Raw genomic sequence first — 72,089 nt, 5'->3', positions numbered from 1 at the left:
CACAGGTGGAGGCATTTGTGAAAATCCTTTTCTCAGATCTCTCTCTTTTCCCTCACAAAGCTCCATCAAGTGGGTGAATTCAAAACACTAGCTAAAGTACCCTACAGATCTGAGAATTACATGAGTCTAACAAACTGACCATGGACACTGACTGTGGCAAAGGCAGGTGAACCCCCTCACCCCTGAAAACAATTAAAATACAGCTACTGAAATATGCACAATTTTATTATGTAAATAGCTGGAGGGACATAATATTTATGGCCTTTTAAGAGTACTGCTTGAAATGGACTTTTGTGTCATTTGCAGAGTTTTGTCTCATGCTATTATTATAAAATACATTAAATGTGTTTGATTGCATAGCTAACCTCTGGGGGGGCTTTCTTACTATCCCTTCAAAAGAAGATGTACACCTAGCATTCTGACTAAATTAATGTAAAGCTAAAAAACCAAAATATAGGGCCAGACTGTGTATCTTTCCCCCCTTACTGGTTGGTAAGTAACTCTCACAAGTCCCATTGAAATTGGTGGCTCCCCCCATACAATCTGGTTCCTGGGTGTATAAATATCTAATATATATTTCCCTTATGAATAAAAGAAATATTTTTGTTCATAAGCACTTTTTGTTTTTTCCCAACTAAGTTAGGCATTTGTTATTAAAGTTTTCTGAAGGTAAACATTGAAGTAAGTTATCACTAAAATATTGCATGTATCAGAGAACAAGGATTATTAACAGTGATGGATAATGAGTATGGTATCATCTAACTCTACATCTGAAAAGTTATACAACAGCAAAATTCAATGTGTTTGTTAAAAGTGTTTAATTTGGATCTCAAGATTTGTAACTCTTTTCCTTGATCTTGAATAAAAAACTTGAAATAGCTGTCTATTGATTTAGCTTAAAAAAGTTGATTTTTTCTTAGCAGGGTTGTCACTTCTCATGACACAGAAAACCAAAGATGTATATTTCTCTGATTTTGAATGCTTTTCAAATACAGATCTTGAGGCAGTTGGTAAGAAACATAATAGTCTCAAATTATAATTGTGGTGAAAGTAAGGATTGCCTGATGCAGACATGTAAAAGGGTTGGAACTTACACCAGTGGATTTTGTTTATGTTTTTCACAGCTTATATTTTGGGATATTAAGCTAAGAAATATCAGAAAAAAATTAATATCAGATGTGCAAGCATAAAAACCCAAGTGAATGATTAGAGTGTCTTTCTCTGAGCTGTCTTTCATTTCTTTTATATAGTAGCTTGTGTATGATTAGAAAGGGGAACTCTCTACACTGTCTTGATAAGGCATCTTTGTGGGTAGCTTTTAGATCTGGAATTGAGATTTAAGCAAGAATTTTGTTTCCCCCTGTGCAGGGGGATTGCCACCTGCTTGTTCAGTCTCTAACCAAACAGTGTGGGTTTCAGGACTGCTCATTTGGAGGTCAACGACCTACAGTAAAGGATTGCCATTTGTTCAGTTTGTTTTTCCAGTAACCTATAGACACTGATAACTGGGGATCTCATTTTAAAAATGTTATCAAACATTTTCAGTGTAAAAATTTGTCTCTCTCTTTTTTTTAATCTTGGCTACAGGATGCAGTTCTGCTGCACCAGAAGCAACTTGGGTAGATACAATTAATACTGGAGAGCAGCTATTCTTATAAATTATAGTTCCTTTATAAATCATATCATCTCGTTTCCCCTCATGAGCATGTGTTTGGTTTGGAAATAGCCATGGGCAATGCAGATGGTTCGATTTCAGCCTGTAGCCCAAATACACATACATTTTCTGGTAATCCTACCTCACCAGCATCTGAATAACAAGTTAGGCATTCAGTATCAGCACTAAATACCTTGAAGTAACTCTCCAGGATATTCTTTTACTGTTCCAATTATGTTGCCAAAGTCACTGATAAATAACTGTATGAATAGCAACTACTCTTTACTGTATGTGCTGCGTTTACACAATAAATCTAGGTCTTGGGCCATTCTTAACTAGTGCCTGCAGTAGGTTAAGTCCAATACTGTCAGAGTCTGTAAGGCCGGAGTGATGCAGTACTTGTTTCAGAGCCATGGAGGAGAAAGTTTTCAGACAGGACTATTGTTCAATATGCTATGTCTGGCGTGTGACTGAAAAGGTTGACAACTGTCCAAAATATTTTTAATGTGGACATGACAGGCTTCCTCCTCTTTGTTTTTCTCCTTTCCATGAGCCTTCATGATAAACAATATCTAACACAATAAGTCCCCAGTCTAGCTGGCTTTATAGGCACGCCTGTATTATAAATATTAAATAATAATAAGTATAACTGTCTTCTACAGGCAGGATGCTTCAGCACTTTCTCCTACTCTTCATGAAGCTGAGGAGTGCAATCTGATTCTATCCTGTGTTTTCTTCAGTTATGAGAGAGAAAAAGGAAAATATATGGTGGCAGTAATAAAAAAATATCATTACCCTTCTCCACAAGAGGTTCAGTGCTTGAACCAAGGCCACTCCCTTTATCTTCCCTTTGTCCTTGATTCTGTATTGGTCTGCTCCGTGTGCTATAAAGGGTTATGTTTCAGCAGGTTGCCACATGGCCTGCAGGCCTCTTTTCAGTGCCACACTTCCTGGTGACTCTCAAAGAGGCAGGAAGCAGTTGCAGAGACTGAGAATACAGCCAGGCTAGGTTACAACTGCATCAGTGCTATGCTTACTTTAGACTATATCTTTCATAGTTAAATAGATTATCCCCAACCCTGCCTCAGTCCTCAATTAAATATGCCATTCCAGAGCCGTGTAAAAGCGGGCTTTGGCTGGAAGTAGGCAGTCAAGTATAACACCCATGAAAGTTCTTTGTTTTTTGTTATATCTGAACCACCTTTCTGGTGTTTCAATAGTTTGGTGGAGCAGGAAGAATGGTCTTTAATACTGGGCGGTTATATTGGTGGGTTTTTTAGAATCGTGCTCATCAACATTTTCCAAAAGAGGTTCTGTTTGTAAATATTATTTTTTGTAAATATTATTAATATAATCTATTATTGGGAGTGGACTACATCCACCCTGGTCAAATTGGCCCTGTCAACACTGGTTCTCCACTTGTGAGGTAACTCCCTTCTCTTCATGTGTCAGTATAATAATGCCTGCATCTGTAATTTTCACTCCATGCATCCGATGAAGTGGGTTTTAGCCCACAAAAGCTTATGCCCAAATAAATCTGTTAGTCTTTTAGGTGCCACTGGACTCCTTGTTGTTTTTGTTTGTAAATAGTATCTTAAAATAAATATGCTAGAACTCAGGTATATTATCCCAAAGTCAGGGAAACCCCTGCTATGTTAGATATATATCTCCTATATATTGGTGACTTTTGGGCTTTTCCAGCTAGGAATAAATAGTCTTCTACGTTGAACAGTGTACACACACACACACACACCCCTACCTTTCAGGAGAGTTCATCAGCATGCTCTTCCATCTCTCATTCACCTCTCCAGATTTTAGCTACTTCTCCTTGCTTCTCCCCATAGGTAAAGAGGCCAAGTTTTTAATCAAACAAAAAACATTACCTTTGCTGAGTAACCTATTGGGTTAATATACATGGAGAGCTGAAATAGGTGGACATGCTCATTTAAAAACAAAACTCTACCCTGGTTTGACTCTGAGAAGTCCAGACCTGTGGAACGGAAAGAACTTTTCATGGCTTTAGAGATAACAGGTCTGATTTTCTGTTCTGCCCTTGTCCCTTTATGCCACCAGGAAAGGTGGTTGGAAAGAGTCTCCAGAGAATGCTATGTAAGAGGGATTCTCCACACTGCCACGGAGCTGGTGCAGTAGCTTTGTACTGGTCCCCCATCATGGGCCCTGGCATACATAGGCGCTCACTTTTGTAAATTTTGGTCAATGCCACCAATTTCATTCTCAACCTCCCTAGATCATGTCAAATGCTTTGTAGGCCATTTCATGCAGATTATTTGGGAAACAATCAAACAATGGATACCTGCCACAAAACACACTAAATACTGTACTGATAGCAGTACATTTAACTGGTTGGCTAACTTAGTGATCAGTGCATAAAAGCTTAAAGCATGTAAGACACACAAAGATAGAACTGGGGCCAGATTTCCTTCTACAAGGAAATCTCAATATGTGTTTTGTTGGTTAAATTCCTGTTCTTTAAAGCCATCCCGTCTCTCATGTGAATGAATTAGGAATAAAGTTATAAAGTTCCTGGTTTGAAATTCTTCTGTTAATGAGGCTGCTGTACCCATTAGATCAGATCCCCATTATGAACTGGTTCTGTCAAGTGCTGCACACTCTCAACAGGGATTCATCTCTGACCCCTTTTCTCCTCCTTGCAGAAGATATTTTGGTTCATTTTCTGGGAAGCAAAGGCCTGAAAAATGGCTGACACTCCATATCAGACTGTGTGCTTTGGAAGCATTACTATTTCAGTAGACTGTTATTAAATAGTCACCATCATACTCCGACACTTTAGAGAAAAAGTCTCAAGGGCTTCATGTGTTACTTGGCCTACTCTTTTAGTGGATTAAAGTAGCAGTAACAACACACCTTATTTAGCTCATGTGGATTTGTAACATGTACCACACAGAACTGAATTCAGAAAATAGGAACAGGACAGATCAATGAACAGTTTTGAGTATCAAATGTTAAAAGCACACCAGAGGCTAAGCTATACATTTGCCTAATGATTTTATAATTTTCTTTGTTCTATTCTGTATAGTAGTGAGGATCTAGCTGGTAGTCTATTTTTACATAGTTTAGAGATTTTTTTTAGCTGGCTTTATTTATTTTACAGTTGAAATACATCCTAAACATGAAATGCTAGATGAACAATTCAAACTGCATTCTCTGCTGTGTTAAATACAAATGATCCATGACTGGTTTGGAGAAGGTAATTCCTCTGTTTTGCCCAGACAGCAATAGGATATAATGGCCAGGCACAAACACTCTTGGCTTGATAGGCTGTTGTTATATTTTGACTAGGACAACGTCTAAAAGTTTTTTTGACCAGTCTAAAAGTTCTCATTTGTTAACTGCCTGAAATATCAGCTGAAAATCCTGAGGTCTGGTCAGTTTGAGGCAGACGGGATCTCCTAAATGGAATCCACATTGGAACCATCAGCCTGTTGCTAATGCTCTGCCCCTATGCAATCTGTTGCAAATCTGCTAACAAATTAATGGTCTGAAAGGTTAAGTGACAGTTTGGCAAACATGTGTCAGGGAGGGGAGGCACATGGCCAAAGAATGCCCTTCTGACACACAGCCTGCGGGGGGCAGTTAGGGCAGCATCAAATTGCAGGCTTTGGGGCCAGTGCAAGTAACCAAAAGAAAAACAGCTTAACATGTGGTAGACTGAGATCTACAAGGAGGGAAACAGCTAATAAAAAGTCTGTTGAGAATGAGCCGAAACACCTTTTCTGGTCAGATCTCGATATGATTACGATAATAAACAAATTCTGTTCTTGGTTTGCTGGTCATGCTACTTGAATTGCTGATGGTACACAGACATTTTTTGAGGAAAATCATTATGGAAGAAGTCATTAGGAATAAAGTATAATTTCAAAAAGTGCTTCCTGGAAAAGATTTCCTCTGAAATTTCCTGTTCAGAACTCTGCTCTGTGTCCATCTGTGCTTAGCCATGCCCTCTGCCAAAGATGGAGAATTTATGATGCTCACAACTCACATAAGATATTTTACTTCCTGATTAAATGAAAACATCTATCTGTTTACAAGACATCCTTTTGGTTACAAAGCATATACATTGATTTGTAAGAAGGTTTTGGAAGATTGAGACTACTGAATAGAATACATGAACAGAAAGAGAGTCAGGTCCTGCCGGGATGTTTTACTGGAGTAAGGACTGCAGGATTTGATCTATACATAATATTGGGCCTGATCCTGTTCCCATTTAAGAGAATGGCAAAATTCCCAATGACTTCAGTGAAAAAGCAGGATTTGATTTGACTGATCCTGCTTTAACTGAAACATCGATAAAGAGAATACAAACTACAATTTACTTTAAGCTATTTATTGTGAAAATATATCGAATGTCATGGTTTGGTGCAAAGAAAACCATAGTAATTATCTAACTTGAGCTTTGGGAACATCCATCCTTTTTATGGGGATGCAGGAAAATGCTGTTATCACTTAATCTCATAAAAGCAAGACAACTGCCCAAAGCCATTTTCGCTAATTATTTTCATATTTTATTATTAGAAACACTCTATCCAATAATTTTATCTAAATCCCTGGACAATGGACAAGACTAAAACCATAATGGGGGTCTTTTGAAAGGCTCTGATCTTCCTTACTTCCTCTAAATTGGAGGCTATTCAAAGGCCAGAACCAAATGGTTCCTTCTGAAACTGGAAAGAGCTCTGTACTGCCTGCCAAATGTCCACAGCCTGTTTTGAAGGCAAATTATGTCTTGGCCACTTTCCATTTTAGAAACAAGCTGTGGGACTGAACTTTACCAAAGGGATTAAATGAATTCACTTCACAGAGGTGTCCAGACATAAAGAGGGGGAGTGATGAAAACTGACTGTCATTGTTTGAATCCTTATCTTTTTTCAGTTTGGCTTTCATTCATTCTGTAACTTCTTTCATCTTAGGAAGAGAGAGGAAAGGTTAACTCACCAAAGGAGAAAGGCCTCTGTATTACTCTACACTGTGATTTAAGTTAGAGATATTTGTAGAGTTTGGTTAATTTTATTGTCGATGAAACTGATTTTGTTTTAAAATAGAAGTACATTTGTTTTGATCTTAGCGTTGGTTAGTGATGTCTGAGCACTGATGTTCTCCGTTTATTCACTGTAGAGATGGCAGCAGTGCAGGCTTCCCTCATGTTGCCCCATCACTGGGCCTCGACCCTGACCTGGAGATGTCACCACTAGTGGTGAAGTGAGACACAACTCTTTAGCTATGCACGTTCAGTCCTTGGCTTCTCTGCTCTGCCAGCAAGGGTGCCAATAGGGACGGTAGATTTTCTGTGATGAGAACATCTGTCCACTAGGATGTGATCTGAACCAAGACCATCAACACATATCACACTTCAGGTGGTAATGATGACTTTCAGTTACTATCAACTTGGGTCAAATTTAAAGCAGTATCCTAATGGTGAGAACCTTCATTCCCTGCTGTCAATCAACTTCTCCACAATATTCTCTCCAGGTTATTGTTAAGCAACATTGTGAACTAGACTCCATGCTTTTCTCTGCCCAGTATAATTTTCATTATAATTTGCATATTAATCATCTTCAAAACTGCAATTGCTATACAACATATCACCAAGTTTTGGGTTGTTTTTTTAATGCTCAAAATAACTTGAAGGTGGTGGGAAATGTTTTTTTCCTCCCATAAATTAATCCTTTGAGGAGTAAGCTAAAGTGAACAAAGGCCACTTTACTTTTGATTGAGAGCATACACAGGGATTTAATGTGCTTTAAAGTCACACCTTTAGTTCATTTGTCTTGACTTTCCTGAGTGTTCCCATGTAGACCAGCCCTCAGTGTAACTGAGAAAAAGGCCCACAAACTGGCTACCCTTTCATGAAACTAAGACTTTGTCTATACTAGCACTTTTGTCGGTCAGGGAGTGTGAAAAAAAGAACACACCCCTGATCGACACAAGTGTCACTGACAAAAGTGCTGGTGTGGACAGCGCTATGTTGGCAAGAGAGGTTCTCCTACCAACATAGCTCACTGGTGGTGGTTTAATTATGCCAGCAGGAGAGCTCTCTCCCCCTGGCAAAGAGCGGCTACATGGGAGACTGTACAGCAGCAGAGTTGTAACAGTAAGCTGTGCCACTGTAGGGTCCATAGTGTAGACATGGCCTTAGTAGAGAAACTCAATAAGTTCTGCATAAACACAGTCCTTTGGGACTTTCTGCTGAATGAAGATGGAGGAATGAAGTAGTAGTTTAGGTCCCTAGTTTATATCTAGCACAGGGCCTACCAGCAATGGCTCTAGGCTGTTCCACACATTCATAAACAGTTTACATCAGCTCTTTGCTGGTGTAAATTGGCACAGCTCCATTAAAATCAGCTGAAATCAATGGAGCACCATCAATGTACATCAGCTGAGGATCTGGCCCTAAATTCTTCCACAACATAATGTGGTAAAATAATAAAAGCATCCCAAAAGTGATTTTTTTACATGAGAAAGTTAAGCAAATATATAATTTTAATTAAAAAATAGCTCACAAAAACACCCAACACAGAGCCATGTATCAATTTGTACATTTTTTCTGCATCATCAAATTTTTAGAGGAGCCTTGAACATATTTAAGGAACTTCCTCATGACTCATTGGTGCCCTTGTAAATAGCTATTCTGCAAAAACTAAATCCAAGACTTGACATTAGTCACTTTTCTACTATCATTTTATTGAAAGTATTTTCCTTATTTCCCCCCGTTTTTCTTGCACTTCATAATCCCATTTAAAATGCCAACTAAGAGCATCGCTCTCCATTGTTATTACTTGGCCAGGCCAGCAGTGGCACAAGAGATGGACCTGCTACCTACAGTACCTTTCAAATATCTCCTCTCCTGGTCGACAAGCAGACTTTCAGAGATGATCTTGAATTTTCTTCTGAGAAGTGCTATTTGCTGCTAAGATCACACTGGCATTAAAGAAGTCAAACTCTCAGTGTGTTGTATAAACTTTGTTTCAATATTTCAGAGTATTGTGAATGATGTCAATTAAGGCAGCGGTCTTGTAATAGATTTAAACCCTGTCACTAGCTAACTCCTATAAAATAAAGGTTATGTTTAATAATACAAGTGGTAGGATTTTTTTCCAGGACAATTTAAACGACTACCCCATAAAGCAATGTTTAATTAGCACCTTCACAATTGCAGCATAAATCTCACTAGTGTGAGAAGGAAGCGAACTGTAGAATAAGCTGTCAGCAGCTCACTATGATCTGACAGAGCCCAACAAATGCTTTCCACATTCTGACCCTGGCCGTCAATCAACGTGCAGTAAGAAAATACACTTCTTACACAACTGTCATCTCTTCTGCAGACATCAGCATTTGGCTATAATTTTTACTCGCTGTCATTTATCATTATTTTGGAAATAAGAGACAATGAGGCATTTTTCATACAGAACATTTTGCTGCATCCTGAATATTAATCTTACACGGTAAAGCAGAATGGAAGTTGATAGGAGGAGATTTCCAAAGGCACAAAATGGGAGTAAGGCTCCCAGCTTTCTATGCCATACTAAATATTCTATGGCTAAAATTGGTCCAGCTACTCCCAGGCACTCACCTGAATTCAAGGTGTAATACTATCTTTCACTTACAGTATACAATTCTACTTTTATGATTGAGAAATCATTTCAGTTTTATATGGTTAGTTAACAAACATCTGTCAGTGTATGAAGTAAAATAAACACAAAAACATCCATGTATAACTATGACTTGTCTATTGAGTTACTGACTCAATTATATGGTTACATGTGAGTAAAAATCATAGGCGCCGACTCCATGGGTGCTCCAGGGCTGGAGCACCGATGGAAAAATATTAGCAGGTGCTTAGCACCCATGGTAGGCAGCTCCCCAACAGCACCTCCCACCAGCGGCCTTGCCAATCAACTCTTCTCCGTCCCTCCCAGTGCCTCCTGCCTGCTGCAATCAGCTGTTCTGTAGCAGGAAGGGGGGTGGAGGAGCAGGGATGGGGTGTGCTCGGGGGAGAGGGCAGAACTGGCCGGGAAGAGGTGGGGTGGGAGTGAGGGCTTGGGGGAAGGGCTAGAGTGGGGGCAGGGCCTGGGGCTGAGCAGGGGTTGAGCACCTCAGGTAAAGGAAAAAGTCGCCGCTGTGCATGGCACTGAATCTACATACTAGAGGGATCTATTTCATGTCAAGTGTACCCACAACTGCATGAAACATGTCCCCCACCCCCCTTTGAACAAGCATGCTTTCTGGTTTATGAATTCTGCAACTGCCAAAAAAAAGCCTACCATGCGCCCAATTAAAATCTGTCTATCCAAATTAGGGTTGTAGTTCTCTTAAAGTTGCTTTAGCTTTAGATCACAACAGCCTACATAATTTCTTCACTATGAGAAAGGTTTAAAATCAGCGCATTAATACTGTACTACAAAGAAACCTCTTCATTTGAACCGGTCTGAGAGACATACCCAACTCTACGGAAAGCGTTTAAGTAGTTGCCTCTCGAGCGGCATGCCACATAAATTTAAAGGACACCAACAGTGCAATTTAAAAAATATACTATTCTTAAATCAACCTCCGCTATGCAGTATGGACCGGATTCAGCAAAGCACTTGAGTAAATTTAAACAGGGCATGAGTCATCCCATTGACTGTAACGGGACAACTCTCCTACTTAAAGTTACACACTTACTTACGTGCTTTGTTGGATCCAAGGCTTAAGAGCAATTCCCAGCCCCGGTATGACTGGCGGGAACTCTGACTTGGCTGGAGTTACAGCTACTTACACCAAGATTGAACTGGCCTGATTAACTTACATGTATGATTTAGGGTCTTGCCTCCTGAAGGATTTCTAAATGCTTTCAAAATACAGACCTGTCCCAGCACCATTATTCCCTTCTGGAGTGCAGCATGGGAACCATACGAAGCCACTACACAATAGTTTTTAAGAGGGACAGTGTAATATAATTGCTATCTAATTAAAATGGTCGGAGAGGTTTTGTTCAGTGGCCCTTATTAAACATTGCTACAGCATTCTATAGTAATGGCCCACAAGACAGCCCTCTCACTATTATAAGAAATAGTGCTTTGGACCATTAAAGTAGAAGCTGAAAAACAGCAATCCAGCAGCACAGAGTCTGTAATACTATAGGAGAGCATCGGTGTAGTACTAGCTCAGAAAAAATAATCACCAACGTTATTGTTTACAACATAGAGATTTTCTTAAAGAATCCCATCAAAGGACTGATTTGACCGGCTCCAATAAGTTTATGAGATCTGACTTGACAAGATCACTGGAGGCTTACATATTTCTTCCATGGCTTGTTACACAATGTGCCAAATTCTAAGAACTTGTCTGTGATAAAAAAAGGCAAATAGTCAAATAAGCTCACACTAATTTTGGAACATGCATCTGCTACCAGTTTTGGCTGGTGATGTGTCATATCCGAAAGGTGATTAATTATTTGTATGAATGGATGGGTGGATATTTTATTACTATCGTTAGGATGGGAAATTTAGGCTATGTCCACACTAGCACTTTTGTCAATAAAACTTTTATTGGTCAGAGTTGTGAAAAAAACACCCCCATGACCGACATAAATTTCACCAACAGAAGCACCAGTGTGGCCAGCGAGTGCTATGTCAGTGGGAGATGCTCTCCGGCCAACACAGACACCGCTGCTCATTGTGGGTGGTTTAATGATGCCACTGGGAGAGCTCTCTCCCATTGGCATAGAGTGGCTACATGGATTCCTTACAGTGGCATAGCTGCAACGGTACAGCTGTGCTGCTGTGAGATCTCTACTGTGTACATAGCCTTAGACTATGGGCGAATGTAAAGATCATGTGCGACCAAGCGATCCTTTTGGCTCAGACGACGGAGTTCCTGTGCTTCACAAACTGTGCCTTTTATTGTTTGTTTTTATATGGCATCCTGACAACCCTTTCCGTTTCTTTAGTACTGTAAAGCTGATATCAAAGGATTATGATCAGAGGGTTGCTATTTGATAGTGTCCAGGAAGATTTGCATATTGACTTTAAGGCCAGAAGAAACCACCACGAGCCTTTTGCCTGGCTTTCTGCATGTTTCAGGCCACAGAACCTCACCCACCCACTCCTGGTTAATTGACTTTGGTCTTGGAAATTCAATGTTGTTTGAAAACACGTATTATTATATTGATCATTTATATCACTGTAGGGTCAATAACTTGTGCGTCCCATTGTGGTAGGCATCATACAGTACATAACAATCCCTCCCCCAAAGAGTTTTCATTCAAGCATTGTTGGTGCACACAGTGGATGTGGTGGCATGAGAGGAGGGTGTGTTGGCAGTCCCTTTCTCTCTCTCTGTCTGCAGGCCTGATCCCACTTCCCAAGTAAACTGGAAACACTTTCATTAACTTCTGTTGCATTAGCTCAGGTGCTATGCACCTAATAAGGGTGACTTAATTTAGTTCAATGAGTAAGGTCTATGTAGAATTGGCACAGTCATTAGGAATCCCCTAATAACAATAAAAGCTGATCATAAGTAACCAATACAATCTTATCAGTGTAATTTCTTACACATTTTCTTTATGCATTTTCCTATCTTCTAAAGGGGAGCAGAAATTACAGGCAAACAAACAAAAACCCAACCCAACCAACAAATATCAGCTTCACATAAGCCAGGTACCATCACTTAAAACACAGAGTCTTTAGCATGGGATTGGTCCTATCACCTGACTAATCATATCTAAAAAGAAGAAAATTATATGATCAAATATAATAAAAATGAGTGGAAATGAGTTGAATTGCTTTATTGAGTTTAGTGACCCTTCAAATATAGGAGTGTTTGGATACCATTAGGGTTGGATTAAGACTAATCAAATCAATACAAAAATGTTTTCGTAAGGTTGATTCTGGGGTAAAATAATTAGGGATGCCTTCTTCCAAGCACAGGATCCAGATTTTGTGACCATTTCAGTCTTTCTTTAAGATACTATGGGATGTTCTGGGGATAGACAGGTCCCTATATTAATCACATATTCATGTGCCACCTACCCCCTAGTGGTGGTTTACTCAGATCGTATGCCTTAGACCAGGGATCGGCAACCTTTGGCATGCAGCCCACCAGGGTAAGCCCTCTGGCGGACCAAACCTGTTTGTTTACCTGACGTGTCTGCAGGTTCGGCCAATCGCGGCTCCCACTGGCTGTGGTTCACCGCTCCAGGCCAATGGGGGCTGCGGGGAGTGGCGCGGGCTGAAGGATGTGCTGGCCGCCGCTTCCCACAGCCCCCATTGGCCTGGAACAGCGAACCGTGGGCCAGTGGGAGCTGCGATCGGCCGAACCTGAGGACGCTGCAGGTAAACAAACCAACGCAGCCCACCAGGGGGCTTACCCTGGCAGGCTGCATGCCAAAGGTTGCCAATCCCTGCCTTAGACTAACAGTGTATCACTGCTGAAGTATTCTATAGTTAACAAGAAGACACCGAATAGTGCACATTGCTTTGTCTGCATTAATCTATTTACACTGTAATTTTTCAACTGCTTTTAATGGCTGGTTCAGCTGGAAGCAACTAGTTGTATAAATTAAACCCACATTTCTCACTTTTGTGTGCTGGAGGAGCGTGGCATGTTTTGCATCAGGATAGACAGCACTAAAAAAATACATTAAACCCTACTGAGGGACCCAATTCCAATATTTTTTGCCTGTGCTCACGTACAGTCTTCCTTTAAACCCCAATACTTGGATGGACTTCAAGGGGGGCGGTATGTTCTAAATTGTATTCTGAAGCACAGATGTCAACAGTGCATGGACTCATGCTGTTGGGAAGGTAGGATTTAGTTGGACTAAGAGTTTCAGATTGGGACCCGGGGCTGAGTGTTGCAACACCTAACTTTTAGGTACCTAGAAAATCACAGAAAGAATACTGAGATCCACAAAGCCTGAGTTAGGCACCAGGCTCCCTATGCAATGAACAAGGAGAGACAGGCAACTAAGAATGCAATCCACAAAAAGCCTGCAAGCTAGGCAGGGAGCCGCCTAAGCTAGCCAATGGGAGATGCTGACAGGAGCGGCACGTCCAAAGCCCCACCCCCTCACAGAAATAGTTGCTTAAGTCTGAACCACTGCAGGGAGATGCCTATCTCTGCTAGCTATCCATAAAATGGGAACTCCTCTTCTGAAGTCAGACGGCTTAGATGCCTAAGTCATTCCTTGCTAGACTGAGTCAGGTGCTTGTCTCACTCCACACAACAGTCTGATGATGGTGGTAGTGGTCACCTTATAACTTTTATCCCAGTGGTCTGAGCACTCACCTGAGATATCGGAGATCCCTGTTCAAATCCTCTCTCTCCCTCTCCCTGAAGAGGGAATTGAACCTGGGTTTCCCACATGGTAAGTGAGTGCTTTAACCCTGGGGATCAAAGTTCTAAGGTGGGCACTACTGAGACACTTCTGCTGGCACTCGAGTGAGTCACCTTGTTGCCACCTACTTCCAGTGTGAGGGAGTCTTGCCCATACTAGCTGGGTGTTAGCTCCCTAACACAACCAGCCTGGCCTCCACTCAAGCACTGCCCCCTGGGCTACACCAGCCCAGTATTTCCCTGCAGGTTGACAATAGAAATCTCAGCTTCTCCTTTTGTAGGACTTACTTGTTGAACTCCTGGAGCCCCAAACCTTTCCTTCACTACATATCACTGATAGGTCACTTAATGTCCTTGCTCACAGACTGTGTCAGATCATCCAGACACCATTCCCTGAGTAGCCTGATTTGGGTAAAGTTTCTTGGCAGGGCTCTACCCTATGTTTAGGGGAATTCAAAAGTGGCAAAAAAGCTTTGCACAAATTAGGCAGGGTGAGAAATATTGAATAAGTATGTTTTCCCCAGTAAAGGGAAGAATGGAATTTGGAGGGAAATGTCTCTTTTTCACTGGAAAAAGGAAGTGTTGAATTATTTAAATGCATCCATGTTAACCTGGCTTTTCCTAAGCTACCAGAGAGACCAGTCTCATCTACACTTTTGGCAGTGTGGCTTCAAGAAGTCAGAATTCCTTCTTTTCCTCAGACCTCAGGAAAAGGTAACCCAGGAGTAAATCCTCCACAAGGAGATCTGAGGCCTGCACTGGTCAGATAGCACTTATTGTTCACACTTCTGCAGACATTCTAAACCTCAGCATGTATTTCCTGTGCAGACTGTCCTATAACGTACATGGCTGAGGTTGTTAGAGGCAATCCCAACATTTGGAAGAGCTAGCCTAGGCCTTATTCACTTGTATAGCACAGACAATAAACCCAGCCTGCATCATAAAAATAAAGACAGTCCTTGCCAGGAACAGTTTACCGTCTAAGGGAGACACCTACAGAAGGTGGGACTTGCTGGGAAACCAAAAAAGAAGGAATGACATAGAAGACAAACACAGACAGCCTGATTCAGCTCTCACTCATACACCATTGACCGTCAGGGAGTTATCTGTATAATTGGGCCCACAGTCTAACAGGTATCTCTAACTCTGAGTTTTGATTACACAAGTAATTAAACTAAATATTTAAGGAACTGGGATTACATTAGTTATTACACCAGTTCACAGATATGGAGCCAGTTTGAAAAGTAAAGGAGTACTTGTGGCACCTTAGAGACTAACAAATTTATTTGAGCATAAGCTTTCATGAGCTACAGCTCACTTCATCGGATGTGACATCAATTTGTCTCAACTTTATTTGAGAAGCATAAAGGCCAGGATGAAAAGGCAATAGCTGAAAGGAAAACTGTGATAATTTAGAAGAAAATTCACTCAATGCATTTAACCTCTCTTCTGCTCATGCAGTATCCATTAACAGACTGAAATTTCCTCACATGTATTCATTACTTAATTAGTAACTCTTATCATAGAATCTCAGGGTTGGAAGGGACCTCAGGAGGTCATCTAGTCCAACCCCCTGCTCAAAGCAGGACCAATCTCTAATTTTTGGACCAGATCCCTAAATGGCCCCCTCAAGGATTGAACTCACAACCCTGGGTTTAGCAAGCAAATGCTCAAACCACTGAGCTATTCCCCTTTTGAATATTTTATTCTGCAGATGGATCATGAAAATCCAAAATTCAAGCTATAGCCCTTCATCAGGATTGGTCAGAGAAGGAACATGATATTATTTCTGTTCGCTGGTTAGATGAGCGCACTGACATCCCTGCGCAAAATATTTGCTCCTGTAAATTTATCATTCAGCTACTGCAAATACACATGCACAAATCTGAAATTTCCTTTGTGCATGTTTTTTGGCCAGTAAAACAGAATCACTTAAATGAACAGAAAGGGGGGTGACAAATATGCACAAAGCAAATTTATTTAAAAATTTAAAATAGTCACTGAACAATAAAAACGGACAGACCTTTGCAACCAAATCAAGATGGTGGATCAATTTCTGCTCTTGGTTACAGTAGCACAACCCCAGTGACTTTTGTGGGAACGCACAGGTGTAGCTGACAGCAGAATCTGGTCCAATATCTATTAACATGAAAAACAAAATGCTTTGTGTTAACTGTACTTCTAAACTAATCTGCTCTGTCTCAGTATTTCTAATGCACCTATCACCATATTATTTAGGTGCCATGAGCTTTATTCCTAAAAAAGACCAAGTGTATGTGCACGCAGCCTGGTAGCTTATAGCTACGTGCACAATTTTGACTCCGTAAAACCAATTGTACTGATACATTTCCAGAGTTTTAGGCATGAAGCTTGCAACTGTTGACACAATTCCCATTTAAGTCAATGGGAGGCTTAAGTTGTCAACCTCATAGTAGTCTTCACTGAAGTCAGGAATTCAAAAAGATTTGGGATGGCACATCTTCCAGATAATTTAAATGTCCAAAATGGTCTTCTTCCACTGATAGATCCGTCTTCTCAATGACGTGTCTATACTTTCCCTTGCTAGGTATAAAATCTGATCTGTTTGTGTTGCACTTTCTATGACAAAAATGTGTGTTATGTGTCATTGCTGCAAGACTCTGTGCCCAACTTGAGAGACTGGAGGAATAGTACTGCTGCTTCTTTAACCCTGGAAAAGATAACACACAGAGTTAAACGCTTTCCCAGGTCCTTTGGAAATAATATGGGATCTGTAGATGGAGGTTTAAGGCAACACTACCATTTGCCCAGAGACTTAAATATCAAGTGAACTAACCTATTTATCACCAGTGAATTACACCAAATCAACCGTGTAACACACTAAGTATGCTCAACTGGGACCCCTAGGCACTATGATAATACAAATAATAGATAACCTTGCAGACTGGTTGTCCTTGTGAACTATTCATGCACTGGAATTTTGTTACATACAATGGTACACTGTCCTATTTGATACAATGACTGCCAATACAACTATTTATTGAATAGGGGGCAAAGATTAAAAGGGAAAAGAGCATCCCTTCAGAAAAGGGAGAGAGGGACAGTACCAGGCAGTAGAAAAGCAGAGGATATGTCAGATAGAAGGGCCATCTTGTGTCTCCATTGTGTAATTTAGGGCCTGATCATGCATGCAAACATTTGACACTTCAGTAATTTTATTAATGTGAGATGTGACTGTTCATGTGAGTAAAGTGACATGTGTTTGCAGGATCAAACCCTAACACTACAAATTAATCTCACCCTTATAGAATCATAGAACTGGAAGGGATCTCAAGAGGTCAGGTAGTCCAGTTCCCTGAACTCATGGCAGGATTAAGTATAGAAAAGTCTGACAGGTTGTCATTTTCTGTTCAACATAACCTATAGAAAAATTTTAACAAAACTAGAGAATTTAACACACAATTTTTTCTTTTCTATAGAATTCTACAGGATCGTTTTCAAAAAACAAAAACAAAACCCTACAGAAAGGTAAAGAAAGTAAATTCTTTAGGTTTAAGATGAACTTCTATAAAACCTTTTTGGTTTCATCTGTATGAAAATCTATAGGTCTTTCTCTAAAAGCTATAGGCCAGCCTAAGGGGGACTCATGCAAATTGTGTGTGCCCAAAACCATATTTTAATGGAGGGGATGATACTAGGGAGGGGGCAGGAGCAGATCTAGGGGGTATGTGGCAAATCAGTGATCTGTAACTTCTACCCCACACCTTAGAACAGCTTTCTGCAGTTCCACGGATGAAAGACCCATGAGGAAGGTTGTAGAGTGCCCACACAGTGGCTTCTGTGGGAACCAGGACTGAGTGCAAAGGTAAACGAGAAGCCTGCATGCCCCCTCTTGGGTGCACATTTAGCCTGAAGCAGAATTTGACCCTATGCATATAACAATTTTATAAGAAAGGGTTTTTTAAAAAAGTTACATTTATTTCTGGAGCTGGTCAGAAAATAGCAGTTTTTCCCCCCTGAAAATTTTCAGTCAAAAATTGGATTTTTTTTAATAGAAAAAGTGCTGAAAACATAAAAAAATTCCATTTTCACTTGAATTTTCAGCCTTTGAGTTTTCTAGCTAAAAATTGAAAAAAGCAGACACTTTGTGCCAAAAATTCTATTCAATCAACACTTAAATTTGCCATCTAAAAAATCTGACAGAAAAATTTTAGCCAGTGTTACTAATTTCCAATACACCAATTGCTTTATCCCAAGTGCTTATAACCTCTATAATGCAATGGTGGAATCTTTGAAAAGCTGACCAGATTCCCTCAGGTAGCTGGATAAATAATGCATGAGTTAAAAACTGATCAAGGGATTTGGCAAAAGGTAAGGTAAAGATTAGTTCTGTGTTTTTATTTTTTGTTAAATCAGTATTAGAGAGTCACAGTTTGGATGTCCTTCTTCCAATTTAATAGAACCTTGCTCCACAGATAGACTCAGTGACTGGAGTGGGATCACTCAGTTAAGGCACTCTTCAACGTAAGGGCACTAGAAATAAATAATCAAACATTTATGATGCTAAAAATGTAACATTAAGGCATAGGTTGCTGTTGTGCTCTGTTACTTTCGTTTTCTATTTTGTTTCTCGCAGTATCTTTGAATTCTCTGGCTTTTATCAGTTTGTGTCACAAACCCAAAGTTCTGAAAATGGTTATTTTTTGTGTATTTAATTGTTCTTTCAATAGCATCTGTATCCCATTACATGCTTTAGCTGAGTAGTGCACAGAATCATGTTGCAGTGAGGCAAAGGTCAGGGTAATCCTCATCTCCTTATTTTGTAATAGGTGGATTATTCAGATAAACAGCCATCCAAAGAGAGTGAACATTTTTCTGAGGATCTACAGAAAGGATTGTCAGTGTATCACATCAGCAGAAAAGGTAATTTATTCCAACTGGCTCTTTGGTACCTGCACATCTCTAACTAAAATAAAAAGCCAGCAGATGTTATTTCTTGCAGCTTGGTGCTGCATTGCAATAAGACTGGTACCTCACAACTGTGTCTCACTTTTAATATACTGCCCAGCATCAGTCAAGCAGTTTGGAAGCATCCTATATCAGTTCTGCAAAACAGAGCTTAAATGATTTACTGTCAGATTCTTTCAGCTCCTGTTAGGCTCCTGTTTTTCTTTTATGTGTGGTAGCAGAGGTCAGCAGCAGTAAGAGATGTATGCTTTCACTTTGTCTCACATTTGTTGCTGTCATTCTAATCCTGCCCAGGTCCCCAAGGAGCAACAGGATGTGTTCATGCTCAAAACCTTATATGCTAATTGATTTTAGGGAACCCATTAATCAGTTTAATTTAGTAGATCACCCACTAGGTTTGCTGTTCATTGTCAAAGGTAATTTAATTAAAACTCCAGAAGTGTGACTAACTATTCAACCTTAAATATGTTTACCAGCTGCCTTGCAGTAACTTCCCCATGCTATTGTGACTGTGAACCAATCCTAACATAATATATGACCAAGTCATATACCATAATTAACTAATACACACACACCAGCTTTATAATGATACTGAAAAATAAGTTCAACTACTTTCTGGAGTATGTAATAAAATTCCATGTCTACACCTAGACAGTTACAGTGGAGAATAAAGCCTCAGAAAAAATTAAAGGCTAGCAAATGTTATGATAATTGAATTAACTGTGTGCCTATAAATTATATCCTTTAAAAAGAATCAAAGTTGCATTTTTAAAGCCTCTGGAAATATATGGTATTTCCTGAGGCACATTTTAAAATAGTATCTGATCTTATAAATATTTGGCTCTGAATTTATTATGAAATTACTCAACATGAATTTCTCTCAACAGGTGAATGTTTTGTAAACAAGATATTAAAGCACCTGTGAAATGATGTTTCTATTTAAAGAAGGAAAAAATTAAATGGCTTTCTGAATTCCTTCCGGCTGACAAATCACGTTTTGACATTTCACGTGTGTTTGTATCAGTCACGTCATATACAGCTTTGTAGGAATTAAATGCTCACCAGTGATTCCATACTATGACCTGAGACAAAATAGTGAGTCTGCCTAAGAGATTGAAGAAAAACAATCTGAAAACCTCAGGTAAACAAAACACACATCCCCTAACCTTTTACCTTCCGAGACCTAGGTTCACATCCCACTAGGTCACAAGCAAACAGGGAGCCTATAGTCTGTTTGACTCATACGAGTGGAGATTATATATTCACTATAAGACTGTTACACAGGTTAGTATAATTGACAGTTTCTGCTCATGGGGAACCCTGTAGGGAAAAGGACATAATAGGCTAGGAATGGACTGCTTTGGCACCATTCTGTAAGATGACTTGCAGTCAACCACCTGCAGCATGGCCAGGTTACCCTCCTAAATCTAATTTAGGTGCACAGTTACTGACCCAACACCTCCTATATGCTGGTGCTTAAGGCCCCAGTTGTACAATTTGTTCCATATGGGCAAACCAGTGCCTTGACAAGGACTTCTACCTGGGCTTAGAGGTTTGCTTATGTGGAATTAATTGCAGAATCAGAGTCTAAATATGTACTTACAAGACTAGTTTAGGAAGCCTTTTAAAAAAAAATCTTGGCCAGTATGATTCAAGTCAGTGTTATTAGTTCATTCCTTAAACACATGCTTAATGGCTATCCTGAATAGGGGCATTCTCCTGAATTGAGGCCTTTTAGGAGTGGAATTATTTAAAATTTCACTACTGGCAAACTCCGAGCAAAATCATATTTTCATGAAAAACCTCAGATTTCACTGTTTTCTATGAAATTGAGAAGCAGTTTTTACAAGACAGCTGCTTTGCCTTGGAAAGCTGAATTCTGCACCCAAAATGGTGGTATTTTCTGGGAAAATTGTGACATTTCACTTGAGGCAAGCTTGTAAAACAATTGTGCTTTGTTCCAAGATGGAAGTTTGCCATTTGTTGCCTAGGTCATTCTGTCTTTACTGGTGGAAATGGGCCAAAATTCACAAATTTTCACAAAAAAGTCAGCTTCCACATACAGAATTTCACAGTGCTAAATGGATGGACTTGCACAGCTCTCGATCAGAGCAAAAGAGTATGAGCCACATTTATCCCAATCTTGCAATCATTCTCAGACTGATTTTATACCCACAGTCTTATTAATCTATAATAATACTTCGTACATGGAGAATCTCAAAGCACTCCACAAATAATAAGCCTTAGAATACCCCTCTCAGAAGGGCAGACTGGCACAAAGGTTAAGGGATGCACTTGTTACAAAACAAGCTAGAAGTGGAACTGAGGACACCTGTCTCCTAATCTTAATCATCTAAAAGTATCCCTGTTTATCTGAATCCCACACCTATTCTTGCAGCTTCTGAAAATGGGATTTCAGTATATGAAGAGGGGGGAAAAAGGAGAAGGTGGATGTTCCCTCTGTTCTCCCAAGCTCCTCAAAACTAGTTCTGTTCCTGTTCTGTTCAGATGCAGAAGAAGGGAAGAGAAAAGACAGATAGAGAGCAAATAAGGAAACAATGGGATGAAAACTAAAGAGACCTGGAAGGCAAGGGCCAAAGAGGCTGACAGACATGTGCCACCCACAGGAAAAAGATAGTGAAGAGTTAAATGGTTATAGGTGAAGTCTAGCAATTAAGGCCCGATCAATATGGCTAAGAATCCTCTTGTATGGCTCACCTTGCCATATGGGGCTTAAATTTTTATTTTGTATGTAGTAGCTGGACTATGAAAATATCCTGCTTCCCCTTTGTCAAGAGAAATCTATTTAGGTGTCACCAGAATATATAGCCCCACCTAGAGCTTTAGAATACCTGTGTATTTATTACCAGGAAATTATAGATGGCAAATGTCAAAGGCTGTGTTGGAACACTAAATTATTTAGCCATCGTACTATTTAGCAATCGTACTCTCTCTTCACTATCTTTCTCCTGTGGGTAGCACATGTCTGTCAGCCTCTTTGGCCCTTGCCTTCCAGATCTCTTTAGTGTTCATCCCATTGTTTCCTTATTCACTCCCTATCTGTCTTTTCTCCTCCCTTCTTCAGTCTCTGAACAGAACAGCTTATTACTGGGCGAGGACCTTGAGAGAGCAGAGGTAACATCCACCTCCCCCTTTTTTCCCTCTTCATAGGCTACTCACTGCTAAGTTGAAAGGAAAAGTGCATACCACTGAATTTGTCTTTTCATGGTACAAACTTTTCTTCTTCTAAGGGTATCAAAGAATGCAGCCAATCTTAAATCAGTCTGGCCTTGGTTGTACAGTATGCACTTGAGATTTTAGTGAGACTATTGTTCTTGTTTTTAAGCACACAACAGTTTCTTTTTCTTTAATATATAAACATAACTCTTATCTTTGCAGATCTATGTGATTTTTCTTTTGGGGATATTTCTAAATGTCATTTTGCATTGAGTAGATCTAATAATTATATGGTGTTTGGACAATTATGGCAGTGTAACTGGATAATCAATGACTTTGATATGTAGTTTCTGCCAAAGATCAGACTTTTTTTGTTATTGAATATCCTCCTCCTTTCTTCTGGCATTAATAAATTAAGGCACCTGCTGTACAAATCAATAGAAGTCTGGAAAATCATCATCACTTAAGTGTTGAAACAATGCCCATTACAAAAAAGCGAGCAGGGTACATGGGACTTTAAAAGAGATTATATTTTTCAAGTTATTGGAGGAAAGGTTGACTTTACTTTTATGGACTTCATCAACTTCCAGGTCATATCAATTAGTTACAGCATTCTCCTGTAGACTGGAACTAATTTACAACACTCACGATGGAAATGTCTGCTTTTCCTGTGAGTTTCAAATCAAATGTTAGGACTTTATACAGATAATCGAAACTTTCCGGAAAATAACTGATTTTAGTCATTATCATTCCAGCAGTAACCTGTTTTGCAGCAACTGATAAAAAATTCCATCACTACATTGACAAGGGCTAAGTGAATACCTACAGAGGAAAATATAAATCCCCATCTAAAAATTTTGAAAAGAATTTAAAAAAAAAAACCTAAAAACATTGGAAGTTCTTTTGAGTGCTTTCTTAACATTCCCTATCCCACTGCTGCGCTGTTCTAATATTAACTCAAAATGTTTGCTCACAAAATTCCATTAATTAGTAAGATAATTATATCAAGCAGAAAAGTATGGTCCTAGCATATCCCGTTTATGTAAGTTTTATGTTTCAGGGTTTTGCAAAATGATTGTTTCATCCTAATATAGATCTGGATCTTCCCAACAGAAACCCACTTGTTTTGATTAAAAGCAGTGAAATACTGTCATACTCAGAAATAATTATTTTGATGTAAGGAAAAGGCTGAAAATGGACTCTGACCATATTCAAGACAAAATGTGGTTACATACCTGAACAGAACGGTCCACAACCATAAGAGAAAGCACTTTTGTAGAACATGGGTACAGTTTAAGTCAATCTGGTGCTTTTAAGAGCCTAAGTCCCATTGGTTTTCTATCTTTAAACTGTACGTCATTGCTGATTCAGCATGACTTGCTTAATGAAGAAGAGTAAAGGTCAAACTAAAGCCTGTTAAACTCAGTTATTGCATCTCCCTCCAAGTTAAAAAGGTTCAATTGACAATTGAAATTAGTTGCAGATTGCCTAGACAGGTCTTTCCCTTTATTTGAATGGTAATGGAGAGCTGCTTCCGATACAAGTAAGGCCACTGACCCTTCTTGTGGTCTTCCTGAAAAAAATACATCAATTGACAAAAAATAAAAAGCATTGCACAGCTCACTCCATGGAGCTAAAACTAAACCTTTGCATGTGATAAATGCAAACACTAAAGAACAAATACAGTACATGTATAGACGTGGAGAGCACTTGAACCAACAGCAAATGGGCACATTTTGCCTCCAACTAGTTTTAAAATGAAAAATCTATTTTAACATAGGTGACGCTTTCAAGCAAGAATATAATCATGCTTGCAGTATATACAATTGACTCAGCAAACATGGATGCATATTTCCTTACATAATAAGGATTGTCTAAAGTGTATTGTCACAAGTTAAAAGGATAAACTAGAGGGCAGCCAAAATATATTTCTAACCAGCTCTGATCAGCATATCATTTAATCAAAGATTACACTTCAAAAATTCCATCAGCCCCTTTCGACCAGAAATATGTAGATCTCCAAGGCACAACTTAACTCCCTAGCTTCGGGCAAGCAAGGAAACAGCAAGGAAAAAAACAAAAATTTAATCTTGGACAAAAAAACATACATTTTAAATAAATACATATTACTTAAAGCATTATGCAACATATTTGCAGTTTGTATTTTGTATAATATTTTGGTGTTAATTGAAAAAAGAATAGTAAAAAGTGTAACTGCCTGTTTAACTTTGATACTATCAAGTAGGTTATGGCCCAGAGTTGATGTACAGTAGCTTTAATTGGTAAGAAACTGGTGGACAATGCACTCTGAACCACGTGTCTTTAGTTTGACATAACCATTTGCGTAGGACCCATGCAAAAATCAAAACCTTAGGCTCCCTCTACTGGGGCTTAAGCAACAAAGGAAAGAAAAGTTAAAATAAAAGCCAAATTGCTTTGCAGACAGACCCCCCCCACACCCCCAATGGCTTTCATATGGAGGACAAAAATCAATAGCAATTATCTCCCCTTCTGTCTTATGAGGAGGTTCTAAAAACAATGGAAACATTAAAAGCACAATTCAGTCCAGAATGATGGACGAAGTATTAATCACCTGATCAAAGCATCATAATTTATTATGAGAAATGTTTAAACTCTATGATGTTAGTTTTCATTTTTTATGTTTAATCATTCATAAGTAATCCCTCAAATGTGAGCACCATGCCTTTTGGAACGACACCTACTTAACTCCTTCAGTTCTTACATTGAGATCCAGAAGAGCTTGATTTCCAAATTCTTTTCTGAGAGGAGAAACAAATACTTAAGGATATTCATGACATGATGAAATTTGTCTACATACATATGCTGAGACAAGCTACAGTGAATAAAATTGTAAGGCTTGGGGCATGTTTGTTGTGCTACTGATATTTAATACTATTTTCTACTCCCAGTTATTGCAAATTGCGATTTTTTTTTTTAAATGTCAGCATCAAAATGAAATGTGGCAGAGGTACAATCATCCGTCTCTCTCGTAAAATTTCAGCTTCAGTTTTCCATGTAATTGTGCTCTCTACTGAACAAATCCCACTATCTTCTGGCTGTACTGATCACCACACATACAATATCTACATCTAACCCAACACAATATCCATGCCTAACATAATTTTACCCCACTGCAGCTTGGGGGTACATTGGATGTTTATAAATATGATCAGACAAAAACATTGATGTGTCGGACGCTTAAAAATAAATAAATCAAGCATAAATTAGAAGACCCCAGATATACAAAGGGACATACAATGCCCAGCACACCACCACCTAACTTTTAGACCCTAGAAAAATCACTGGAGCAACAATGGGATCCATAAAAGCTGAGTTAGGCACATAGGCTCCATTTACAATGAATGGGAAGAGACATGTGCCTAAGAATGTGATCCACAAAAGCCAGCATGCTAAGTGTGGAACAACCTAACTTAGCCAATGGGAGATGCCAATGAGGGATGTGTCCTGAAACCTGCCCCTCTTAAAAAGTTTGGTGTCTGAGTCTGGACTGCAGGGTGGCACCTATCTCTGGTTACAATCAACAATCAGGATCCACAATCCATTCTCCTGGAACACTTGATGATGAATTTATTCCACTGGCAGAAGATTCTTTTGTGATCTGAAATAGGCTGAATGCATTGTCATCCACTCCCCCCAACTATGAAGATCAGCCCAAGTTTGTTCCCACTACATGCTCCCACTATAAATTCTTACTTGGAACAGAAATGAAAGACCTTTTATTGGATATTTGAGTCTCCCATGCAAAACAGCACCAAAATATACTGAACCTCTATAAAAACCTCAATAAATAAGCCTAATTCCATAATATGGAAAAAACCCACCTTGCTGTAACTTAAATTCATTAACATTCAGTTTTAAGCACTTCTAGGGACCCATTAGAAATAGAAAATCCACTAGTGCTAAACATTTCTGGATCCAAATCCCATGTCATATACACATGCACTTGTGCTTACTAGGCGATAAGGAATAATGCCATTTTCCCAACATAGGGCAGAACATCTGTACACCGAAGATGCTAAATACAAGGCAGGGCTGAAATCATGACCCCACTAACGTGAATGAAGTTTTGACATTAAGGTCAGTGGGGCAAGAATTTCATTCTACGCATTGAAAATACACATTTGCTGCTCAAATCAACAAAGCATGGCCACTTCATACAATGCGGCCACAATTCAGCAGCACCAATGCTAAATGGTGATCTAAATCATCCCTCAGATCTACTTACCTATTATGAATTGCTTTGAATAAAAAAAAATGACATGGGGAAGACTCTGCTAAGCATTTTGGAAAGGTTGGTTAGCACAGCTCTTTGGAGGACTTGAGAGCCATAAACATGTTCATGCTAGCAAAAGAAAAATATTTAATTGGCTGCTAACTGTAGTTACAATCATTTCTTCATCCATTTTTGAAAAGCTACAGAAAGCTAAACACATTCACTTCACAAGGTAAAATGCAACATGTTCAAATAGCGAAATCAGAGAACGTGTTACTTGCTTCCTGGCTAACTTAAGAAAAGCCAGGCAGCCAGGAAAAGTTTAACATCAACAACAGACTGAAGAGATTTAATAGTGGGGTTTAATGCAGGCAGAATAGGGTGAAGAACTGACTGATTCCAGGGATCAAACCAACTACTGAGCAGCTGATAAACGTAACTGATTTAAAATGTCATTCCGAAGAAACTGAAAAAACTATTTAGCACATTTTGATTAGTCTTTCCTACAATGTTATTCTGCTCATCCACAGACATGATGGACACAGTGTAAGAACTTAGATATAATGTACCTTGTGTTCAGCTGTCAATATCTTGTTTGGGACTTATGAACTGTTTTAATTCCTCCCAGATACACAGTTATCTCCAATATACTTTCAAGGCTATTTTAATTTTCAAAGCAGCTTTCTTTGAATGAGGAGGACAAGGAGAGGTAACAGTGCAAGTCTAATAGAACATTTTCATATGTTCTGTAAACGGTTATGTGAAAGATGAGACAATGTCTTCCAAAACACAGATTTTCAAGACATTTTGTTTAATAAAATGATTAGTCCTAGTGTAGTTCAAAAAAGAGCAGCCAGACTGCTACTGACATTCAGCCTTGACATTATTTCACACTAAACTGATGTTGTTTGATAAATTGGTAAATGTGCCCACTGCAAAAAACACTCAGAAAGCCAATACAGTTTCTAATCCCTGAAGTTAATTTCATGCTGATGAAAGGTGCCAGATTAACAGATTTAAAGACCTAATTCCTCTGTTTAGAGGCAGAATGGTTAGAACACATGGAGCTGCAGTGCAGCGCCTAGCATGCCAGGAAATTTTTTCTGAAGGGGTCGCTTTTATGAATGATAATAGTCCAGCATAATCAGTTAGTGGCCTTTTTGAGACTGCCAATTAATGCCCATGGTGCTAAATTTTTTGTGAACACATGGATAGTTCAACCAAAAGCTGCACTGAGCTCACCAAGTCATTTTGCATTAATGGAAAAACAGCCATCAAATAATGATGTTTGGTCATTATAGACCTGAGAGGGAAGAGTCTCCATATTGCATTATCCAACTCCTGTCCACACAAACCGGATCTTTAGTTCCTACAACTTTGTTGGAGGGGAAGATGTTTACATGTTTAGTAGGAATGCATAAGAATAAAAATGTTAAAGGTCACTCCTCATTTTCCAATCTCTCTGGGATATTTTAAAAAGAAAAATTATTTAATTACTGAAAGTAGCAAATAAAGTTAAAGGCTAACTTAGATTAAAAACCATCTGTTTCCTATTTTAATTATTCAAATTGGAGGCATTCACAGTTTGATAAATATATACAATGCATTAACATTACAGCAAGTGATACACATCAAAATTGATAACCATTAGACAGCCAAAATAATTTATTCATGGAAAATAAAGATCAATCCATATTCCAGGAATGATTTTTCCCTGCTTTGATCTCTACATCAACAACCTAGGACTATAAACTGTACTTTATATAGATGACTAAGAGGACTGTTTTAATAAGATGAAAATACCACTTGGTGGACTATCTCAAAGTCAGTAAACTTTCAGTGTTTTAGCAAGTACATCCCAAGAAACCTATGGATCCAAGATTGTTGCTTTGACCAACAGCAGTTTACCTTATTGCATGCAGACTTAACTATTCTTCACTGAAATATAACCTTATTCTCAGTGAAGAATATTTTGTATGAACACTGAATGCTCAGTTATGTATCCTCTTGTGAAAGCCTCTAACTGTACTTGGAATACCTTTGTTATTTGAACAATTTCATAAATGGATTGGGTTTTCAGGATGGGTTTATATACTTATATATTTACAGAGAAATCCTGTTTGAACTATATAAAGATTTTTGCAACATTAGAAAGACCACAGCTATGTGACACCCTGCACGTCTGTCAGTAAAAAACTACTTCTAAAAATCGAATAAACCTCACTATAGCTTATTGTAATGAAGAGGTGTCACTACAACAAAAGAAGCTATAAAGTCATTAGGAGCCTAAGTACAGAGGTTTTTTTAAAAAAATCTGAAGAGTAATTTTTTGGCATAAATCATTGTTTTTCATAACATCACAGGTAGTTCTAACTAGAAATTTTTCTAATTATTTCTGTGAATTAGGACTGCATGAAGAGTTTGATACTTCTGACAGGATTAGATTGAAGTTCATAGTAAGCAAGAAAATATTTGAATTGGTTTACTTTTGAAGTGGATAGTAAAGTCTAAAATAGGCTATCACCTATCATAGCAAAAACATTACAAAGTGTGTTGGTGTTACATCTGCAAAATGCAGTCTATATTCTTACAGAATACAAGGATGACAGTTCAAAAATATTTTAACATGCATGCTTTACTCAACATAATATGAAGTCACTTTGCTTGACTAATATACATATATCAAACAATCTAGACAAAAATATTGAAAAATAAATTGTATTCCTCCCGTACTGAAGTGACGGTACTATACAAGTTCCCAGTTAGGTGAAAACAGCTTTTGGTAGCGAATTTTTAACCGGCCCATTAAGTTGCTCTGCAAGTAATGTAGTTTTAAAAGACCATAAAACCAGATTCAAGTCCGACTATATGTTTTAATATGCTTATTAACAAAGACAACACGTCCATCTGTGTATTCCATGAATTTTGCTGTGTAAGCAAGTCAACTGCAACCATCATCTGAACTGCATGCATCAGTTCCCCAACTGTACATGTTTTTCATAATCTAAAAAACCCACTTTATAATTTAAAATATTATATATCATGTTATTAGTGTTCAGCTTTTCCTTCAACTAGAATGAGCCAACATTATTAGTTGACTTAGAATTTTAGCTTGGTTCTGTGAAAAGATAATTGCAAAAATATACCCCCAACTTCAAAATGTACTGTACAGACCTAGAAAAACATTAAAGGGCTGTGATACCTTTGAATTTCTTAATGTATTTAGAAAGGACAGCAAGCCAAAAGTGAAGTATCATATAATACAAATATTTAGACATCCAGGGGATACTGCATACAGCGTAAGAGGTATACATAGTGAATGCTTTGGAAACATATACAGAGATCCGCAGCTTTGACTACTTAAGTTAAACTTGATCACGTAGGCGGGCCAGTCTCTGTGACAGTTCATCCTGCAGAACGTCAGAATAAAAAGTTATATTCATTAGTATGTATTAGTTTTAAAATAAAAGATAAATGCAAAGACTTGTACTATCCAAGGTCACACCACAAACACAACAGTAAATAAGACAGAAGCAAGAGCCAGATAAGAATTTGCATTTCTAGGAGACAAGTGTTAATTGACTCCACTGTAACTGAGTCATTTGGTTGCATCCTCAAATGAACCAAGCTCAACATGGATGAGAAGTTGAAGTAGGATGGTGGCTCTACACCACCTTGTACCTCTGCCATTCCCAGAACCAGCCAATGGCCAAATCAGACCTTAGTGCAAGCTGGAACTGCCATCTAACATACTTTGCCCTAAAGGATCATTCACCAATGCAGGATCACTGAAGCACATTACTCTAAAAGCTAAGCCCCTCAAATCTTGCTCCGCCAGAGCAAGGGGTGTTAACAGCTATGCCAGTTTTACCTCTGCTGAGGATTTGCGCAGGAACAGAGGAATCCTGAGCTGCTCATTCAGAGCTAATTTAAGGCCCCTTTGCCCTACTTCAGAAACGTAGGGGACCTTAGCAAGAGAAGAGGACCTGACCCAGTATATACATTGGATGCCCCAGTTAGTGAACAGGGGAAAAGTTAAAGTATGTGCACAACTTGTAGACTCATTGAAACACAAACACCTTATGCCTGTAAGTCAACCTTGTTTTAATTACACACTGCATTTATTTTGATAAAAATAAAACTAATTTATTATATGGTCCTGGAAGTTTGCAAATAAATTTCAATTTTAAATATCACATACAATAGTAACCCTTCTACATAAACGTGACATATGATTAGAAAAATTACAAAGCAATATTTACCTGCTCTGCTGAAGCAACACTTGTGCCAACAGAACCAGTTTGCCCCTGGGGTAGTTCCATGTTCAGATCAAGGCTACAATTAAAAACACAGACAAATATATATCACAAAAATAAATATAGCAACAGACCGCAGCAGGGTGCACATTAATTGACAAATAGTGTTCTATATAGTGTGTGGCCATCAGTGTCTCAAATACAACCTGATACTTTGTACTCCAGTTAATTAGCCAAGCTTGATAAGGAAAGCGGGGTGATCACCAAGCAAAGAGATTGTCTAACAGTTAACAGCAATAATTTCTGGGACAATTAGCAAAATTTCTGTTTACTGGGGATGCTTTTGGATAGTACCAATGGATTAAGCAAGGCTCAGACTGGTGATAAGGTATCAAATTCTAACATCACAGTTTTAATACAAAATCTGTCAAATAAAGGTAACCCAGTAGTAGTATGGTGCACTAATTCTCCATCCCTCCCTTATCGCCAGCAAAGCCCAGTCCAGCAGCAGGGACATTGTTTTCGTGCTCATGGGGCAGTGGATTTATGGCAACAAAGCAGTAACACCAGCTCCTGCCTTACAAAGAAGGCATGAAAGGGGTGTAAGGGGAACACAGGACAAAGGACTGGAAGGGACCTCCTGGGTCATCAAGTCCAGTCCCCTGCTATCACTGGCAATTCTATCAACTCAAATTAAACAAACTAGATATACAGTATATAAAAAAGCAGAATTGACTGATCACCTAGTTGCACTATCCTGGGCTCAAACATTTTTTAGTATTAAACCAGATGCCCCTCACTGCCTTTTTAAAGGCTGACAGCACAATAGTGTTAAACATTTGTACTTTAAAATGTTATGTAGCCTTGCCCTCACTCATTTCTATTGTAAGATCACTATAAAGAAATGGATCATGCTGAGATAGTTAAACCTATCTAGGGTGCACTTCATGCATGTATGAAGAGGTTTAACTATCTCAGCACGGACCATTTCTGTAAAGTGATTTTATGACAGAAATTAGCTGTTCTAGTTCTAGACTTTAGCATAAATAATCATGCCAAAACCACGTGGTGGTTTATAATCTCAATCCATTTTCACTCATGAAGATTTGAGCCGTGATATCTAGAGGTGAAAGCTCAGCATATATACAGCCACTGGATTATTTAGTTCCACAAGACTAGCACATTTGTAGTGAGGGAAATCTGATAGTTAATTTAATTAAAATCAAGTGTAAGAGCCAGATGCGATTTCCCTTAAGATACACAAATATTACTACTTTTCAATATTTTTTATATTATATACTCACCCTGCTTCATCTGCCATTTCCTGTAGAAGCGTATCCACTTGGTTCTAAAACAGGAAATCAAAACTGAATCAGTTTCTGTTATTGTATTTAATATAAGATTAACAGTATCATTTGTAATGAGCAAAAATTCTACTGTCTTAATAAAACTGATTTAGAAAGGAGCATCTGTGGATTTTGAACATTTATAGTCTGCACCACTAGAGGGAGCTACAGGAATTCAGAATACAAGGAGCACATCTCATACAATGGCTGCCATGCATATCAGCTCTCCAAGTTCAATTACTGATCTCTAATATTTCCAAATATGATTAAGTCTAACCTTGACTGAACAAATCACATCTACTTGAATATCACAACTACAGAAATGTTACTATAGTCATGACAAATTATGAAATAATTCCTTTATCAGGGCACAGGAAGCATCTTCCCCCACAGCAGACTTCTTTATATAATCCTTCAAACAAAAACTATTTTACTCTTTTGGAACCATGCTTTTTTAATTGTGATATAGCTGATGTCGGTATGTTTGACTAAAAATGTTTATTAAAAGTTAGTCAAAAGTTCCATAAATTGCAAAGGAAAGGCAAAAAATGTCATGCTATACCACCACTCAAACACATTAGTTGTAAAAGGGGAGCTTGAGACAGTATACATACCATGTATGAAGGGAAAGCAGTGGATGTATTGTTTCTTGACTTTAGCAAAGCTTTTGACACGGTCTCCCACAGTGTTCTTGTCAGCAAGTTAAAGAAGTATGGGCTGGATGAATGCACTATAAGGTGGGTAGAAAGTTGGCTAGATTGTCGGGCTCAACGGGTAGTGATCAATGGCTCCATGTCTAGTTGGCAGCCGGTGTCAAGTGGAGTGCCCCAGGGGTCGGTCCTGGGGCCGGTTTTGTTCAATATCTTCATAAATGATCTGGAGGATGGTGTGGATTGCACTCTCAGCAAATTCGCGGATGATACTAAACTGGGAGGAGTGGTAGATACGCTGGAGGGCAGGGATAGGATACAGAGGGACCTAGACAAATTGGAGGATTGGGCCAAAAGAAATCTGATGAGGTTCAATAAGGATAAGTGCAGGGTCCTGCACTTAGGACGGAAGAACCCAATGCACAGCTACAGACTAGGGACCGAATGGCTAGGCAGCAGTTCTGCGGAAAAGGACCTAGGGGTGACAGTGGACGAGAAGCTGGATATGAGTCAGCAGTGTGCTCTTGTTGCCAAGAAGGCCAATGGCATTTTGGGATGTATAAGTAGGGGCATAGCGAGCAGATCAAGGGACGTGATCGTCCCCCTCTATTCGACATTGGTGAGGCCTCATCTGGAGTACTGTGTCCAGTTTTGGGCCCCACACTACAAGAAGGATGTGGATAAACTGGAGAGAGTCCAGCGAAGGGCAACAAAAATGATTAGGGGTCTGGAACACATGACTTATGAGGAGAGGCTGAGGGAACTGGGATTGTTTAGTCTGCAGAAGAGAAGAACGAGGGGGGATTTGATAGCTGCTTTCAACTACCTGAGAGGTGGTTCCAGAGAGGATGGTTCTAGACTATTCTCAGTGGTAGATGAGGACAGGACAAGGAGTAATGGTCTCAAGTTGCAGTGGGGGAGGTTTAGGTTGGATATTAGGAAAAACTTTTTCACTAGGAGGGTGGTGAAACTCTGGAATGCGTTACCTAGGGAGGTGGTAGAATCTCCTTCTTTAGAAGTTTTTAAGGTCAGGCTTGACAAAGCCCTGGTTGGGATGATTTAATTGGGGATTGGTCCTGCTTTGAGCAGGGGGTTGGACTAGATGACCTCCTGAGGTCCCTTCCAACCCTGATATTCTATGATTCTATGTACATTTTGTATCGGAGCATTTAGCAGCTCAAACTATTCTTTTGCTCACAAGGTAGCACAAATATTTCTCAAGTTAAACTGAGAATGCCCCTACTCCTGTTATATCTTTCAAAATGCAGAAGGTATAGAAGAGAAAGTGATAATGTCTGTGTACAGTTGAGTAACATGGTATTTTACTTGCTGCAATATCAGTTATTCTTACTTGTGGTGTTGTTAACGTAGTAGTATTACTCATTGTGTCTTCCATCTGTGCCGTCTGAACATCCAGTGTTTCAAACTGATGCTCAAATTTGTCCATTAAGGCAGATATCTGAAGATAAACAAATACTGTCAGAGCAAAAGTATAAAACTGAGTTTATACCTCTGAATTCCAAATTAAATGTATGTCTACCTTTTCCAGGTTCATGCTCTTCAATGTAGCATCCATAGATTTAACTACGCCTGCCATTGACTTTGTTACCTAAAAAAGATAAAGTAAAAGATATAAACCTATAACAAAATCACATAATAAACAATCATTAGTTTGGTTAACCCCTTCTGTATTTAAGTAAACTTGTCTGTTCTCATCTCTGTCCAAAGAACTTTACAATTTTGTAATAGTGGTGTTACACAGCTGTTTTCAGGTCTATCAGCTTTTTACTGTAAATAAACCCTCCTTTTCAGAAGTTTACAGTTTAGCTGTAAAAAAAATGCTCTGGGCTGAATCTCTAGAAATAAAGACATTTCACAAACAACAGGGAACTGAAATCTATATAGCATTTTTTGAGTTATGATTGTAGTGATAACTGGGGTCTAGTAAGCCTACCCCGGCCGTGAGTAACGGTGAGAAAGTGGATAAAAATTCAGAACATGTCAAAACAGCCTAACAAATGAATTTTGAGGGTAAAAGATGTAAAAGGGAGACCAACAGACTGAGTTACTCTCAACAAAAAGGTCTACTAATATAACTCAAGCTCTGCGTTAAATTCATACTTGGTAAACATGAAACCAATGGACCAAAGTTGTCAGTCTTGGAAATTAGGCCTAATTGGTGAACAAAATAATGAGAGGATGGGCTATTCCATCCACTGATTCCTTTTGGTGTCCTCAAAAAGAGACCTGGGGACGTGAGGGATGTAGACGCTGACTGACAAAGACGAGAGAAGGGGAAGGAGCGAGCTTTATCATCATGGCTGCCACTCCCACTATCTCCTGGAACCCCAGGAGTTACTGTCATACCACTGGGCTTTCACTGTCCTGACCACACCAGGCCCAAAAGAGAGGGACTCAGATGACACCGTCACCTCCACTGTCTCCAGCTAACTTCCAAATGCCACCCAGGATGTGAGACGGTCAACCCTGATCTCCCCCACTCCTGTCTCCTTTTCTCCACCTTATTTCTTCTCTTTCTTAACCTCCCTTTTCCCTTCTGACTAATAAGATTCTGGCTTAGCAGGCCAAGACTACACATTTCACAACACTGCTGTCAGTTTGTGACCAGAAAGAATCAGCTAAATGCGATGCCCTACACAGCCCACTGCTGGTACAAGTTTGCCAGGCCTTGATAAGACCTTCGGCTGTGCATGTTTTTCCAGCAATGAGGATGCAAGCAAAAGTCAACACCAGAGACAGAAACTGCAGTTTCTATCTTTAATGTTTTGTTTTCCCTGTGTGTGTTTGTCTTCTGTGTCTTAAAGGAAGCAGGATCAGACTAACAGCATCAACAGCTCCAGGATCCTCTCAACTAAGAGTATGTCTACACTACCCATGTTATAGCACTGTTGCAGCGGCACTGTGACGTGGGCAGTGTAGACACACTTTATCGCCGGGGAAGAGCTCTCCTGGCGGTAAAAAAACAACACCCCGAACGGGCGGTGGTCGCTTTATCGCCGGGAGCCACACTGTCTATACAGGCGCTTTTCAGCGCTAAAACGTTTGTTGCTCGGGGGGTGTTTTTTCACAACCCTGAATGACAAAAGTTTTAGTGCTGAAAGTAGCAGCATAGACACAGCCTAAAATCTCTTTTCCCTAAAAAGGCGAGTTATTATCATTTTTAATATCATCCAAAAGACTTTCCAACAAAGGGTTTTTTTCCTTTCAAAACTCTCTCCAGACACAGGGAAAGGAAACAAGGCACATTAAAATAAAAACCTTACTTAATACTTTACATTTCAAATGCTTCAGTTGATTTTCCTACTTTTCTGTTTCTTTTAAATAGTTGTTTTTTTAAACTGTAGTGGTGTGTCTGCCATGGTATTAAGCAGGCTTGGGTCTCTGTACACCAAACTCTGTTTAGCATTGTTTAATATTGGACATGTTAACACCTTTAAATCTTTGAGCCCATATAGTCTATCTAAACTAATACAACAGGATGCAATAAAAACAAGGCCACCACAAACAAGCCCACGAATCTTTAAAAAACTAATTTTTAAAGAAGCTTTTCAGGCCTTTGGGCCGCAATAATAATCTCATGTTCCTTTTCTTCCAAAAGATAACTGTTACATACTTCAATGGCAGATGAAATAATTCTTATATATTTGAAGTGTAGCCATATCTGGAGTATTTAACAGCGAAGAGGAACATTGCACAACAGTAAGAAAAAACAAAAACAGCATATGACAAACTGCACAGGGAATTTAGGTTACATGGCATGTTTACCTTAAAAGGTTTTTCTAAGCCACTTATTTTCAACAGTATAAACAAGGAATAACATCACTACTTCATACCATAGCATCTTTACTGACCATAGATGCTCAGGATCTCCATTTAATTTCTCATCTTAAAGATAGCGATGCTACAAAATGGGCTGCAGGGCACTGATTCAGTACAGACAGGTAAAAAATCCATTTAATTAATTTCCTACAGTACTTACAATTTCCTTGGATCTCCCACCCAAATGCTATCTAATAAGATTGTAAACTAAAGTAACAGGACTGCAGAAATATCCTTGACAGTCTATTTTAAAAATGCGGTCACTAGACAGGTCATTGTGAGCTGGGACCATAAAAGGTAAGTTTACTTGTGTCTAAAAGATTCTAAACTATTGTTACATAGCTATTTTGCATACTCCATAGTAGATCAAAACAAATACTTTCTATATGCCTTTTTGGAAACCCACAAGAAATCAATTTATCAAGTGCATCTACTTGTAAAATGGAAGGGACAGTTATCTTTAAAAATTTGTGACACAAGACACTGATTTAAATTAAGATACATTGGTTAGCTAATAGGAAACATTTGTTTCCTGTGAGTACTAGGAGAAACATGCAACAATGGCATCAATACCATATGAAGGATGGTGGCATTAACCCAACTAATTAATTCATAATTCTCACAAGCCAATGCTTCATACACAATTTAGTTTACTGTGGGCCACAGTTGAAGACTGCCAAGCCATCCCAGTAAGCTAACTAATTCACTGTTTTAGGGATAGAATTAAGACAGTTTAAAGGAGAATCAGGGGCCTTATCCTTCTGTAGAGTTTATATATGGAAGTATGAAAACATGCTTACCTTGCCCATTGTTACTGCAGTTTGAACTCTTGCTGCTACTGCATCTACCCTGGCACTCATGCGCAAGAAATTGATTGCTTGATTCTTCTGTCGGATTGCATTTTCTGCATGTATTCTTGCAACTTCAGTATTACCCTTCTGGATTGCCTGTTTAAATAAAAGCAAACTATTGCTAACCCTTCTTAGCAATAATTACCCAGCAGCGGTAAGACTTCAAAAAACTTACACTTGCAAAACAAGTGAACTCTAGGTCAATTCAACTCCCATTCAAGTCAACGGAAAGACTGTAATTGACTTGGATGTGAACTAGATGGCGTCTTCTATGCATATGAAAGTATGCCTGAAATTTTCAACTACTTCCCAGAGCCTCAATACCAGTAAGTCTATGAAACAGATGTATTATGGAGTAGCATTCTGGATTTATATGCTCACAAATATCTAACCTTTAAAATACATTAAGCACCCAGTTTTTCATCAAAATTCATACTTCTAGTGCTACTAAAACAAGTAAGTGTTAAGATGAATAAGTATACCTCATTACAGTATCTTTCTGTTTATGAAATCAGAACAAAAAGTATCTCTCCCTCATTGTGTATATAGTGGATGCCACTTAACAGCAATCCATATAGTAACAACTTTTAACAGCAACATTTTGCCAGGAACCAATCCCATCCCATTGATTTTAAGGTTAATAGGATTCGGATACTGGCAACAGGCAGGCCATTTAGTAACAACTTTATTTTTTTGGAAGAAAGACCCTGGCTGCAGGCAGGTTTATGGGGTAAGGGAAATCCTACAAACCTGCCTGTGGCCAGGGATCCACTGTCCACACCGAAGGTAAAGGGCTGCGGCACCCACATCCCCACCCAATGGGATCTCCTGTCATTGCGGGCTGAGAGGGGATGCTGCAGGCAGGGTAGCAGCAGATGCTGGGGCTTTTCATGGGGAGTGGGGGTGCTGAGGTCCCCTAGCGTGGCATGGTACCTACCTCCCCCCGCATACTCTGATTGCACCCTGCTCTCAGCACATCCCAGAGCTCCCTTCCCCAGGCTGTAGCCCCACAGCCAGGTTTGCAGGGCTGCAGCCACAGAAGGAAGCTCTGGGAATGCTGAGCACCAGTTACAGGCAGGCAAAGGTTGCTTGCCCCAGTGCTTCCTTCCCTAGCTGCAGCCCCAAAACCATGCCTTTCCCTTGCTGGCCACTCTTGGATAACAATAAGTTGCTAATAAGCAGAACCCAGTGTATATGAAGTGCTTTAGATATTCAAAGCACTGCAAACACATTAATCCTATCATTATAACCCAACATTACAGGTTAACCTTAACACTGTTCTTTTAGTTATGAGAAAACTACTGCAGAGAAATGCAAAGGCAGAGCTGGAAGTCAAGGTATTGGCTCCCATAATTCATGTTACCTGTGTCAAACAGGGAAAAGAAAGTCTCTGCTTGGAGATTAAAAGAGTCTCCCAATAACAAAAAAGCCAGTCCAGCAGCAATGAAATAGGAAGTTGGACTCCATTCCTTATTATTCTCATAGGTCAACAGAACTGACAATTAAATTCAAACTGAAAGATCAAATTCTGCCCTCAGTTATATCCATGTAATCTGCATTGAAGAGGCAGAATTTAGTAAGCAAGATCTATTACTAATAATGAGCCAGAGACTTTAGGAAACACTAAAAAACCTTCCTCTTTGAAAAGGCCTTTCCACCATATGAACAGTCAACACTGACACTCCTTTCTACCCAAAACACCCAACTAACTAAAAAAAAATTTTAAAATTCTCAAAAAAATCAACCTAAAAAAGGTAAATAATTTTAAATGAAAATTAAAAACTCTACCCAAAGCAAAGTTTTTACCTCAAATTGGAAGAAGTGCCAAAGACTCCATGAAGTCCATTTGGGACTTCTCTATTGATTTTACATGGAAGGTGCTCTATGATGATGTGCAATGATATAATACCTTAAGCTAGATATACCAGAAAAGAATTCACAGTAAGTTTCAGATCCCAAGTGAGTTTGCAAGACTAGTATTTAGTACAGTACTGAGAAAATCCGATACACAAACACACACAACTTTAGTACAAAACACACTTTCAGATGTTAAGTGAAATTTATCTTTAAAATGTCTTTAACTGTTTCTTTGTATTGTCACAGGACTGTAAACAACAAGAAAAAAAGTCAACTTCTAAAAATAATGTATTAATCTAGTTCATCATTCTATACTACATTTTAAAGGGGAGTTAGAAATGGGACAAAAATGGGTTTGTGTCCTTTTTGCTTCTTTACAATATTAAGAAGTCCTGAAAGGTTTTCCTGCACTTATTTCTTTCATCTGAAATTCAGCTTGTCTCACTTGAATTTTATGGACTGGAAAATTAATGGAATTATGATACGAGACCAGAAACTAAAAGCAGAGCAACTAAACTTTGAGTTTTTAGCCAGACCATTTAAAGCTTTCCTCAAGTCCTATTTAACACCAATACGTAACATGCACTTGGGAGAAGAGGGGTTTTATTGAAGAGTCAACACTCCTAGAACTTCAAATAAGGACTGTGGGACCTCTCAGTCCACATAAGATGCTCAAAAAGATCTCCAGAAGTTGATGTTCCTTTTATTGAAAAGGTTACAACAAGCAAAAAAACTTCAGGCTAACTTTAAGCAGCAAAAGGATATGAACCCTATTTTAAAAATCTTCTTCACAGGTCACATTTAATAGTATATGATAAACATTAAGATAATTTAGAGAAACACTGTCAAGGAAAAAATTAACTGCACTACAAGAACACAGCATACATATTTTGAAGAAAAAGTTATGAAACATTCCATTTCAGCGTTAACAAATATGTACAATATTTTAAGAATATAAAAAATACTATGACAAAGGGCATGTCTTCACTACAATCTTAAATTGATGTAGGTTAGGTTGACTTATAGCCACTGCAGTAATTACTTACAGCCAACAGCCAATGTAAGGATTGCAGTGTCTACAGACACCGCATCACTAACTACACTGACATATGCCTCTTGTGGAGGTGGAGTTATGATGTTGGTGTAGTAGGGCACTTAGGGCTTGTCTACATTACCCACTACAGCGATCGATCCAGCGGGGGTCGATTTATTGCATCTAGTCTGGACGTGATAAATCGACCACCGAGCGCTCTCCCGTCATCTCCAGTACTCCACCAGGGCAAAAGGTGCAGGTGGAGTCAATGGCAGAGCATCAGCCGTCAACTTACCGTGGTGTCTTCACTGCAGTAAGTAGACCTAAGTATGTCGACTTCAGCTACGTGAAGCATAACTTAGACCGATCACCCTCCTCCCCCCTAATGTAGACCAGGCCTTACATTGGTAGGACCAAGGCTGTAGTGCAGACACTGACATAATTAGGCTGACATAAGCTGCCTTACTGTGTAGTGTAGACCAGGCCACAGTCACAAATATGTTACAGCCAATAGGACATAGTATATTGCCAATCTACATACGCTTCCTGTTTTATTACAATGCACACCAGGAAAACCATTACAAAGTACAAGTTAAGGACCTGCCTCACATAAAATATAAAAATTAAGTATATACACACAATGTGGTTTCATTACTTACCTTCTTAATTTTAGCCTTTTCAATCTTTTCTTCTTTATCACATTTTTTTGCATTCCTGCTGAGCTCTTTGGCAGCAAACTTCAAGTTAAACAGGTGTTCTGCAATGCATATTAAGGATCTACAAAATACTAGCAATACTTAAAATATGAACATGTCACTTTCCGTTGGATTTAGTAGCCCACTACATGCATACTGTATTTCCTTCTGCAAATTTTAATATTGGTAGGTCAGCCCCTTTAATTTGCATGAAACTGAGCAAACAAAGATGCGGTTTTTTGTTCTTTTTAATTTTACATTGCCCATGTTCCTTTGTCATCTTAGCTTAAAACCATAGTTTGGACACTTTTTTTAAAAACAAGTTCAGAATCAAAATTAGCTTACTTTGATGAAAGACCCAATTCAAGTAGTTAACAGGAATAAAAAATGCTGGTCTTTAGAACATGTGTGCATACAGATAGGGTGATTCTGAAGTCCTGGGAATCTGGAGAGAATGATAGTTTTATCATGGACTTCAAAGGGAGCAGAGTCGTCGCAACGCTAAGCACTTCTGAAAATTCCATCCCTAGCATTCACACAACATCTATATAGTTTTAACTTCGAAACCCTAAGATGCTACCTCCTGCTCCAAGGAATGCTATGGTGCCACAAACCCACAAAGAAAAATCAAAAAGGTTCAGCTTAAAATTATGGCAAATTTGAGATGAAAAACAAAGCTACCATGACACTCTTTTTCAGCTCACCCATCTCCCTATCAGGTAGGGGGAAAAATTAGAAATCTTACCCATCATATGTGCTATAAAACCTGCCCAGGACAAGGTGAGGCTTTACAACATCCTTCCGTTATAAATTCTTTACTCTTACTAGATGACAATAGATCATTTTGTCACGTGTGCTGTTTAATGGAATACCATTGCCCATAAGTACCCTACTAACCAAATATCAAAAATTCATCACATGTAAATAAGAAAATGTTCTCTGGTATAAATAAATGTTTATAAGTCCCTGGAAGGATGAATATTTTCCTTTTAGGAGGCAAAGAATGATTTTTCTGAAACCATGTGTGTATTATTTCTATGTAATTCTTCACCCTAACATCCACTCATCAGTTGGCCCACTGACCACTAGTGAACAATCTTTTCTTTGTTAATACAAAATGTTAACTAGGCTAAACATTAATGCAATGATAATTTTCTGCAGAACTGTAGGATTTCACCCCCTCAAACCACACACTCTGCATCAAAGTTGCATAGATGACCCTGGCTTGAAGGTGAATATGAAAAAAAGATTTAACAACTGACTTCACCATGATGACTCACTTTTGTAAAAGAGAGGTGTATAAGTTTGGTGTGCAAGGCCCTACAATGTCACTATACCATCACATATTTAAAGTTTGAACATCATGGGAATATTGATTAAATCATAAATCCAATTAAAGGTGAGCTGCAAAGGAAAAAAAGATAGCTGTACTTTCTTTGTTTCTGATGTGTAAAAAAGGCCTGAAAAATTTCTCCACCAAGAAAAGCATTCTGTTTGTTTTTACATTTGCATTTTAGGTCCTGACTGGGCTGGAAGACAGACATCACAAGAGAATGAAAACAGTGGGAACAAAAAGAGAAGGGAGATTTAATCAGAGTGGTTAAAATTGTTTTGTTTTTTGTCGACACCTATTTAGCTTCCATGTCTAATATTTTAAGTAAAAGAATCTTTAACACATTCATGTTTGTTTCTTTTGTTTGTTTTTAAAAACACTTGTCAATTGAGTTGTGGAGCTCAAATATTTTTATCTCTCTCAAGTGCCCTCCAACAAAACAAGGGAAAAACTAGACTTTATATTCCTGATATTTCTAAGGAAAAACTCAAACGGAGGGGGAGGGGAGTGAAGCATTTAATGAAAGCCATTACAGATCTTCTTTTTGCATCATCATCATAGCAGCAAAAAAGGGACCAAGCTTACTTTAAAAAACAAAATCCTTTGTAGGCCACTTAAAACATGTTTATTACACCATCAAGACACTTGTTCTACAAACGAAGATTAACAGTTAAAATAAGGTGTTTGTATAAAGATAAAACTTGTTCTACTTCTACTCAATGGCCTCAGGATGCAGGAGGGGGTCAGGGTGCAGAGTGCGGCAGGGGGTTCAGGGCAGGGGGTCGGGGTGCAGAAGGGGTGCGGCAGGGGGTTCAGGTGCAGGAGGGGTGCGGGTCCAGCCCAGAACGCACCGGGGGCAGGGCAGGCAGGACGGGACGACACGACAACAGGGGTCTCTGTGTTGCCCTGGCCCCACCTCCGGGCACCGCCCCACACAGCTCTCATTGGCTGGGAATGGGGAACAGCGGCCAATGGGAGCTTTGGGGGAGGTACCTGGAGGCGCGGCCAGGGCAACACACAGACCCCTGTGCCCTCCCTCCCCAGGTCCCGGCTGCTTCCCGGAGCGGCGCGGGGGCAGGGCAGGCAGGCAGACGGGGAGCCTGCCCTGTCCCCGGTGCACGCTGGGCCAGGCCGGAGCCGCTCTAGGTAAACGCTGGGGGGATAGGGTGGCTGTGGGGAGCTGGCGGGCCTCAGAAAATAACCCTGCGGGCCGCGTGTTTGAGACCCCTGGCCTAGGAACTGATAATATGCTATAAAGTATTTCATCTATAGGTTGCCAACTACAATCCAGCTCAGGTCAATGATCAGAACGACCATGTAAAGTATTACATCACTTCCTTAAATTGATGGCTTTGAGTCATTGTGACACACACCAGGATTTTATTTTTAAACTTCCTCAATTACTCTCAATGTTTCTACACCAGATAGCACAATACATCATCTGTTGCCTCACAGCTCTTTCATGCCATGGCACACTTGCGCCAACCTTTAAACGTACTTGTCTCAATATAGGATAACTCAAATGAAACCAGACTTCTTATATTCACCATAATTTATTTAGAAACCTGTTCAAACATTTCATCTTGTCAACATCCTTAGAACTACAGATGAGGATACTACTGAGCCAAACTTATAGAAAAAAAATTGTTAAAGGTAAGATCATTTTATATACCAGGGAAAAGTTTATTCTATTTTTGTTTATAAAGGACGTTAAGTATGATTTCTTATCATTACCAGGAATGAAAAAAAGAAAAAGGCCAATTCCTTGCTCCTGCTACGGCCTCAAAGCCAAATGATCCATCCAGCTAACAATTCCTGTTGTGTGAGGAAAACCCCAGTTGACATAAAGCTAGAGTAACTGGCTCTATGTCATCCCTGTCTCAGACTCCGGCATAGGGCATGACCAGAGTGCTATGGCATTTCAGCTATTCCTGGCTCGTAGAACAGCTCTTTGGTGTTGCTGGCAGTCAGGTGCAAGTTTGCCCCATGGACTGAATGGGCATCCCCCAGCCCAACCAAGATTGGGGGAATGAAAGTGTGATGTAAAGACACCTTTGCTACTCTCCCTGTCCCTCCACTAAAGTACAGTGCTAAGTGGATATTGATCCGACCCATTACATAAAACAAGTCAGACTTGAAATGGGAAGGGAATCTGAAGAGTGGTAAGATCGAATGGAAGAGAGACTTTAGATATAAGAAATCTCTCACTACAAACACATAAAACATTAAGATAAAAAATATATTCTTGTAAACAAAATAACTTTCACCCTCTTCACATCCCACTTCTGGGGGGGGGGGGGAGAGAGCGCAAAAGAAGTCCTTTCTTCTCCCATCTAGCAGGTTTATTTCCCTTGAAAGAATGGAATTATTCACTTCTTTCCACCTATAATCTGTATTAGGGCTGTCGATCAGTTAACTCACACGACTAACTCAAAAAAAGTAATTGTGATTAATCACAGTTTTAATCACATTGTTAAACAACACAATACCGACTGAAATTTATTAAATATTTTTGGATTTTTTCTACATTTTCAAATAGATTGATTTCAATTACAACACAGAATACAAAGTGTACACTGCTCCCTTTATATTATTATTTTTTATTACAAATATTTTCACTGTAAAAATGATAAACAAAACAGTATTTTTCAATTCACTTCATACAAGTACTGTAGTGCCGTCTCTTTATCATGAAAGTGCAACTTATAGATCACTTTTTATAGATTAAAAAGTGAAAATGTAGATTTCTTTTTGATTACATAACTGCACTTAAAAACAAAACAATGCAAAACTTTAGAGCCTACAAGTCCACTCAGTCCTACTTCTCATTCAGCCAATCGCTAAGACAAACAAGTTTGTTTACATTCATGGAAGATAATGCTGCCCACTTCTTGTTTACAATGTCACCAGAAAGTGAGAACAGGCATTCGCATGGGACTTTTGTAGTCAGCATTGCAAGGTATTTACGTGCCAGATATGCTAAACATTCATATGCCCCTATATGCTCTGGCCACCATTCCAGAGGACATACTTCCATGTTGATGATGCTCGTTGAAAAAAAATATGTTAATTGAATTTGTGATTGAACCCTTTGGGGAGAACTGTATGTCTCCGGCTCTATTTTACCCACATTCTGCCATATATTTTATGTTATAGCAGTCTTGGAGGATGACTCAGCACATGTTCATTTTCAGAACACTTTCACTGCAGATTTCAAAAAACACAAAAAAGGTACCAACGTGAAATTTCTAAAGATCGCTACAGCACTCAACCCAAGGTTTAAGAATCTGAAGTTCCTTCCAAAATCTGAGAGGGATGAGCTGTGGAGCATGCTTTCAGAAGTCTTAAAAGAGCAACTCTCCAATGTGGAAACTACAGAACCCGACCCAGTAAAAAAAAAAAAACAAAAACAAAACAAAAAAAAAAACAACCTTCTGCCAGTGGCATCTGACTCAGACGATGAAAATGAAATCTGTCGGTCTGCACTGTTTTGAATTGTTATCGAGCAGAACCAGTCATCAGCATGGACTCATGTCCTCTGGAATGGTGGCTGAAGCATAAAGGGACATATGAATCTTTAGCACATCTGGCATGTAAATATCTTGTGATGCTGGCTACAACAGTGACGTGAGAACACTTGTTCTCACTTTCAGGTGACACTGTGAACAAGATGTGGACAGCATTATCTCCTGTAAATGTAAACAAACTTGTTTGTCTGAGCAATTGGCTGAACAAGAAATAGGACTGAGTGGACTTGTAGGCTCTAAAGTTTTACATTGTTTTATTTTTGAATGCAATTTTTTTACATAATTCTATATTTGTAAGTTCAACTTTCATGATAAAGAGATTGCACTACAGTACTTGTATTAGGTGAATTGAAAAATACTATTTCTTTTGTTTTTTTACAGTGCAAATATTTGCAATAAAAATAATATAAAGTGAGCACTGTTCTTTGTATTCTGTGTTATAATTGAAAGCAATATTTGAAAATGTAGAAAACATCCAAAAATATTTAAATAAATGGTATTCTACTATTGTATAAACAGCGTGATTAATCAGGATTAATTTTTTTAATCGCTTGTATCCAAGAATAAAACAATACAATTTCTGTCGCAGTACTAAGAGAAAATGAGCAGTTTATAATTAAACCATTGCCTTCATCATGTCTTACAATGAAGGAAATTATCAGTTTCTACTATGGATCATTTCAAGATTCTTCCAGTTTCCCACATATTCCAAGATCAAAACAAAACTGGATGAAACACTGCACTCTGAGCACTTGCTTTGACATCCACCCTGTATCACATGCCTCCAGCAGGCGTGGCATGGTAAAAGGAGATGGTCTGAGCCCATGTCAAGGCTTGAATGAATATTTTGCTTTCATGCTGAAATAAAACACTGGGCTATGGGAACCCAGAAATGGTCACACGGTTCAGGCCACGCCCTGCAATGCAGCCAGCCCCTCTTCCGGGTGGGAGAAGTTGACAGTCTAGCAAATGGCAGTGCTCAGTGCCAGCCCATCGCCTGTCTGGTGAGGAAGGGGTTTGGTGTGTCTGTCACTCCATGGAGTCCTTACAGTCAACAACAGTGCCAGGCCCCAACTCAAAGGCAGGAGTGGACAGCCCCCCCACTCCCGATAGGGCCCTTTCCCCCCGGGGGGGGTGGCGGGGGAGAGGGTGATGGGCCCTTCTCCCCCGAGGGGAAACTCCCAGCTCTCGACGGGGGGGAGTGGGTGGGGTAGGGATGGGCCCTTCCCCCCCCAGGGGAAACGCCCAGCTCTCGGCGGGGGGGGGGGAACGGGGGGGAGGAAATGGGCCCTTCCTCCCCAAGGGGGTCCTGCCAGCTCTGGGACCCATCTTGCTGGGGCCCCGTGTGGGGCAGGGCCGGGGTTGCAGACACTCGGGGACCCTGCCCGCGCCTCCTTCCCGGGCGCGCTGCCCTGCGGCCCAAAGGATACTCTCCATGCTGGACATGGCGGCAGCGGCTCCTCGGGCCCGACCCGGCCGGCGAAGGGCGACGCTCTGGATCGCAGCTCAGCTGTACCAGGCTCTCGGGGGGTTGTTGGGATCCAACTTCCGCCTTCCCCGCCCCGAGCGGCGTCTCGCGCAGGGAGGGCGGGACTCCGAGCCCTTCCGCGGCGGCGCCTGAGCGGTGGGGTGGAGGGAACGCGCGCGCGCCACCGCTGGGGGAGGAGACGGAGCGGAGATCCCCGGATGAGAGTGCGCTGAGGCTGGCGTGCTGGGGCTGGGTGCGCGCGAAACCCCCGCCCGGCGGTGTGTGGGTGCCGGGGCGCGCCTCGCTGGTGCGGCTGTCCCCGCCCTGCTCTATCCCGACAGCCCCCCTCCCATTACCTGGGCTGTCGCGGCACACGGGCTGTCCCCTCTCCCCCAGTGGTCTGCCCTGACACACCTGGGTGCCCCCAACGCCGGTGCTGGGACACGCGCACATACACACACAGCCCCCTCCCCATCTGTCCCCGCTCACACAATTCACCCTGAATAACTAAGTAGAGCGAGGTTGCAGAGCTGCAGCTCTCACCTCATGCTGGATCCCTTTTTTTTCAGGCGACTTTAAACACTAAAAACCCACACACACCGTACGCCGCCTCCCCATTCTTTCCCTGACTGAAGGTCTCTTCCTCAACTACAGCTTGAATTAGGGAAGGGGTCGCCTCTAGTCAGCCTTTTGGCTAGTACTAACTGTTTCTCCACTTTATCTGGCAAGTCCTCTCGCTGGGGCATCAAGCTGCCTGGCATTGGAAATCGACTCACTGTTGTAATGGCCCTCTTCCATTTCTCATGCTGTTACCTAATGTAAAAGTATCCATGCAGGTTGATGCTAAACTCTTGGGGTTTGATCCTGCAAAGTACTGAACATTCAGGACTAGAGGGGAGTGAAAATTTCCATCCAAACGTTTTTCCACAAAAAAATGCAGATTTGAGTTGACAAACATTTTGTGAATTCATGTCACTTTCACCAAATTAATTTTAGTCAAACAGTGCCTCTAAAGTTTAGTTTTGACAGATCTAATTTGTTTTAGTCAAAATGACTTCATTTTAAAATTTCCTTCAATTTTATTAAAAATGTTTTTAAAAGCTCAAAATTAAAATATTAATTTCAGGTCTAATCCAGTGTTTTGTTTGACCTGCAACAATTTTTTCAACTTTTCAGTTTGCTTAATATGTCAGAAGAAAAGGAGTACTTGTGGCACCTTAGAGACTAACCAATTTATTTGAGCATAAGCTTTCGTGAGCTACAGCTCACTTCATCGGATGCATTTCCACTGAATGGAAACTTTTTTTATTTTACAGAACTGCTAGCAAACCAAAAAAAAAAAAAATTAAGTTATTTGCACAGCTCTAGTCAGTATCCAATCCACCAAAGCACTTAAGCATTTCCTTAATTTTAAGGCAATGGGACTTTTTATGTACCTAAAGGCTTAAGTCCTTCACGGGATCAAACCCTGAGCGCTCAGCAGCTTGCAGGATCTAAGCCAAAGGAGTTCTGTTGTAACATGGATAATAGGCGTATGGTATGTTGTGCTGAGTTCGCTTTAATGTGATGGTTCTTTCTAAATATGCCATTCAGTATCATTAGAAAACATACCATCTTTCTGCCCTTACTTCTGTTCTCATCCACCTTCCATTTAAAAATAATGGCTTTACTCATTTTGTTTATTTATGAAGCTAGTTAAATTAATAGATACACACTTTAAAACAAAACCAGTTTAGCTCTAATGTCCTGTGACCCTTGCGGTCCCCAATGATTCTATGGCCATGTAGGGCACTTCTAGGCCAATTGTACTCATAGACCCAGAGAACATCAGTAGCCTCAAATTCACCAGCTATTTCATGCAGAACAGCTACTGGCATACTTCGTGGAATAAGATGTAAGTAACCTTTAAAGGGGTGGGGGAAAAGAAAACACACACACGGTTGACTAAATGATTAATGTCCATGGGAAATACTTATTAAAAAGTTTCTACTTCTTAGATCGATGAGTTTGTTTTTTACGAATTATATAGCATTAAAAATGTACATGGTGCTGTACAGAAAAAAAAAATCACAGGCTCTCTGTCTGAGGAACTTGCGATCTAGAATGCTGATACTGCAGATACATATGCCTGGACTTAGCATTGTGCATCAGTGTCAATGGGTCTACTCTGAATATGCAAAGTTAAAACTGAGGGATACTGATTTATACTACTTGAGAATTTGACCTATAATTTTCACAATATCAGAGAGGCATTTACAAAAGTCAAACTTTTATTTGTTTTGCTAGAAGACCATATAACGGTAACCAGAAAAAAGTATATATTTTTTGTCTGGAAAAAGAATTAACTGAACAAATTTTGACTAAATTATTTGTTATTATTTGTTTTCAGGATATGGTGTTTCATTTGAAATGTAATATCTTTTTATAATGCCTTTTTAGTGGTAACTTTTTTAAAAAATGGATGGGACAATAACAGAAAATTCTGATATGCTGGGGAAAATATGGTGAAAACTTTAAACAATAAATGTGTCTGCTACTGCTGCCAATAGCTAACGGAACAGGTGTAATGAAAATGCAATGGAACACAATATATGTAACTGATTGAAGTTAACCATAAACATAATTTTTGTAAGTTATACTGAAGAAGGACAGCTCCACTGGTCGTGCTGCTGTGAAATAAATCCCACATCATCATTTTCTCTAGCCATGGAGTTTTTGCATTTGAGCACATTTGCCATTGTTGCAATTTTCTACAATGTGATTTGAATATGCTGGAAAAATAGCATCTAAAGTAGACACATTTATAACAAATGAACAAATTCCTGAAAAAATTGTTTGTGATATTTGTTTGAATAAAGTTTTGAATTATCTTTGGCTGTCTTCACTCCTCTGTGTTTGCTTTCCAAGAACATATTCCCCAGCAGAAAGGTTTGTGGAAACAGTGGACCAAATGTTCTGATGCTGTAAAATGGTACACTTCCATTAAAGTCAATGGAGCCGCACCAATTTACCCCAGCAGAAAATCTGAATCAATTAATTTTAGCTGAATATCAGTGAATATTCCTGGAAAGTTAAGTTCATGTTCAAAATGTGAATCTTTGCACCAGAAAGCTTATTATGAGAGTTATGGTCATCTATACAGGGACCAGAAACAATACTATGTGACCTGTATAGGTCCAATATAACGAGCCAACACTGAATTTGATTATCACATGTTCATATCTACAAATCATGAATTGTCAGTTGAAATTATTCAGTGAATAAATATGAATAAAGAATAAGACTCCAATCCTGTAAACTGCTCTGTGAAGACACCTACGTAGAGCCCAGTTGAAGTCACTCTTATGGAGCAAGTTGTAGGATCAAGGCCTTTATTTGCAAAAAGCAGTGTTTCTCAACAACAAAAGGAAAATTCACTGAACACATTATTCATTGCTGTCAAGGCTGAATCCTCACTCTGTCATGCTGAGTGCAGAAGGTAGGGGCCCGGAAGGATTCTAAAAATTAATACTTGCCACTCCAGGCTTGTATTACACTCCCAAGGTTACAGGTTCTCTCTGACCTTGGCTTGGTAAACACTGCCACCACCCAAATGCAAAAAAACCCCTTTGAACCCAGGAAGGAGCACTTGGGAATTCCTCCCTGTGGGGTACCCTCCAGCCCTTCCACCACCACCACCACCCCCTCTGGGGAAGAGCTGAGAAAGAAAACAAAGGAAATTAGCTGTGGCTACCAGCTAATCAAACAACATGCACAAACCTCTTAGGACACCAAAAATTCAATCCTGTTCTTAAAAAAGGTAAATTTTATTAAAAACAAAAAGGAAAAAAAATACATCTGGAATTTAGGATTTGCTAGATTTTAAAAGAGCAATTCCAAAATTAAGCACACAAACTAGCTTTCTTGGGGTTTCAGCTTAAAGGTTACAAGCAAACAAAAGCATCAGGGGTTAGCACAGAGGAGATCCACAAGCCAAAATAAGAAATAAACCTGATTGAGTCTAACTAAACATTCCCTATCCAAATAATTTCTTCTAGGTATGGAAGATACTTTTTCATACCTGGTTCAAATATTGCACAGCATTTTTGCTTATAGCATTACTGCTCCATCCCCCTCCAACCCAGAGAACAACAGACAGAGGGAAAAGTTTTTTTCCCCAATTTTAAAAGTTCTAGCCTTCCCATTGGCTCTTTTGGTCAGGTGCCCACTCCTTTTCTTTTACCTGTGGGCTTGTAAACCCTTTACAGGTAAAGCAAGCAGAGGACAGATACCAAGAGGGATTTTACAGCTAACTTACTGGCTGGGTGTTCATAAAAGGGAGCTACCCTCCCACTTCATTTATTACAATTGCACATTACTTTCTCATTCTTAATAGGTATATGGCCATCCAGAGATACCAAAACCACATACCTGCAAAACTCCCAGAACAGAAGCTACTTAGAATATCTTCCTAGCCTTTAAAAATGCTACCAGTATCTAAATACTACTTTCAATGTTCACCATGTCTGCTCATGGTCACCTTGTCCAACTATCCTGATGAAACCATTGGGTCAGTTTAAAAATGGAAACTAGCATAACAGATGGCAGACAAGTCATCTTGAATGGATTCTGTAAATATACTGCAGAAGAAAATAAGATTAATAAAAGTATTTTTAATAGACTTGAGACAATGGGGGGTATTCTGGCTTTACTGATGTGTCATAAATATAAAGGGAAGGGTAAACCCCTTTAAAATCCCTCCTGGCCAGAGGAAAAATCCTCTCACCTGTAAAGGGTTAAGAAGCTAAAGGTAACCTCGCTGGCACCTGACCAAAATGACCAATGAGGAGACAAGATACTTTCAAAAGCTGGAAGGAGGGAGAGAAAGAAAGGGTCTGTGTCTGTCTGTATGCTGCTTTTGCCGGGGATAGAACAGGAATAGAGTCTTAGAACTTTTAGTAAGTAATCTAGCTAGGTATGTGTTAGATTATGATTTCTTCAAATGGCTGAGAAAGGAACTGTGCTGAATAGAACTAGGTTCACCGGGGGAAGGAGACCAAAGCCCTGAGGTAAGTGGGAAAGCGGGATACAGGGAAGAAGCACAGGCAGGAATGTCTGTGAGGGGAGGGCTCCTGCCTCATACTGAGAATGAGGGGCGATCAGCAGGTTATCTCAAGTGCTTATGTACGAATGCACAAAGCCTTGGAAACAAGCAGGGAGAACTGGAGGTCCTGGTGTTGTCAAGGAATTATGACGTGATTGGAATAACAGAGACTTGGTGGGATAACTCACATGACTGGAGTACTATCATGGATGGTTATAAACTGTTCAGGAAGGACAGGCAGGGCAGAAAAAGTGGGGGAGTAGCACTGTATGTAAGGGAGCAGTATGACTGCTCAGAGCTCCGGTACGAAACTGCAGAAAAACCTGAGTGTCTCTGGATTAAGTTTAGAAGTGTGAGCAACAAGACTGATGTAGCGGTGGGAGTCTGCTATAAACCACCGGACCAGGGGGATGAGGTGGATGAGGCTTTCTTCCGGCAGCTCGCAGAAGCTACTAGATCGCACGCCCTGGTTCTCATGGGTGACTTTAATTTTCCTGATATCTGCTGGGAGAGCAATACAGCGGTGCATAGACAATCCAGGAAGTTTTTGGAAAGCGTAGGGGACAATTTCCTGGTGCAAGTGCTAGAGGAGCCAACTAGGGGGGGAGCTTTTCTTGACCTGCTGCTCACAAACCGGGAAGAATTAGTAGGGGAAGCAAAAGTGGATGGGAATCTGGGAGGCAGTGACCATGAGTTGGTTGAGTTCAGGATCCTGACACAGGGAAGAAAGGTAAGCAGCAGGATACGGACCCTGGACTTCAGGAAAGCAGACTTCGACTCCCTCAGGGAACGGATGGGTAGGATCCCCTGGGGGACTAACATGAAGGGGAAAGGAGTCCAGGAGAGCTGGCTGTATTTCAAGGAATCCCTGTTGAGGTTACAGGGACAAACCATCCCGATGTGTCGAAAGAATAGTAAATATGGCAGGTGACCAGCTTGGCTTAACGGTGAAATCCTAGCGGATCTTAAACATAAAAAAGAAGCTTACAAGAAGTGGAAGGTTGGACATATGACCAGGGAAGAGTATAAAAATATTGCTCGGGCATGTAGGAATGAAATCAGGAGGGCCAAATCGCACCTGGAGCTGCAGCTAGTGAGAAATGTCAAGAGTAACAAGAAGGGTTTCTTCAGGTATGTTGGCAACAAGAAGAAAGCCAAGGAAAGTGTGGGCCCCTTAATGAATGAGGGAGGCAACCTAGTGACAGAGGATGTGGAAAAAGCTAATGTACTCAATGCTTTTTTTGCCTCTGTCTTCACGAACAAGGTCAGCTCCCAGACTGCTGCGCTGGCCATCACAACATGGGGAATAGATGGCCAGCCCTCTGTGGAGAAAGAGGTGGTTAGGGACTATTTAGAAAAGCTGGACGTACACAAGTCCATGGGGCCGGACGAGTTGCATCCGAGGGTGCTAAAGGAGGTGGCGGCTGTGATTGCAGAGCCATTGGCCATTATCTTTGAAAACTCGTGGCGAACGGGGGAAGTCCCGGATGACTGGAAAAAGGCTAATGTAGTGCCAATCTTTAAAAAAGGGAAGAAGGAGGATCATGGGAACTACAGGCCAGTCAGCCTCACCTCAGTCCCCGGAAAAATCATGGAACAGCTCCTCAAAGAATCAATCCTTAAGCACTTACATGAGAGGAAAGTGATCAGGAACAGTCAGCATGGATTCACCAAGGGAAGGTCATGCCTGACTAATCTAATTGCCTTCTATGATGAGATTACTGGTTCTGTGGATGAAGGGAAAGCAGTGGATGTATTGTTTCTCGACTTTAGCAAAGCTTTTGACACAGTCTCCCACAGTATTCTTATCAGCAAGTTAAAGAAGTATGGGCTGGATGAATGCACTATAAGGTGGGTAGAAAGTTGGCTAGATTGTCGGGCTCAACGGGTAGTGATCAATGGCTCCATGTCTAGTTGGCAGCCAGTGTCAAGTGGAGTGCCCCAGGGGTCGGTCCTGGGGCCGGTTTTGTTCAATATCTTCATAAATGATCTGGAGGATGGTGTGGATTGCACTCTCAGCAAATTTGCGGATGATACTAAACTGGGAGGAGTGGTAGATACGCTGGAGGGCAGGGATAGGATACAGAGGGGCCTAGACAAATTGGAGGATTGGGCCAAAAGAAATCTGATGAGGTTCAATAAGGATAAGTGCAGGGTCCTGCACTTAGGTCGGAAGAACCCAGTGCACAGCTACAGACTAGGGACCGAATGGCTAGGCAGCAGTTCTGCGGAAAAGGACCTAGGGGTGACAGTGGACGAGAAGCTGGATATGAGTCAGCAGTGTGCCCTTGTTGCCAGGAAGGCCAATGCCATTTTGGGATGTATAAGTAGGGGCATAGCCAGCAGATTGAGGGACGTGATCGTCCCCCTCTATTCGACATTGGTGAGGCCTCATCTGGAGTACTGTGTCCAGTTTTGGGCCCCACACTACAAGAAGGATGTGGATAAACTGGAGAGAGTCCAGCGAAGGGCAACAAAAATGATTAGGGGTCTGGAACACATGACTTATGAGGAGAGACCATGAAACAATACCTCCTCCCACCCCACTCTCCTGCTGGTAATAGCCCATCCAAAGTGACCACTCTCCTTACAATGTGTATGAAAATCAAGGTGATTTTCATTGTAAGGAGAGTGGTCACTTTGGATAAGCTATTACCAGCAGGAGAGTGAGTTTGTGTGTGTGGTTTTTGGAAGGGGGGGGGTGAGAAAACCTGGATTTGTGCTGGAAATGACCCACCTTGATTATCATACACATTGTAAAGAGAGTGGTCACTTTGGATTGGCTATTACCAGCAGGAGAGTGGGGTGGGAGGAGGTATTGTTTCATGGTCTCTGTGTATATAATGTCTTCTGCAGTTTCCACAGTATGCATCCGATGAAGTGAGCTGTAGTTCACGAAAGCTTATGCTCAAATAAATTGGTTAGTCTCTAAGGTGCCACAAGTACTCCTTTTCTTTTTGCGAATACAGACTAACACGGTGGTTACTCTGAAACCAGTCCTATAGATATCCATTTTACAGTTCATGTAGCCACCCAGAATACTAATGACAGTCCTCTTGACAAATAATGAATAGCTTTTCTTATAAATGAAGTACTGTAAATACCTTTACATTCTGATTCATAATCCTAACACAAACATGAATCACTTTGTTGCCGAACAGTTGACAGCCACGGACTCCATTGACTTTAATATGACCTCATGGTTGTGACTGAGGGCAGAACTTGATCCTTAGAACCCAATCTGGCAAATACTACTAGAAAGAGGGCTTGGTGCAAGGTTATCCTGTGGCACTTTCCCCCAGAGAACACACCCATCACAAGATGCCCTCTATGAAGGGCACAGAGCCAGCTGTGCACCCCCTCTGCCCTCTTCTCACACAAGGACGCAGTGCAGAGAGCATTCCAGGGTGATCTGGAGAGGGCAAGAAAGCGAGTGCACAGGGTAAAATTTCTCAGCAATTCTGTGCCACTGCAACCACTCTTAAGGGCCACTGCAGTAGGGATACAAGTTAGAGCAACCTTCAGAACTTTCCAAGTCCAAGATAGTTCCCAAACTGGCACCCCATTCACAGCAGCATCGAATAGGGGAAATACATCTCCCCTCCCTCTATTCCTGTACCAGTCCTAATGCACCTGCAGGGCCAAATTACCCTGATGGTTCTTGCTAATGGGGTAATCACACCAGTGTTAACAGATCCAGTCCTGCAAACACTTACGAACATGACTAATTGAGAGCAATAGGGCCTCTCGCATGAGTGAAGTCACTTGCAGACAAAAGTGTCTACAGGATACTTCTTAGAGTTGTTTGCCAATTTTTAAAGTGTTTTTTCATGAGAAAATGCTGATTCATCAAAACTGAAACTGTTCCTGGGAAAGGGTTGGCTTTGAAAAAAATTGAAAATTGTCACAACATCCCCCACTGACATTTTCTAAATGAAAAAGTTCCATTTTTTTCAGGTCAAAACATCTTTTCATTTTGAAATTTAAGTTACTTTATATTTTAACAATTTAAAAAATCAATGAACTGGTGAACTCTCAGCACTTTGAAGGATTGGGCCTTAAAAATTAACAGTCTGATCCTGCCCCACGGAAGTCCAGTGGAGTTCTATATTGGATTTTAAATATTAAGGACAATGAAATAAAGTTGGGGTTTACAAATCAATCACTTATGTGTAACATTTTCAAAAGCTGTTGAAAGTCAGTGGCCCTTAGGCTCTTAAGTCACTTAGGGATGTTTGAAAAAATTTACCTTAGATTTACTAGTGCAAGCCTACCGATCATCATTCTGAGCCTACTATGTCAAAAGCTGAATCACTTCCAGTAAAACTACAGCTCATTTATTATCCCACATTACAACCAGGAGTGCATAGACAGTTTAAAAAGAAACTGAGCTAGAGCACCAGTCTGGGAACAAAACAATCACATAGTTCCCTGAGTCAGAGGTGACTTCGAAGGAGGAAAAAATATATTTTTTCTTTTTTGGTAGGGGGTGACTGAAAGACTCTTTCCTCAAAAATATTTAAGCCTTTTAAAAAAACGCTAGTACTCCAGAACCTTAGAAGACTCTATGGACAACTGAACAACTTTAACGCTTATGACAAATAACAATAATATAAAATTTCATTAATTGAGAGGGGAAACAATTTTTCTACATAGTTGTATTACATTAAAATAAAGACCAGAGTTGATGTGGCTCGTTAGAAAGGCCAACATGGAAAAAAGTGCAAAATTATTCTTTTAAAAAAGAAAATATGTTGTCTAGAGATTTATTCCCCCCTCACTGACAGACTAGCAGGTGATTTGTAGGACCAGGAATGAACATATGTAAGAGGTTACATAATTGTAGTCAAGTACAATTGGGTACCAGTATGTGTGTGTGTGTTGAACATGGATGGACTAAAAGGCCCATGAATGTTAAACTCTGAGCCCCACTGTGCCTGGCTTGGCAAGGCCAAGAAGGCACAAGGAACCTCTCCCACCACATACTCCATGCAAGGTCTGCATCCTAAATCCTAGTCCTTGCCCTCAGGGAGTGCTGTGCAACCACTTCAGAAGTCTAATCTTCGCTTGCTGGCTATCTCTTGAATTAAAGGAAGGAGGACTTTGGCCTCAGTCCCCACCATCATAGTCAACAGCGCTGGCCCTGTACAGTAGAGAAGGGCTGATGACCTTTTTCAAAGGGTGGCACACAGGTTACACTCTAAGGCATTACACCTTGGATGCACATAGTGCTCCCCAGAACTTCCCCAACAGTGACTCCTCTGTATTCATCATATTACCTCCACAGATCTCACTGTTGGAAGCCAAGGCAAGCTTAATCCAGCCATAACCAGAGCAAAATTGAGACAACTCCAGCTCCATCCTCCTTGAGTGCAGAAGCTTCCAGGGCAGTGGAACTGCAGTGCAGGAGTGGGGCTGGAAGCCTGGAGCAGGAGGGGTTGGGGCATGGGTAGTTTAGGGGGATAGGCGAGGTTGGCTGACCTGCTCCCACCATATTTTCTCCATTCAGGGGATCATATAATGGCCTACAAAAAAAGTTACTTCATCTATTAGGCTGAGCTAGCACTAGCCTCCATGGTACAACTCCACAGCTACTTCAAGGACTTCAGGGAGGATTTCTCCCCAGTGGCTAGACCAGTGGCTTGCACTGAGTGCTGGGCAGAGGATTTGGCCCTGTATGTACAGAGTCCTGTTAATAACTATAATGACGTCAGTAAGATGCAAATGATCAATTAGCTATCAGTTGGTCAAGTGATTAATAAATCACTATTTTAAACAGGAAAAAGCTATTGTTTCATCTCCTTTATTATACAAATGAATTATTGATGGCCAGTTAACAGCTGAAGAGTTTTAAGAAGTAATTACAGTGCTAATGAACCAGGTGCAGCCGTTACTTTTGTCTCCCTTCTTCACTGCTACTGTTATAATTTCCCAGCCTGCTGTCTCCTCTGTTAATGTCAAGCGAAAGACACTGTAAATCTAAGCTGACTAAAATTAGCCAATTTTTAAGTGTCAGTAAATGTTAATTTCCAATCATTTATTTAACATTTCTTTGAAAAAGAAAAAGTGGTGTGTATTTCTAAAAGACATTTTAAGACCATTTAAACTGGTTTCTTCACAGAAATGGAGTATGTCCTGCACCTTAACTACAGGAAGAGTCAAATGATCTGTATTCTATTTCCAGAATTCTCAGGACCTGATTTCAATGCTGGGTTCCCTCAGCTTCTGTTGACTTCAGTTAGAGTTATGGGTACTCAGAGCCTCTGGAAAACAAGCCCTAGGGATAAGATCCACAAAGCCACTTAGGCACCTAAGTCCCATTTTTAGGCATCACTGCGATCCACAAAACTCCCAGTTGGCTACTGTCTAACCCTGTATGCACCTAAACTCATTTAGTGCTTACATTTTTGCAGTAAAAGTTCACTCGGCACCTATATACCTGCCTCTGCGCATGTGCACTATTGCCTCCCTCTGGTACGGTGTACTAAAATTGACATCTTGACACTTATTATGAATGTTTACAGTCTTATTACTTACTACTTCAAAGGAGTCAATTCTTTGCATTTAAACAACAAACAAAAGGATGACACACACTCACTCCTAAAGATCTATTTTGGCAATTAAATGTTTCTATTAAAGGAAACTACAGATTTGTGATGATGTACATACAGTCAGTTGCTGGGAATGTTGACAAGTGAGAATCTTTATGACTCAGTCAAAACAATATCTCAGCTTCCCATAAAATAATCACCACATGAATAATATCTGAAAATCTGTAGGACCACTTTCAGTGAAATAATGGAGCATTTGGGTTATACTCTGTCAATACAAAAATAAATACTGAATTGGAAATGTGTCACACAGGACAGCTGCACAGCTCAGCTCTCCATTGCATCCTTAGAGTGAGTTACATATTGGGTTCAGTTCTCTGATTCAGTGCCAGCCCTGTCCCAGTATTAATTAGAGAAGCTAAGGCTGGTGGAGAATCAGTGTAATGGAGTGCTGCTGCATGTGTCTCCCACACCATGCTCCCTACACCAGGATTGGGGGTGGCGAGCCTGCTGGCTGAGCAGGCTCCACCAGCATTATTGTAGAAGGGAGCTTGCCTCTGAAAGGGAAAGTCTTCACTGGCCATATCTGGCCACTTTGCATTGTCTGAGCAGTGAAAAAGACAGATTTGGGCCATTAAATTATGTGACAGAGACTATGAGGATGGGTCAGTGAATGGGAGAATGACACTTTCACCTGTAGCTTACCAGTCCAAATCCAGCCCCATTTAAAAATGAATTAAAGTTATTCTCATTGGTGGAAGATATGAGATGAACAGAGCTGTATAAACTTTTCATTTAAAATCATGCCCATCTTGCCTGCTTTTGTTACAAATCGGAGCCCAGTTTGCTAAAAATTGCATGAACATAGGCCTAGGTTATGATTTTGTTTGAAGCTTAGTTTGCATGGGTTTTCACATGAAACTGGGCCTGTTTAGTTTTCATTCTGGGGGGTTGATTAAACCTGAAAGTCAAGGTGAAACTCCAAGGGTGTGAGCCCATTGAACGGAAACCAAAGCTGAAAGCTTCGTATGAACCATGCTTCTCAGTCCTTAAAACTGCCAGCATGAGACACATGCCATTGAAATGTGTAAAAAGTGACCAAAATGTGGGCATGCATTTCAATTCATGTTGCATCATAATTTAAAGATTACATTAAAATTTGATTTATACAGTGAGAAAACAGCCTTAAAACAAGTAAGGCAGTTTTGCAATCTGTACCAAATTAATTGCATCAGGTTGTGGGGAACAACTGTTTACAGATTGCAGACCTGGTTGACTTGATTCAAGGTGAGAAAGCAGCCTTAAAACACATTTCAGACAAAAAATACTGCTTATGGTGTGATGCACAAAGAAATACATTTGTTTCACTTTGGGGTCATTTGGGAGGCCCTGCTAGGGGAGAGGTTCCTGCTCTGCAGGTGTCTCATGGGGCACCAGAGGAAAAAAGTCTGGAGGGGGAAAGTAAGGACCTGCTGTAACTGTCTCCAAAGTCAATTAGTACAGCCAACCCCTTCAACCCAGTGACATGCAGTTAATTCCAGCTGCCTCGTCCCACATTATTGCTGACTGTCCTTCTCCCAGCCCCCAAAATTAAAACAGCCCCAACCCTTACTTTAGGGCTGGTGCAAATGTTGCACTGCATACTGTAGCCTGTGAGCCTTCAATCTGCTGCTCTTCTCCAGGGAGATGGTGGAGAAGCTGGTCCTCCTGCTGCTGCAGTTTTTCTGGGCTCCTTGCTCAGCTCTCCTCCTGAGACGCAGAAGCCTGGACGGGAGGAAATAGAAAGAGCCCTCCATCTCAGAGCCAGATCTTCTCATTCCTCCCTGCCCTCTCATGAATAGGGAGTCAGTCTAGCTGCTTCACCCTTTCTCCTACCTAAAATCTAATATCAGTTCCTGGGCAACTCTCGTATCTGGTGGAGGGAGGGGGAAGATAGAGACAGGAACGCTAGGAGAGCTGCAGCAACAGGAACATTTCCCCCCCTCTCTTCAGCCAGCCAGCATCCCCTCCTGGGGAACACAGGAGAGAATGCTGTGCATCAGCGAAAAACAGCAATGTAAGATGCCCTACAGTTGAGAGCTCTGGGCAGGAACCTCTGCAAATCACAAATGAGTTTTGCTCAGCTCTAGACATGAACTGGTGGTTTCAACCTCTCAAAATTACCATCACAGTTGTCATTTGTTGACACTTTTGTTGTTTGGAGTTAAAAAAAAACAAAAACCACCTGACAGTAGTGCAGGGAAGCCTGCAGTACTATTATTAATGCTCTGCCAGCTCTGTGACTCAAGAGAGGATGTGCATCATCAGGACTGTCAATCCAATACCTTTCACAAGTTAATTCACTTAGCATTTAAAATATGGAAAACATGTTATCTCAAAATTGATCAAAGTACTTCAGAATTTGTCAGGGTGGTTCCTTCAGTAAAAGATTGTCTTTTGTTCTGTATGTCACTCTTGACTATTCTTTTCAGTTGTGATTGCTACAGTAGTTCATACAACACAGTAAATTGTCACAAGATGCATGAAATGTTTTTAAATACATGGATTACCCCTGAAGAGACAACCTACTGTATATGCTATGCTGTTTTTCTGGGCCATTTCTCTATTAGAGACACTATATAATCTGGTCCAAGATTTTCCAATTTGTAAATGTGGAAACCACTACCGTTTCTGTCTACTCAGAATGACTCATGAGTTGCTGATGTCATGCATAGGAGAGAGAAATGGGCTCTGAAGTCAGTGTGAGCATCACAGTTGCATACCTGTCAAGTCATATTGATCTTCCATTTGATTACAAATGGAGTCACCCAGGGTCAAGTTTTACCCTAACTTACATCTGATGGAACTGAGTGACTCTAGTAGGGCTACACTGGATATGACTCAGAGCAGAGTCTGTCCCCCAGCTACCAGCACATCTGCTGCTCATATGGAGAACTTTGTAAAGGACTGTCTTAATTCTTTTCTTCTCCTTACAAAACGGTAGTTGGCACGTGGATTATTCAGATGGGAAAAGCTGAAGTTTTTATCATAGGTACTTGTTCCAAATAAATACTAAGAGTCAACAATTAGTCAGTCCTTCACATATCTTTTTCTTTACTCTTCCTACTTTCTTCTTATACCCTTCCTTTTCTTCGACTGTTACTTCTCCCTACCAATATCAATTTATCTCATTCCCTTTCCTTCTGAAGGAGAGAGGAAGGAGGAGGATTGACAGGAGTCAAGCAATCTACAGGGTGAAAAGCACTATGGATAGGTGTAGTCATCCATAGTGTTCCAAAGGTTATATTCCTTGCAGTGTTTTTATAGTGTTCCTGAATTAGAATCTTGTTACACACATTAGAACTTTGATCATTAAAGGGAGGGGCATGAGGTGTCTCTCACATGACTTCACTGTAGCCACCAATCTGCTCTCCACAGCCTTTTAGAACAGTTTTTAAATGTATCTTTCTCCCTCTGTCATTTAATTCTGATATCCAGTGAACGTATGTGACCGTCTGGCACTCAAGAAAGCACAATTGCTTTGTACGCACAATTGCTATTGGTTCATTCATTAAACCACCACAATGTTGACTTTGAACAATAGCAGGAAAGGAACAATTGGCATGGTGGTGGTGAAAATGGTGCCATGTACTGTGAAAATATTTTGGAGACCTTTAAAGAGGGGCTTATATCACCAGTCAAACATTGTTCAAGTAGAACAGAGACAGTTTGAGAGGATTCACGTGGGACTACTCATATTTCAGTAACAGAAGATTCTAGAGATACTACCCTATTAAGACAAATATGGATACATATTAAAGAAAGCCCATCAGCAATGGATATATTTTGGTTATTCTACTTCTGACAGAATGTTCCATTGGTAGTTGTGAAGTTACACAGATTGGCAGCTTTAAAAATCCCACCCCAGAGCATTTGAAAATCCCACACAGCACAGTTTACAGTTAAGGTGTCCTGACACTTATTTTAAAAATCCAGTTTTCAGTTGCTTATAACTTTAGCAAACCTATACTCTTTGGGATGAAATTTCCTATGCTGGGAGTCTGCCTCAGGCCAAATTCTTTTGAAAAGTTTCAGCTAAAATGATTTAGTTGTTTCCAACAGGGAGATTAGAGAAAAACACGTTTCGCCCAATAAACCTTACTGTTTCACTGAGAAGCTTTAGTGCCTCAAACCTCTGGAGCAGGGACTTGAAATTTGCCAGAGGGGTTACCCTCATGTCATGGACATGACTTGTCATTCCTGTGAAAATTCATCTGAACTTGCCCAAGTTAAAAAAAATCTGAAAAATCTCAATTCACACATCCTTAGTACTTTCATTAGAATTTGGCAGCTCAGTTCTTTGAAGTTTCCATATACATTGAGCATGCTATAGCCCTCCACCGCATCCAGGCTGCAAATGCACCACTACCACCCGCAGACCAATGGAGCATGCCCCCTCCTAAGGATGGGGGTGAGCAGGACATTCTCTACAATTGTTCCTCTGGACTGCCAGGGTGCCACTGTGGTATTGGGCACTGGAACTGAGAGCAGGGAGACTTTCTTGTACTCTCAGAGCTCCCCCTGCTGGTGCCCAGACACTGTGGAAGCAGCTGGATTTGAATGTCAATGGGTGAAGAATGGGAGTAAAGGGGGCGGATAAGAACCAGGGTAAAGAGGGTTACGAGTGGGGGCTGAGAGGTGAGGACAGGTACAGGAGAAAATAGAAACATGGGGAAGTACAGAGTGGAGGGGAAGGCAGGAGTCATACGGCAGAAGGATAGGAGCAGGGGTGAGTGAGGAGTTGGGTGAGTGATGTGGACAGGCAAGAGCTGGGGAGGGGATGGTGACAGGGGAGTTGGGAATAGATGCAGGGGACAGAGAGAGATTGGGGAAAACATGGCCAGAAGGGTCTGTAGCCACAATAGCACACTCCCCTCCCAAACCTGGAGCTAAACTAATTATTTATGAGACGCAACATTCCTTTGCTGTCTAGCAAATAGATGTGACTACCAGTGCTGTGTTTCCATACCCCTCTAGAGACAGCTCCACATAGAAGACAACACCCTTCTTCTGCTACCAGCTACCGTTAGCCTAAGTGGTACAGGTCAAGGCTGTGAACATGAAGAACCCAACCCTGTTGATTACCCATGTGGGGGGTCAATATGGGTTCACAATGCAAAATTTAAAGATTAATTTTTGATAGGAAATTACATTTTAAAAAAAAACTATGTTAAAAGAACACTGAGATTGCAAACTCCAGGCACTCAAAAGTTTGGCAATGCCAGAATTAAAGCTGCCTGTACAATGTTAATTCAGCCTCCTTGAGCGTTTGCATTAGGATACAGTCTTTAGTTAGATGCACTTATAGAAGCAGGCCAAATTAAGGTTCCATATGCAGCCTTAATACCGGTATTTACAAACTTCTGAGTGTGTGACTTTGTGACCTTAAAGTTCTTTGAATATGAGGTTTGAGGTTTTTGGTTGGCGTGAGAAGAAGGGGTTAGACACATACAGACATAACAGAATCTGTTCATAAAAATCCAGACAAGCCTCTGATGAACATGACAGATGATACAATGAACCCCTGAGTTTCTCACTCTGCCTATTTGCGACTGCCAAACATTCAAAGCTAATAAGGTATCCAAGTTCTGTACTGTGAAATTGTCATAAATATAAAGGGAAGGGTAAACCCCTTTAAAATCCCTCCTGGCCAGAGGAAAAATCCTCTCACCTGTAAAGGGTTAAGAAGCTAAAGGTAACCTCGCTGGCACCTGACCAAAATGACCAATGAGGAGACAAGATACTTTCAAAAGCTGGGAGGAGGGAGAGAAACAAAGGGTCTGTGTCTGTCTGTATGCTGCTTTTGCTGGGGATAGAAGAAGAATGGAGTCTTAGAACTTTTAGTAAGTAATCTAGCTAGGTATGTGTTAGATTATGATTTCTTTAAATGGCTGAGAAAGGAACTGTGCTGAATAGAATGACTATTCCTGTCTGTGTGTTTTTTTTGTAACTTAAGGTTTTGCCTAGAGGGATTCTCTATGTTTTGGATCTAATTACCCTGTAAGGTATCTACCATCCTGATTTTACAGAGGGGATTTCTTTACTTCTATTAGAAGTCTTCTTGTAAGAAAACTGAATGCTTTTTCATTGTTCTCAGATCCAAGGGTTTGGGTCTGTGGTCACCTATGCAAATTGGTGAGGATTTTTACCAAACCTTTCCCAGGAAGTGGGGTTCAAGGGTTGGGGGCATTTTGGGGGGAAAGATGTGTCCAAACTACATTTCCCAGTAAACCCAGTTAGAGTTTGGTGGTGGCAGTGGAGATCCAGGGACAAAGGATAAAATTAATTTGTACCTTGGGGAAGTTTTAACCCAAGCTGGTGAAAGTAAGCTTAGGAGGTTTTTATGCAGGTCCCCACATCTGTACCGTAGAGTTCAGAGTGGGGGAGGAACCTTGACATGGTGGCAGAGTGGTGGGATTAACCTGAAATCATTTTGAGATCAATTTGAGATTTTTTGAACTAGAAATACAGATTTTAAAAAGGAATTTTTTTTTTCCTTTGCGGCTGCTGGAAAGGAGGTCCAACTGAAAGCAGCTGTTTTTTTCTCTGCTTTGGAGCCAGAGCAGAGACAAAAGGGGATTATCTTTGTGAATTGCAGGTTTTCTTTGCCTGAAGGCAGGGTACTTAACTCCTGCAGGGAAATTCACAGTCTTCCAAACCAGAGTTTTTTTTTCCCTAAAAGTAAACGGGGGGGAGATGTTCTGCCCATTTGCCTGGAGACAAAAATGGCAGGGTTTTTTTTTTTTTTAGGATTTTGATTTTTTTTTACAAGGAGCACCAGTTTGAAATGGAATTTTTTTTCCTTTAGGCTGCTGGTAAGCAGGTTTCCAAGTAGTTGGAGGATTTTTGCTTTGATTTGGGGCCAGAGCAGAGACAAAGAGAATTGTCTTTTTCTGTAGGCTGACAATCACTATCAGAGAATAGGTATCCTATTCCAGCACAGCAAAATTTTACAGCCAAGTTTTGTTTGTTTATTTCTAAACCTCGGGTGTAAAGTTAGTTAAAAACAGAGAGGTTAGGATGACAAAATCCATGGCTCAACGAAAGCTGGAATTAGCCAGATTTCAGGCTGAGGAAAAACAAAAGGATCATGAAAGACAGATAGAACTCATGCGGCTGGAGAAGGAGGTGCAGGAGGCTGCCCACAGGAGGGAAATGGAGGCAAGGAAGCATGTGGAGGAGGAGAAGGAAAAAGAGAGGAAGCATGCACTGGAGATGGAGAAGGTAAAGGCTCAGCAGAATATACCAACAAACCCTAGCAATCCTTCTCCAGGTACCACTTCCCATCCCAGAAATTTCCCCACCTACAAGGCAGGCGATGATACTGAGGCCTTCTTAGAAAACTTCGAAAGGGCCTGCCTTGGGTACAGCATCTCTACAGACCAATACATGGTAGAGCTGAGGCCGCAGCTCAGTGGACCCTTAGCTGAGGTGGCGGCTGAAATGCCTAAAGAACACATCAACAAGTATGAACTGTTTAAATCCAAGGCGAGAGTCAGAATGGGGATAACACCCGAGCAGTCTTGTCGGAGGTTCAGAGCCCTAAGGTGGAAACCAGACCTGTCATTTACCCGACATGCCTACCACATTGTGAAACATTGGGATGCCTGGATATCAGGAGCAAGTGTTGAATCTCCAGTAAATTTGCCCTTCCTAATGCAAATGGAACAATTCTTAGAGGGTGTTCCTGAGGAAATAGAAAGATACATCCTAGATGAGAAGCCCAAAACTGTAATCGAGGCAGGAGAGATTGGAGCCAGATGGGTGGAGGTGGCAGAGAAGAAGAAAACTGGTCGCAGTTGGAGCGGAGACCAGAAGGGACAACCCCAGACCACACCCTCGTCCCATCACCCCATTCTCCAGCAACCCACCTCGCCCCAGTGACCCGTCAGCTGGACGATGTTTTAAATGTAACGAGCTGGGGCATGTAAAGGCCAACTGCCCCAAGAACCCCAACAGATTACAGTTCATTGCACCGGAATCACACCAGAGGTCCGCTGGCCCAGATACCTCCCAGATACCCTTGGACCGGAGGGAAACTGAGTGTGGGTGGGAAGAAGGTCACCGTGTGGAGGGACACCGGAGCACAAGTGTCAGCTATCCATGCTTCCTTAGTGGACCTCAATTTAATCAACCCAGAGATCCCAGTGACGATTCAACCCTTCAAGTCCAACTCTTTCGATTTGCCTACAGCCAAGTTGCCTGTCCAGTACCAGGGCTGGTCAGGAACGTGGACTTTTGCAGTCTATGATGATATCCCATCCCCATGCTGTTGGGGGAGACTTGGCCAATCATGTGAAGTGGGCCAAGAGGGTGGGAATGGTCACCCGCAGCCAGGCTAAACAAGCCGTGAGGCCTAGCTCTGTTCTGGAAACTTCTATCAGGACCCGGTCAGAGGTGATGGACCCGGACCCCAGGCCAATGTCTGCAACAGCAGTAGTGGATCCAGTCCCAGAGACCCAGACGGAACCAATCCCAGAACCGGAACCAGCCGAACAACCAACACCAGACCCATTGCCAGCACTGAATCCAGTACTTGCAATCTCAACACCAGAGGGACCCACCGAACCTGAACTGGCAGCAGCCTATAACCCTATGTAAGAGGCTCAGCCAGAGCTTGAACCCCAACAGAGTGTCCCAGCGGAAAGCGGTTCACAGTCAACGGAAACAGCCCCATCCCCTACATCGCTTCCAGAGGGACCAAGCATAGGTCCACAATCCAATGAGGAACTGATGTCTCCAGCATCAAGGGAACAGTTCCAGACCGAACAGGAAGCAGATGAAAGCCTCCAGAGAGCTTGGACGGTGGCACAGAGCAACCCACCGCCTCTCAGCTCTTCTAATCAATCCAGGTTTGTTGTAGAAAGAGGACTTTTATACAAGGAAACTCTTTCTGGTGGACACCAGGAAGACTGGCATCCTCAGACAGTTAGTAGTTCCAACTAAATACCAGGCCAAGCTCTTGAGCTTAGCCCACGATCACCCTACTGGCCATGCTGGGGTGAACAGGACCAAAGACCATTTGGGGGGGTCATTCCACTGGGAGGGAATGGGCAAGGATGTTTCTACCTATGTCCAGTCTTGTGAAGTATGCCAAAGAGTGGGAAAACCCCAAGACCAGGTCAAAGCCCCTCTCCATCCACTCCCCATCATTGAAGTTCCATTTCCGCGAGTAGCTGTGGATATTCTGGGTTCTTTTCCGAAAAAGACACCCAGAGGAAAGCAGTACATACTAACTTTCATGGATTTTGCCACCCGATGGCTGGAAGCAGTAGCTGTAAGCAACACCAGGGCTAAAAGTGTGTGCCAGGCACTAGCAGACATTGGCCCTCCGACATCCTCACAGATGCAGGGACTAATTTCCTGGCAGGAACTATGGAAAACCTTTGGGAAGCTCATGGCGTAAATCACTTGGTTGCCACTCCTTACCACCATCAAACAAATGGCATGGTGGAGAAGTTTAATGGAACTTTGGGGCCATGATACGTAAATTCGTAAATGAGCACTCCAATGATTGGGACCTAGTGTTGCAGCAGTTGCTCTTTGCTTACAGAGCTGTACTCCATCCCAGTTTAGGGTTTTCCCCATTTGAATTTGTATATGACCATGAGGTTAAGGGGCCATTGCAGTTGGTGAAGCAGCAATGGGAGGGATTTACACCTTCTCCAGGAACTAACATTCTGGACTTTGTAACCAACCTACAAAACACCCTCCGAATCTCTTTAGCCCTTGCTAAAGAAAACTTACCGGATGCTCAAAAAGAGCAAAAAGCCTGGTATGATAGACATGCCAGAGAGCGTTCCTTCAAAGTAGGGGACCATGTCATGGTCTTAAAGGCGCTCCAGGGCCATAAAATGGAAGCATCGTGGGAAGGGCCATTCACGGTGCAGGAGCGCCTGGGAGCTGTTAATTATCTCATAGCATTCCCCAACTCCAACCGAAAGCCTAAGGTGTACCATATTAATTCTCTAAAGCCCTTTTATTCCAGAGAATTAAAGGTTTGTCAGTTTACAGCCCAGGGAGGAGATGATGCTGAGTGGCCTGAAGGTGTCTACTACCAAGGGAAAAGTGCTGGTGGTGTGGAAGAGGTGAACCTCTCCATGACCCTTGGGCGTATGCAGCGACAGCAGATCAAGGAGCTGTGCACTAGCTATGCGCCAACGTTCTCAGCCACCCCAGGACTGACTGAACGGGCATACCACTCCATTGACACAGGTAATGCTCGCCCAATTAAAGTCCAACCTTACCGGGTGTCTCCTCAAGCTAAAACTGCTATAGAACGGGAGATCCAGGATATGTTACAGATGGGTGTAATCTGCCCCTCTGGAAGTGCATGGGCATCTCCAGTGGTTCTAGTTCCCAAACCAGATGGGGAAATACGTTTTTGCGTGGACTACCGTAAGCTAAATGCTGTAACTCGCCCAGACAACTATCCAATGCCACGCACAGATGAACTATTAGAGAAACTGGGACGGGCCCAGTTCATCTCTACCTTGGACTTAACCAAGGGGTACTGGCAGGTACCGCTAGATGAATCTGCCAAGGAAAGGTCAGCCTTCACCACACATCTCGGGCTGTATGAATTTAATGTACTCCCTTTCGGGCTGCAAAATGCACCTGCCACCTTCCAAAGGCTTGTAGATGGTCTCCTAGCGGGATTAGGAGAATATGCAGTCGCCTACCTTGACGATGTGGCCATATTTTCGGATTCCTGGGCAGAACACCTGGAACATCTACAAAAAGTCCTTGAGCTCATAAGGGAGGCAGGACTAACTGTTAAGGCTAAGAAGTGTCAAATAGGCCTAAACAGAGTGACTTACCTTGGACACCACATGGGTCAAGGAACTATCAGCCCTCTACAGGCCAAAGTGGATGCTATCCAAAAGTGGCCTGTCCCAAGTCAAAGAAACAGGTTCAATCCTTCTTAGATTTGGCCGGTTATTACAGACTATTTGTACTGCAATACAGCCAAATCGCCGCCCCACTGACAGACCTAACCAAAAAGAAACAGCCAAATGCCGTTCAGTGGACCGACAAGTGTCAGAAGGCCTTTAACAAGCTTAAAGCGACACTCATGTCTGACCCTGTAGTAAGGGCCCCAGACTTTGACAAACTGTTCCTAGTAACCACAGATGCATCCAAGCGTGGTGTGGGAGCAGTTTTAACGCAGAAAGGACCTGATCAAGAATTCCACCCTGTAGCGTTTCTCAGCAAAAAACTGTCTGAGAGGGAAAGCAACTGGTCAGTCAGTGAAAAAGAATGTTACGCCATTGTCTACGCCCTGGAAAAGCTACGCCCATATGTTTGGGGACGGCGTTTCCACCTGCAAACCGACCATGCTGCTCTAAAGTGGCTTCATACCACCATGGGAAATAACAAAAAACTTATTCGGTGGAGTTTAGCTCTCCAAGATTTTGATTTTGACATCCAACACATCTCAGGAGCTTCTAACAAAGTGGCTGATGCACTCTCCCGTGAAAGTTTCCCAGAATAAACTGGTTAAAATCGTCCTTGACATGTGGAAAATATTGTTAGTCTTTATGTACTTGGTAGTATATTTAGAGGTGCATGTGTCTTATTAACTCTGTTTTTCCTAGAGCTCCAGGAAGAAATCCCAGCCAGTGTTTCACCCTAGCTGAGATTTGGGGGGCATGTCATAAATATAAAGGGAAGGGTAAACCCCTTTAAAATCCCTCCTGGCCAGAGGAAAAATCCTCTCACCTGTAAAGGGTTAAGAAGCTAAAGGTAACCTCGCTGGCACCTGACCAAAATCTCCAATGAGGAGACAAGATACTTTCAAAAGCTGGGAGGAGGGAGAGAAACAAAGGGTCTGTGTCTGTCTGTATGCTACTTTTGCCGGGGATAGAACAGGAATGGAGTCTTAGAACTTTTAGTAAGTAATCTAGCTAGGTATGTGTTAGATTATGATTTCTTTAAATGGCTGAGAAAGGAACTGTGCTGAATAGAATGACTATTCCTGTCTGTGTGTCTTTTTTGTAACTTAAGGTTTTGCCTAGAGGGATTCTCTGTGTTTTGAATCTAATTACCCTGTAAGGTATCTACCATCCTGATTTTACAGAGGGGATTTCTTTACTTCTATTAGAAGTCTTCTTGTAAGAAAACTGAATGCTTTTTCATTGTTCTCAGATCCAAGGGTTTGGGTCTGTGGTCACCTATGCAAATTGGTGAGGATTTTTACCAAACCTTTCCCAGGAAGTGGGGTTCAAGGGTTGGGGGCATTTTGGGGGGAAAGATGTGTCCAAACTACATTTCCCAGTAAACCCAGTTAGAGTTTGGTGGTGGCAGTGGAGATCCAGGGACAAAGGATAAAATTAATTTGTACCTTGGGGAAGTTTTAACCTAAGCTGGTGAAAGTAAGCTTAGGAGGTTTTCATGCAGGTCCCCACATCTGCACCCTAGAGTTCAGAGTGGGGGAGGAACCTTGACAGAAATATTTCTACCTTTTGACAAAAATAGCCTCATCTACTCTCATAGGAAAGGAGAGAACAGTGCAGTGCTCTGTCAGTGTTTACACCAAGTGGTATGCACATGCCACCAAACATCAAGTGATAAACTGCATTAGGTGTTACTCGTTACTTAATTTTCTTTAAAAAAAAAATTGGTAAGATCATATTTTGAAGTTTTAGGAAAATGATTGCCTTGCTTCTGTAAGAAGCAATGTCTTCTGACTCAAAACCAGAGCAAGTACCATTGATTGTTAGAGCCACACGATCAGGTACTTTGTCAATTATATGGAAATAAGGAGAAAATTCAAAATCAGGCTATTTTGGCTTAGTGGGGATTGTGTGATCTTTTACTGAGTTCTCATCTGCACAAAATTAGTCAGAATATTGAGTTTTACTTTGAGTTTCAGATTCAAACAAACTCCCAAACACAAAGTGAAACTCAGCTGGAACACTAACATTCGTCTAGTTTTAATGTGAAATTCATATCACCGCAAGGTTCGCACGAATGTTCAAGAAACTTAGCAAACCTTTCAACTAATCCGGACTGAGTTTTGAATTTTTACCTAAATCAGACATTGAGAGTTTCACGTAGTTGGGTTTCATAACAAAAATGTTGCACAACTCTAGCTGGAAGCAACTATGGAATATCAATAATTGCTAGCAAATAACCAACATGCTGAAAGCTGTTTGCAGACTTCTTTCAGCA

General features: G+C 40.9%; 1 protein-coding gene across 1 annotated transcript; it reads right to left on the bottom strand.

Annotated features, from left to right (window-relative positions):
* Positions 1 to 29,240: 29,240 nt before the first annotated feature.
* Positions 29,241 to 47,392, bottom strand: CHMP1B (charged multivesicular body protein 1B). Its single transcript, XM_077826538.1, has 8 exons — positions 47,206 to 47,392; positions 40,880 to 40,977; positions 37,280 to 37,426; positions 34,180 to 34,248; positions 33,991 to 34,098; positions 31,948 to 31,991; positions 30,650 to 30,722; positions 29,241 to 29,797 (listed from the first exon to the last, which is right to left on the bottom strand). The coding sequence occupies exons 1-8, from the start codon at positions 47,219 to 47,221 to the stop codon at positions 29,753 to 29,755; spliced, it is 600 nt and encodes a 199-aa protein (XP_077682664.1). The 5' UTR covers positions 47,222 to 47,392; the 3' UTR covers positions 29,241 to 29,752.
* Between the last annotated feature and the right edge of the window lie 24,697 nt (positions 47,393 to 72,089).

This window comes from Eretmochelys imbricata, chromosome 9, assembly GCF_965152235.1.
Source record: "Eretmochelys imbricata isolate rEreImb1 chromosome 9, rEreImb1.hap1, whole genome shotgun sequence".
NCBI lineage: Eukaryota > Metazoa > Chordata > Testudines > Cheloniidae > Eretmochelys > Eretmochelys imbricata.
The sequence above is the reverse complement of the archived record's forward strand: the minus strand, read 5'-3'. Positions and strand labels throughout refer to the sequence as shown.

Coding starts and splice junctions, on each gene's coding strand:
- CHMP1B (XM_077826538.1), bottom strand. Junction 34,249..37,279: donor CTGCAGTAACAATGGGCAAG/GTAAGCATGTTT, acceptor TATCTTTTTTAG/GTAACAAAGTCAATGGCAGG. Junction 30,723..31,947: donor GAAATGGCAGATGAAGCAGG/GTGAGTATATAA, acceptor TTTTAATTGTAG/CCTTGATCTGAACATGGAAC.